This window comes from Asparagus officinalis, chromosome 2 (genome assembly GCF_001876935.1).
Source record: "Asparagus officinalis chromosome 2, Aspof.V1, whole genome shotgun sequence".
Taxonomy (NCBI): domain Eukaryota; kingdom Viridiplantae; phylum Streptophyta; class Magnoliopsida; order Asparagales; family Asparagaceae; genus Asparagus; species Asparagus officinalis.
In genome coordinates, this window is record NC_033795.1 from 58,002,151 (window position 1) to 58,074,239 (window position 72,089).

Genomic DNA, 72,089 nt, shown 5'->3' on the forward strand with positions numbered 1-72,089 from the left:
TAATCTCATGGAGATATATGGATATAACTTCACACTCAGAGAGGGTCTTTGTTTTGGTCGAGGTCCACGAGTTCCACATCGTATGTTCTATGTACCGAAAGGGAAACCCGATAACTATTATAGCCACAGATGAGGTTTAGGCTATGTCTCCTTATCCGATGACGAGTGTTGTTGGCAAGTCATTGATCAGATTGTTAATAAGGGTAAAGACGGATATTCTTCTGACTCTTCAGCCTGGGACTCCGACGCTAATCTTGGAAAAATGTTCAAAAGGCTAATGTCGAACATGGCTACGGTCGACCCTGCCACAATAGAGGAAGACGACCAAATGCCGACTTGGGAAGACCCTTGGGTTCATCACCTGAATATGTAGTACGATAATAGGTTTGAACAAAGGGAACCCCCTACCGAAGATCAAGTAATTCAGGTGAATATGGGTGATGAGTATAATCCAAAACCGATATTCATTAGCGACAGTCTCCCGCCAAATAAGAGAGAAGAGCTAATTACCCTCATTAGGGAATATATCGATATTTTTGCTTGGAATTATGAGGATATGTCAGGGCTCAATCCAAATGTGGCAATGCATCGCCTCAATATTAAGCCGGATGTCAAACCTGTCAAACAGCAACAAAGACGGTTTCGTCCAGAAATTATAGAGGCAATCGAGTCCGAAGTTAAAAATCTTATCGACTCAGGTTTCATCAGGAAGGAGAAATATCCTGAATGACTTGCCAATATTGTCCTGGTCCTTAAGAAGAACGGGAAAATTAGGATTTGTATTGACTTTAGAGACCTTAACACCGCCTGCCCAAAAGACGATTTTCCTCTTCTCATCACAGATGTTATCATCCATAATATGTGTGGATTCGAGAGAATGTCCTTCATAGACAAATTTTTCGGTTATAATCAGATAAAGATGCATCCAGATGATGAAAAGCATACCACGTTTAGAACACCCCTCGGCGTTTTCTGTTACACAGTTATGCCCTTCGGCTTAAAGAACGCAGGTGACACATATCAGAGAGCCATGTCAAAGATTTTCGAGGAGCATCTCCGGAAGACTATCGAATGCTATGTGGATGATCTAGTTGTGAAAAGTCGTGACAAGAATGATCACATCAAAGACTTGAAAATGATGTTTGACCTAATGCGGACTCATCAATTGAAGATGAATCATACCAAATCTTTCCTTGGAATATCCAGCGGCAAATTCCTTGGATTCGTCGTCACCACCAAGGGTATTCACATCAACCCTGATAAAGTGAAGGCAATTAACGAGCTGCAACCCCCGAGAAACCTTAAGGAACTCAGAGGATTACATGGACGGTTGGCTTATATCCGTCGGTTCATCTCAAACCTTTCGGGGAAATGTCAACCATTCTCCAGGCTCACAAAAAAGGGTGTGTCATTCGTATGGGATGACGCTTGTCAAAAAGCGTTCGAGAATATTAAAGAATATCTCTCGAGACCCCCTGTGCTCGTTGTACCGAAATCAGGTAAATTGTTCTTGATTTATGTCAAGGCGACAAGCCACTCGTTAAGTGCATTACTTGCACAAGACGACGATAATGGCCACGAACAAGTAGTATATTACTTGAGCCGGACCCTTATGGGCGCCGAATCTTGGTATCCAATGATTGAAAGGGAGTGTCTCGCCTTAGTATTCGCTATTCAAAAGATGCGGTACTACGTGGTCGGACAGACTATTTACATAATTTCCAATGTTAACCCAGTCCGAGTATTCATGACGCAGCACGCTTTCATGAATTGGCGGCTAGCGAAGTGGGCCCTGCTTCTATCCCAATACGACCTACACTTTAAGCAACAAAAGTCGGTCAAAGGCCAAGCTATTTGCGATCTCCTGTCAGCTAACCCAACTACGGATACTACGGAGGTGCACGATGATCTGCCAGATGAAACCCACAAAGCCAACGTAACTTCCCATCAATAGGTGTGGCGTTTGTACTTCGATGGTGCTTCTCGAGCAACTAATGTAGCAAGTGCTCCTGGATGTTCTAAGATTTCTTCCGGATTTGAAGTTGTCTTAGTTTCCTTGGGAAAACATGTGATGCCTCGAGCTTACTCGCTGACTGAGCCGTGCTCGAATAACATAGCCGAATATAACGCGCTACTTATTGGACTCGACTTTGCTAAAGAGCTGGGGGTCGAGTACCTTGAAGCTTTCGGTGACTCTCAACTGGTAGTTAAACAAGTTCAAGGGGAGTACGAGGTCAGAAAACAAGATTTGATATCATACCATAGGATGGCCGTTGAGATAACGGAATCGTTTGAAGGATTCTTCATTGAATACATTCCATGCTTACAGAACGCCTACGCGGATGCGTTAGCAGCATTAGCGGTATCTCTGGCGCAGCCTCCCGAAACAAAACAGTTCGTTACGGTATGAACTCATTAATTCTTCGTACCAATCTATGATTTAGACGATAGAGAAGAGGATATTAAAGAAGTGTATTCAACTCAAGTTGAGTTCGAACCCCGAGATTGGCATTTTCCTATCATTGATTACATCTTGTATGGAATTTTACCAGAAGACGTGAAGGAAAGAGACTCAATCCGATGAAGAGTACCAAGATTCTACTATAACATAGAGAGTCGAACGCTATATCGTCGGGGGTATGATGGTTTACTATTACGTTGCTTATCCACTAAAGAGGCGGAAGAAGTCCTTAGGGAGACACACGAAGGGGTTTGTGGTGCACACCAACCTGGCCCCAAACTTTACGACCGTATCAAAAGGATGGGATATTTCTAGCCCACCATGATAAAAGACGCAGTCGTATACGCCCGAAAGTGTCATGCGTGTCAGGTACACGCAAATTATATGCACCAACCCCCGGAGCGTCTACATCCTTCGGCTACCTCATGGCCTTTTGAGACTTGGGGAATGGATGTCGTTGGTCCTATAAATCCTCCGTTAGTCAAAGGTGATCGATTCAGTCTGGTAATTACCGATTACTTCTCCAAGTGGGCTGAAGTGATTCCTCTCAAAGAAGTGAAAACGAACAACGTTGTTGCATTCATTAAGAACCACATTATCTATCGATATAGCATTCCAAAGAGAATCATACACGACAACGGTCCTCAGTTCGTCAGTAATTCCATTATCAAATTTTGCGAGAAATTTAAAATCCAAGACGTCTCGTCGACAGCCTACAATCCCACAGCGAATAGATTGGCAGAGGCCTTTAACAAGACTATCATAAAGCTTTTATCAAAACTCGTGAAAACTAATAAACAATATTGGGATGATAAGCTTGGTGCAGCCATATGGGCCTATCATACCACGATCCGCACGCCGACAGGAGCGACCCCATATTCTCTGGTATACGGGTGTAAAGCCATTCTTTCGTTAGAAATCCAAATTCCATCGCTTCGGATCGCTCTCACAACAGAGTTGACAACCGAAGAACAGCACCAGAAACGTCTCAAAGAACTTGAGATACTTGACGAGAAGCGCTTGGAAGCTCAGTAGCATATTGAGTTCTACCAAGCCAGAATTTCCTGAGCTTTTGATAAAAAAGTTCGGCAACGGAGTTTTAAAGAAGGAGACTTGGTCTTAGCGGTCCGACGACCCATGATCCTTAATTCTAAGAAGAAAGGTAAATTTGAACCCAAATGGGAGGGGCCGTTCATAGTAGAGTAGTCTACTCGAATGGCACATATCGCCTTATTACCAAAGAAGGCGCTCGGCTCATGATGCCTATAAACGAGAAATTCCTAAAAAAGTACTACCCTTAGTACGTTTGGGATAACCCATGACACGGGAAGTTCCCGAAAGAATACTATGTGGGGTATTCTTAGGGATAACCCGGTAGTTACAAAAGGTATAAGCCAAAAATCCCCGTTTGGACTCTGAATGTCCTCAATGATGGAATCTATCTCATTTTCGGGATTAAATTCACCAACTTTCGTGAATAGTTTCATTGAGACGAGATTAGATCACTTCGATAAATCAATCTTCCCTCACAAAACTCCCACTGGTGTTTGACAATTCATAATATTTCACGATAAAGTCCCTTACTGATCAAGCTAATTGACGGTGAGTCCACCAAAATTCTTATCGATTAAATCCATTCAAACCATCACCGTGTTTGTGCATTTAACACTCGCGTTGTTAAAACACTAACACGGCACCATTCAAAATCTTGAGCTTGAAGATGGATGAACCCTAGCCTTGGGAGAAGAAGAACTTTGACCGAGGAGGAGAGGAAATCCGAATTTATTTTGAAGAGTTGAGTTTTTAAAGGTAAGAATTTTGATGGGTTGAGAGTTCTTGAAGAGAAGAAATAATGGAGTTTGAATAAGAGGAGGAAGAAGAAATTGAGGGGGAAAATGACTCTTCTTGAAATTTGGGAGTTTAAGAGGGAAATGAAAGTACAAACATAAAAAAAAAAGAGAAAAGGGGGGGGGGGGGTCTCGGCCAATGGGCGGAAACACCCAAGGGTGTCTTGGCCTTGGCCGAGACACCTAGAGGTGTCTCGGCCCATGGGTGTCTTAGCCCAGGTTGAGCCCCCAGGTGTTTTTCACGATCCTATTTCGCTTAATTTTGTCGGTGTTTGGTTATTATGATGAAAATCAACACAAAACAACGTCAGGCGATCCAAAACCCTAGGCTAATGCCGGTTAACGCCAGTCAACACGTTGCGATGAAAAAGTCAACGTCAGGCGATCCGAAACTCTAGGTTAACATCAGTCAATGCGTAACCCTAGGTCAACACCAGTCAATGCGTTGCGATAAAAAGTCAACACCGAGTGATCCAAAACCCTAGGTTAATGCCGGTCAATGCGTAACCCTAGGTCAATGCCAGGCAACATGTTGCGATGAAAAAGTCAACGCCGGGTGATCTGAAACCCTAGGTTAACGCCGGTCAACGCGTAACCCTAGGTCAACGCCAGTCAACACGTTGTGATGAAAAAGTCAACGCTGGGTGATCCGAAACCCTAGGTTAACGATGGTCAACGCGTAACCTTAGGTCAACACCAGTCAACGTGTTATGATGAAAAAGTCAACGCCGGGCGATCCAAAACCCTAGGTTAACGCCGATCAACGCGTAACCCTAGGTCAACACGTTGCGATAAAAAAGTCAATGCCGGGCGATCCGAAACCCTAGGTCAACACCGATCAATGCGTAACCCTAGGTCAACTCCAGTCAACGTGTTACAATGAAAAGTCAACACCAGGCGATCCGAAACCCTAGGTTAACGTCGATCAACGCGTAACCCTAGGTCAATGCCAGTCAACATGTTGCGATAAAAAAGTCAACGTCGGGCGATCAAAAACCCTAGGTTAATACCGGTCAACGCGTAACCCTAGGTCAACACCAATCAACGCGTTGCGATGAAAAAAGTTAACGCCGGGCAATCTGAAACCCTAGGTTAACGCCGATCAACGTGTAACCCTAGGTCAATACCAGTCAACGCATTGCGATGAAAAATTCAATGCCAGGCGACCTGTAGAACCCCGTAAATTTTTATATGAATATATGTGAATTTTTAATAAATAAATAATTCTTTTATGATAAATAACTTGAGGTCATTGATATACATGATAACAAGTTATTTGAGATGATATGAGAGTATGGGTGTAGAGTTTTGTGCGTTGATTTTGCAAATAAGTAAAACATGCACAAAAACTAAAAATTTCCAGATCAGTCGACACATCAGTCGACTGACTGTATCGGTCGACACATCAGTCGACTGATACGCTGATTTCCAGTTTTTCAGGTTTTGGGTCTGTTTTGTTTTGGTTCGGGTTTGGGTCGGGTTTAATAGTTCACATATATTATTTCTCACCCAAATTCACCCCTTAGAACTTCAGAACTGAGAAAACCCTAGCCCCCTCTCCCCTATCTCAAACCCTAACCTTGTTCTTGGTGATTTGGGGAAGAACTTGGAGAAATTTCGTCGAAATCTTCACGTTGCAGGGAAGGGGGACCTTTCTATCTCAGATCCAGGAGCTTCTCATCACCCCAGAGGCGAGTAACATCTCGCCCAACCTTGCCCTAATTTTCCAAACGTTTTCAAAGAGTTTTTATGGGTTTTGATGAGCAAAAAATGTAATTTTTGTACAAAGAATTAGTTTTTATAACATATAGTGGGAAGATATGTGATTTCAGAATATTTAAAAACCCACCAACGTTTTGTGAATAGAAGATCTAGATCTGAAATGTGTTTATAAGAGATTTAACATGGGTTTTGTTTTAACATGAGATTTAACATGAGTTTTGTTTTAAAAATGTTTTAAAACATAAATACACATGTTTAGGGTTTTATTTATGTATTCACATATGGGATTTCTGTTTCATTTTAGTTCATACATGTTAATATCAGTATTTTCTTGCTTGGGATGGATGGGGATGAGTTTGGATCGAATTTTGTGTATATAGCAACCTGTGCAGAGTTTTCTGCAGCCTATCGGTTGACTGATCAGTTGACCGACGGGCAGATTTTTAGCCATCAGTCGACTGATCAGTCGACTGACGGGCTGATTCTGTTTTTCTCAGCTTCTCAGTCGACTGGTCAGTCGACTGGTGAGCTGAGGCTGTGTTGCCTGAGCCTGATCAGTCGACTGATGAGTCGACTGATGGCATCGGTCGACACATCAGTCGACTGATGAGCTGTTTTACAGATTCTTGATCTGTTTGAGTTGCTTTTCGGGGTCACCTTGATAACCTGACCCTAGTTTACCATGTTAATGACTTATCTGTACATGTGGGTTGACTTTTGACACAAGTTTAGACATGTACACCAAGATGCGTGCGAGTTTAGATTATGTATATCTGTCTGCATATACTTTTCACAGTTACACAGTCCTCGTGTTGGACTATAATCCATAGAAGTCCTCGTGTTGGACAAGCATTACCTTTTTGTCCTCGTGTTGGACACCCTTCCCTCTTAGTCCTCGTGTTGGACATGCATTGCTATTTAACCCTCGTGCTGGATATGCATTACCATCCGGTCCATGCGTTGGACAACGGTCACGTCCGATCCATGCGTTGGACAACGGTTATATTCAGTCCATGAGATGGACGTTTACTTCATGTAGTCTATGGGTTGAACGTTTAATTTATATAGTCCATGTTTGGACACTTAATCGTTTTCTGACATGTCACTCATGTGAGTTTGACATGACACTATGTTTGGAAGTAGGGATGTGTTTTGTTTTCTTTTTAATTTATTCACTTATGTATTAGACTTTGGATTTAGCATTTAGGGATTTACAATTTGAGATATAAGGTATATACATGAGGGTTTCTTTGTTTGGATTATTTCGCTCGACGTACCTATGCTCGTGTTGTAAATTTCTAAATATTAAAATCCTCTTTAGTAAGATCAATGAATTTAGATCTATTATGTATTATCTATAGTTTCTTATACAACGAGCTCTGTTCCCTTGGGGTTGGTTGTGATGTTGCTCGCTAGTGTTTTCACGCTCGTTGTCCCTCCCCCTTTCAGGTAACGAGCCAGGAGTCCGGAGAGCCGCAGGTTGATGGCGAGGCATTTTAGCTCCAACTGTTTACTCAGATATATTTTCTTTTGGAGTTCCACAGTAGACTTTTGTTTAGGTATTTGAGAGTCTTATTCTAGAAGTTGTAAGGGCGATGTGCCTTATTTCCTCTTGTCAGACATTTGTACTTGAGACTTATTGAGTATTCCTGTTATCTATTCAGACATTGGCTATGTATTTTTGTATGTTGGATGATGAGATATTTATGTGATCACTATCAATTCAGACATTGGCTATGTATTTTTGTATGTTGGATGATGAGATATTTATGTGATCACTATCACTTCATCAGTTATTTCTTGCACTATCTTTTACTTGCTTTTGTACCTACACCTATTGTTGACTCTGCTAGATAGATGTTAATTGTGATGGTGAAACATGTTATTGCACGGTGAGGTGCAAGGCAGGTTTGACATTCTTGGTTTCACCTTAGACTGCAGCCTTGTGTGAACCCAGGGGCGTCACAGTTGGTATCAGAGCTCTAGTTCCAGTATCCTTAGGATCATTCTGTGTCGAGTCGTGGAGCTAGGATAGAGTTCCTTAGGATTCATGTATAGAGTCCGATAAGAATTTCCTAGTACGAGTGAGGATGATATATGCGTATATCTCAAAAAAAATTGAGAATTTTTTTTTGATAACTATTTTTTTGTGTAAAATGTTTGTATGAATACTGTGCGTTGTGAAAATCGTATGGTGACACGTTATGTATGTATATATATACTTATCTATTTTGACTCATGAACTCTTTTGTTATATGCTCAGATGTCAGACTATGGTATGCCACGTACTCGGAGACCTGGACAGGCTAAATCGCAGCAAACTCCACCCGAGTTACATCAGATGCTACCTGAGCCGCAGCAGGCTCCCCAGTACCTAGTAGATCTTATGGCTCCCTTAGTCTCTAGGATAGCAGCAATAGAAGAGCATTTGGTGAATCATATTGCACCACCACCATCAGTAGCTGAAACCGCCATTTCTCAAGAAAATAGGGCGGCTAAGCTTCAGAAGGACAAGGAAGGGCACCCCGGAGACAAGGGTAAGAACAAGAGACCTTTGTCTGAACCTCAGCAGCGGCAGCAGGGCCCTCATAAGAAGGGACCCCAGTAGGATCAGAGAGCGCATTAGCAGCGCAAGTTCCGGGGATCTTGTTTTAACTGTCGCAAGGTCGGACACAAGGCAATAGAGTGCCGCAATGCACCAACAAGATCTCAGAAGGGATATGGCCCGAATCAACAGCAGTACAAGACTGAGGGTCAGGTTCTAGCAGTTCAGGAGATTCCTCAAGGGCAGATTGTCCCATATTCTCCATCTCCAGTAGCAGAGCAGTCTTCAGTCATAGGCAGGGTTTATGCAGTAGTTCCCCGTGATCATGGAGCTAGCGGAGCAGTAGTGGAGGGTACGTTCTTTGTGAATTCCTTTCCCGCCCGTATTCTTTTCGATTCGAGAGCTTCGCATTCCTTCATATCGCATGCATTTATGGCTAGACTCCGGCTCGTAGCTCAGCCTCTAGACACACCTTTATCTGTTTCCACCCCTTTAGGTAAGGTATCGCTTCTGGAGAGCGTTTGTAGGAGGTGTACCGTCAGTTTAGACGAGTCTGAGTTCATAGTTGATTTGATAGTGTTGCATATGTCCGAGTTCGATGTCATCCTTGGTATGGATTGGTTGTCTTCCTATCATATTAGTATTGACTGCTTTGCGAAGACAGTCAAGCTGCGAGCGTCCGATGGGTCCGAGATGATTGTAGCCACCTCTCAAGGCAACCGATTTGCGGAGTCATTTCTGGCATACATCGAGGAGGTGATGCGACGGGATCAGGGTGCTGGGTTATTGGAGACTAGAGTTGTCTCAGAGTATCGGGATGTCTTTCAGGACATATCTGGATTACCTCTGGTGAGAGAGGTAGAGTTCTGTATTGAGTTGCAGCCAGGCATAGCCCTGATATCCCGCGCACCCTATCGCATGGCACCAGCTGAGAAGAGGGAGCTTCAGACCCAGTTGGACGAGTTGTTAGCTCAGGGTTTTATTCGCCGGAGTCATTCTCCGTGGGGCGCGCCGGTCCTCTTCGTGAAGAAGAAGGACGGTAGTATGAGATTATGCATAGATTATAGAGAGTTGAACAAGGTCACTATCCGAAACAGGTACCCACTACCTAGGATTGATGACTTGTTTGACCAGTTGCAGGGAGCGCAGTATTTCTCGAAGATTGATCTTCGTTCTGGCTATCATCAGTTGCGGGTTTGGGAGATGGATATTCCCAAGACCGCCTTTCTCACTAGATATGGATCTTTTGAGTTCTTGGTCATGCCATTTAGGTTGACCAATGCACCCGCGGTATTCATGGACTTGATGAACCGGGTTTTTCGTCCTTTCTTAGATTAGTTTGTGATTATTTTCATCGATGATATTCTCATTTACTCGAGATCGGAGGCAGATCACGAGGAGCATCTACGGATAGCGTTGAGGACTCTGCAGGAGCACCAGCTGTATGCCAAGTTCAGCAAGTGTGAATTTTGGCTTTCAGAAGTCAGATTTCTTGGCCACGTCATCAGTAGAGAGGGCATAGCAGTGGACCCGGCTAAGGTCACGGCAGTCCTTGATTGGGAGCCACCGAAGACGGTGACAGAGATTCGCAGCTTTTTGGGCTTAGCTGGATATTATAGAAAGTTCATTCAGTACTTCTTGAAGATTTCGGCGCCGATTACATACCTTACGAAGAAGGGTGTACAGTTCATATGGAGCATGGAGTGCTAGAAGGCCTTTGATGTTTTGAAGGCTAAGTTGACTACAGCGCCGGTTCTGATTATTCCGAGCAATGACAGGACATTTGTTGTGTATACAGATGCATCATTGGCAGGCTTAGGAGGTGTATTGATGCAGACTCAGAGAGTAGTAGCCTATATCTCACGGCAGTTGAGGGTGCATGAGCAGAACTATCTCACTCATGACTTGGAGTTAGCAGCAGTGGTATTTGCACTGAAGTCATTGAGGCACTACTTATACGGAGTGCAGTTTGAGTTATTCACGGACCATCAGAGTCTGAAGTACCTCTTTTCTCAGTAGGAGCTCAATCAGAGACAGAGGAGGTGGGTTGAGTTTATCAAGGACTACGAGTTCGCGATTCAGTATCATCCGGGGAAGGCGAACGTCGTAGCAGATGCCTTAAGCAGGAAGCGTCGACATCGGATTTCGGCTTTGAGGTGTTCACTACATCGGGATCTTATCACTCTTAGCCAGTTTGATTTTAGACCCGAGATTGGAGGAACCAATGCATTTTTGGGAGCTGTGACAGTGCAGCCATCTTGGAGTGACAGAGTTGTCAGAGCTCAGTTGGGAGACTCTTTGATTCAAATCCGACAGGAGGAGATTTCCAAAGAGCCTAAGACTGATTGGACCATTGGAGATGATGGAGGTCTACGGATGAAGGGTAGATTGGTTATGCCAGCTAGTGCAGAGCTGAAGAGAGAGTTATTTGATGAGGCACACCGTACTCGGTACACAATGCATCCAGGAACCACCAAGATGTACAAAGACTTGAAGAGACATTTCTGGTGGAGCGGTATGCGTAGAGAGATTACAGACTATGTGGCTAGATGTTTTACCTGTCAGCAGGTAAAGGCAGAGCATCAGAGACCGGTAGGGACACTTCAGCCTTTACCCATTCCAGAGTGGAAGTGGGCAGACATTTCCATGGATTTTATTGTGGGGTTGCCGAAGTCGAAGAAGGGGAATGATTCAGTTTGGGTGATCGTGGACCGGTTGACGAAGTCGGCCCATTTCATTCCAGTGAGGACTACCTATACTGCCAAGGCATATACGAGGATATTTATCCGTGAGATAGTTCGACTTCATGGAGTTCCAGACACGATTGTATCGGATCGAGGTTCGGTGTTCACATCACATTTTTGGAGGAGTTTCCATGACTCATTTGGTAGCAGGCCATCTTATAGCAGTGTATTCCACCCCCAGATGGATGGTCAGACGGAGAGGGTGAATCAGGTGTTGGAGGACATGTTGCGGGCATGTGTCATTGACTTTCAAGGCAGCTGGGAGGATCACATTCCATTGATAGAATTTGCTTATAACAACAGTTAGCAAGCGACGATCGGTATGACACCATATGAGGCATTGTACGGGAGGCCCTGTAGATCGCCGATATGTTGGGCAGAGCCAGAGGACAGCTTGATGCTTGGGCCAGATCTGGTGAGGCAGACTACCGAGAAGGTAGCATTGATCAGGGAGCGGATTCTAGCCGCTCAGAGCCGACAGAAGAGCTATGCAGATAAGAGGCGAAGACCCTTGGAGTTTCAGGTTAGGGATTCAGTTATGTTGAAGGTATCGCCTATGAAGGGCGTGCAGCGATTCGGACGACGGGGGATTCAGTTATGTTGAAGGTATCGCCTATGAAGGGCGTGCAGCGATTCGGACGACGGGGGAAGCTTGCGCCGAGATATATTGGACCATTCCAGATTTTGGAGCGCATTGGAGTTGTGTCATACAGACTAGATCTTCCAGTATCGATGTCTAGTATACACAGTGTGTTTCATGTTTCTATGCTCAAGAAACACTTGCATGATGAGGAGCAGCAGCGAGTATTGGATTCACTAGAGATTGAGCTTCAGGAGGATTTGACTACTGTCGAGGTCCCAGTTCGCATTCTTGCCAGAGAGGACAAGAGACTTAGAAACAAGGTAATTCCCTTGGTGAAAGTTCAGTGGAACCGAGGAGGCATTGAGGAGATCTCTTGGAAGCGCGAAGAGGATTTGCGTCGCGACTACCCACAACTGTTTGAACAGGTAAATTTAAATTTAAATTTTTATGATATGTATCTTATATGATAGTTATGCATTTGGTTATATTTACATTTAACACTAGAATGAGGATATTCTCGCTTAATTCTTAATCCTTTGGAACACATGGTATATATATGGGAGGTTCCTTGTTTGGAATTTTCACCCGATGTACTAGTTCCACTAGATTAGGATTTGAGCGGGAATATTACCATTTTAGATCGTTAAGTATAAATATCTCTATATGTTTATTTGGAAGTTCATGTTGTGAAATGAATATAGTTTTCGAATTTCGAGGACGAAATTCTTCTAAGGGGGGAAGAATGTAGAACCCCGTAAATTTTTATATGAATATATGTGAATTTTTAATAAATAAAAATTCTTTTATGATAAATAACTTGAGGTCATTGATATACATGATAACAAGTTATTTGAGATGATATGGGAGTATGGGTGTAGAGTTTTGTGCGTTGGTTTTGCAAATAAGTAAAACATGCACAAAAACTGAAAATTTCCAGATCAGTCGACACATCAGTCGACTGACTGTATCGGTCGACACATCAGTCGACTGATACGCTGATTTCCAGTTTTTTAGGTTTCATGTCTGTTTTGTTTTGGTTCGGGTTTGGGTCGGGTTTAGCAGTTCACATATATTATTTCTCACCCGAATTCACCCCTTAGAACTTCAGAACTGAGAAAACTCTAGCCCCCTCTCCCCTATCTCAAACCCTAACCTTGTTCTTGGTGATTTGGGGAAGAACTTGGAGAAATTTCATCGAAATCTTCACGTTGCAGCGAAGGGGGACCTTTCTATCTCAGATCCAGGAGCTTCTCATCACCCCAGAGGTGAGTAACATCTCGCCCAACCTTGCCCTAATTTTCCAAACGTTTTCAAAGAGTTTTTATGGGTTTTGATGAGCCAAAAATGTAATTTTTGTACAAATAATTGGTTTTTATAACATATAGTGGGAAGATATGTGATTTCAGAATATTTAAAAACCCACCAACGTTTTGTGAATAGAAGATCTAGATCTGAAATGTGTTTATAAGAGATTTAACATGGGTTTTGTTTTAACATGAGTTTTGTTTTAAAAATGTTTTAAAACATAAATACACATGTTTAGGGTTTTATTTATGTATTCACATATGGGATTTCTGTTTCATTTTAGTTCATACATGTTAATATCAATATTTTCATGCTTGGGATGGATGGGGATGAGTTTGGATCAAATTTTGTGTATATAGCAACCTGTGCAGAGTTTTCTGTAGCCTATCGGTTGACTGATCAGTCGACCGACGGGCAGTTTTTTAGCCATCAGTCGACTGATCAGTCGACTGACGGGCTGATTCTATTTTTCTTAGCTTCTCAGTCGACTGGTCAGTCGACTGGAGAGTTGAGGCTGTGTTGCCTGAACCATATCGATCGACTGATGAGTCGACTGATGGCATCAGTCGACACATCAGTCGACTGATGAGCTGTTTTACAGATTCTTGATCTGTTTGAGTTGCTTTTCGGGGTCACCTCAATAACCTGACCCTAGTTTACCATGTTAATGACTTATCTGTACATGTGAGTTAACTTTTGACACAAGTTTAGACATGTACACCGAGATGCGTGTGAGTTTAGATTATGTATATCTGTCCGCATATACTTTTCACAGTTACACAGTCCTCGTGTTGGACTATAATCCATAGAAATCCTCGTGTTGGACAAGCATTACCTTTTTGTCCTCGTGTTGGACACCCTTCCCTCTTAGTCCTCGTGTTTCCTCGTGTTGGACAAGCATTACCTTTTTGTCCTCGTGTTGGACACCCTTCCCTCTTAGTCCTCGTGTTGGACATGCATTGCTATTTAACCCTCGTGCTGGATATGCATTACCATCCGGTCCATGCGTTGGACAACTGTCATGTCCGGTCCATGCGTTAGACAATGGTTATATTCAGTCCATGAGATGGACATTTACTTCATGTAGTCTATGGGTTGGACGTTTAATTTATATAGTCCATGTTTGGACACTTAATCGTTTTCTGACATGTCACTCATGTGAGTTTGACATGACACTATGTTTGGAAGTAGGGATGTGTTTTGTTTTCTTTTTAATTTATTCACTTATGTATTAGACTTTGGCACTATGTTTGGAAGTAGGGATGTGTTTTGTTTTCTTTTTAATTTATTCACTTATGTATTAGACTTTGGGTTTAGCATTTAGGGATTTACAATTTGAGATATAAGGTATATACATAAGGGTTTCCTTGTTTGGATTATTTCGCTCGACGTACCTATGCTCGTGTTGTAAATTTCTAAATACTAAAATCCTCTTTAGTAAGATCAATGAATTTAGATCTATTATGTATTATCTATATTTTCTTATACAACGAGCTCTGTTCCCTTGGGGTTGGTTGTGATGTTGCTCGCTAGCATTTTGACGCTCGTTGTCCCTCCCCCTTTCAGGTAACGAGCCAGGAGTCCGGAGAGCCGCAGGTTGATGGCGAGGCATTTTAGCTCCAACTGTTTACTCAGATATATTTTCTTTTGGAGTTCCACAGTAGACTTTTGTTTAGGTATTTGAGAGTCTTATTCTAGAAGTTGTAAGGGCGGTGTGCCTTATTTCCTCTTGTCAGACATTTGTACTTGAGACTTATTGAGTATTCCAGTTATCTATTCAGACATTGGCTATGTATTTTTGTATGTTGGATGATGAGATATTTATGTGATCACTATCACTTCATCAGTTATTTCTTGCACTATCTTTTACTTGCTTTTGTACCTACACCTATTGTTGACTCTGCTAGATAGATGTTAATTGTGATGGTGAAACATGTTATTGTACGGTGAGGTGCAAGGCAGGTTTGATATTCTTGGTTTTACCTTGGACTGCAGCCTTGTGTGAACCCAGGGGCGTCACAGATCCCAAACCCTAGGTTAACATCGGTCAACATGTAACCCTAGGTCAACGCCAGTCAACGCGTTGCGATGAAAAAGTCAACGTCGGGCGATCCGAAACCCTAGGTTAACGTTGGTCAACGCGTAACTCTAGGTCAACACCAGTCAACGCGTTGCGATGAAATGTCAATGTCGGGTGATCCGAAACCCTAAGTTAACACCGGTCAACGCGTAACCCTAGGTTAACACCAGTGAATGCGTTGCGTTGAAAAAGTCAATACTGGGCGATCCGAAACCCTAGGTTAACGCCTGTCAACGCGTAATCCTAGGTCAACGCCAGTCAATGTGTTGTGATAAAAGTCAACACAAGTCAATATATTGTGATGGAGATGGTCAGTTCAAAGTCAACTCGACGACACGATCCAAAATCAACTCACCAGTTTTGATTCAAGACTTCGACGATGACCAGACGATAAACGTAGCACCGGAAGAACTTTAGCTATTCGTCAAAATATCGAATAGATTAAAAATCGAAGGAGTCAAGAATCAAAGCTAACTACAGGTCCTATTACACTGACTGAAGGTTGGACCGATCATATCCAAAGTATTTCAGGCTCATCTATGAAAGAAATGAGACTGAAATACTTTGGAAGGGGTATCTGTAGGCATCAAAAATTACCTATAGGTCCCCACATGTGGCTCGAGATAGAAAGAAGACGATGAATGTTACTATTCGAGTCACAGAAGCTCATTTGACGATGACAAACGCATGAAGTGACCTGACGGACCATGCGAAGTAACGAAATTTTGGAATAACGGAAACACGAATGAACCGAGAGCTGCACGTCGCTTACGAAAGATAAAATACCCCTTGTATTCCATTTACTCCACATATGATTCAATCATGAGAGGTTGTAGATCTCCTCGTTAGCTTTTCGATGCATTTTGGATCATGCGATTCCGAGTTCGGATGATAAAAATACGGTAAAAACGGACAGAACGCGCAGACCGAACCCTAAGCCAAAGTCAAGACACCTCTTTGATGTCTCAGCCAACCTGAGACACCCAAGCGGAGACACTCCAAGGTGTCTCGGCCAAGCCGAGACACCCCTTGGTGTCTCGACTTGGCCGAGACACTCACAAGTTTCTCGGCCACGTCGAGACACCCACGAGTGTCTGTAGACCTGAAAATCAGATTTGGCTGTTTTTCGACCGTTAATCGCTTGGATTTGCTCCAACTGATAAAATATCATCCATGAATGTGATTAAGTTGTTACAACTGAGGATAAGAGGGAATCAGACGTTCTTATTCAAAAATATGACTCCCGAAGCCTATAAATACAGCCCCAGGGCCTTTATTTTTTCAGATCTAAAATTCTCGAGCGTTGGCAAAGTCCTGACAAACTGAAGACTGAAGGAGCACGAATTTCAGAAGAGATGAGGAGATCGGAGCGAGTTCGTCAGCACAAAGAAGAAGAGTTCATCAGATATACAGTTTCCGTGTTCTTCCCTTGAGATTACCCCGTTGTGGTGATCTCGAGAAGAGTGATTATCTCGCTGTTGCCGAGATAATTGCTTCGGCTTCTTGATTCCTTCATGAATCAACGAAGCTCCGGATCTGATCCGGTCGATTGGTAGTCTACGGATATCAATGTCCCTGTCACCGGTCAAGAACCCTCGCAAGCAAGAGCCGATAAACGATTCTTGTGTTTATCTTTAAGAGAGTTGTAATTTTTATTTTCGTTATTCGAATTCGTTGTAAACGTTTAAAGTTGTAATAAAATCGATAATGAAGGCGACTTTCAATGAATACAATCCATTTTTAGTTCAACTCTTCTACACTAACATCACTCGTCTTGAAACAATTAGGGGTACCGAAAAGTTATCTACACTTGTGAAAGGGACTGAAATTGAGTTTACTCCTAAATCACTTGGGAAAATTCTTAATATCCTTTACAAGGGTGCATATCTTAGAAGTATCAAAATGACAGATCAAAGTTTACTTACTAATAAAAAATTTATCCCCAGTCAAGGATTGCCCTTAAATCATTCCAACAAACTTAGACCAATTCCTCGTTTTATTGCACGAATCCTAGCGTATAAGATGTTTCCAAAAACTGGGAGTTTTTATTTTCTTTCTCTAGATTTAGCTAAACCCCTATAAGCTATAATAGGAAATATCCAAGTCAATTAGGCTGAGGTTTATTATGACAATCTTTTGGTTGTATCAAGAGGATTTCTTCCTTATGATGCATTTTTAACAAAAAATTTTGAAAAATTCCATGTCGATCTTGAATTTGAGAATTCTGTGGTTCGTTCGGTCGAATTCTTTGACTCCAATGCACTTACAATGATGAAATTGACAAACTTTGAACTTCCTGAAAATAATCCCCAAGATGAACCAAAGCACTTTCTGGTTCTTCACAACTTGTAATTTTATAGCATCTTCATCCTAATGACGCTTTAGATTATTGAGGAGATCTATGTGACAAATAAGAAATATTATATTCAGTAGTCCAGATGAGAAGCAGTAAGATGAATCCAAACCAAAATTACCATATTGCATCTTATTAACAGCACAAGATTATATCAATCAATCAAAGTATTCTAATACTTGGAAAGGACATAATTTTACACCTTGAATATCATGATTTTTGCCAATCCGCGATAATAAGCAATGCTCACTATGCATTTCCCATTTGATTGTTCATGAATATATAGGTCGCTAGAATGACAAGGACAATGTAAGCTAATGACCTATCATGACAATTTACTTTAGAGTGAAGAAGTTCTTTTTAGGTACAAATCTCTCTAAATGCAATAGTAAATTTTGATGTGAAAGGACCTATGTAATGAACATATTCCAGCTAAGTTAGGTAGATATATAGGAAAAGAATTTGAAAGTAATTGATTAAAGAAAAAAATATTCATACATATTTTGAAGACCAGGGATGAGGGATAATTGAAAAACTTCCTATGGATACACATAATGGATCACCGCTTACAGATACAAATACTTCCTAGGAATCCTCGAAGGAAGGATCTCCTTTGTAAGCTTTGTCAAATGATATCTTATATGGGTAGAAACATGATACAAAATGCAAAGCTTGATAACGTAGATAAAGATACAATTCTCAAAAACCAAAATCTGTGAGATCATGTCTATAGATATGCCTATAAGCATGTAATTTTATGCAGATGGAGAAGCGATGGGAACATATAAGCAATTAGACAAATGCATGTCCTAATAACTTAAAAATAAATGTAGCATGTTTATCAAGAAGAACATAAATATTATCACAAGACATAAACACTAACAAGAAAAACACAAACAAAACATAAACACTAATCATTATACAAGAAGAATGGTTTTTTATAGCTAGTGATCATTGTATAATGTATTAATTTTAGTAGATTGCTTTTGTTTCCTAATTAAAAACAACAAATGTTATAAAACAAAGAAAAACTCTCAAGTAATATCAAATCAACCAGTTCACATATTGAATTTAGATTACAAAAGAAGTTAAATAAAATAAGACCAATCTATCTTAATCCTTCAATTGGTTAAATATGGTTACATATTTGAGAACACAGTCATACTGTAGGCTGTTTAAAAATCATTGCAGATAGCTGATCTCCACAGATTCAACAGATGATGAAAGATATAATCTGACGTCCTTCACATCAACAAGCGAAAGTTACAATCTGACGGCCTCCGCAAACGGTCAATGAAAGTTAAAATGTAAAGACTTTCATAGCAACGTGTTAGAATTGCAAATTGACGACTCTCGCATTCCACAAAGGCCAAGTGTAAAGATTACAAAATGACAATCTGTACAGAAGTCAAAGGAAAGAGATTACAATTGACAATCTCCACAAATCCAAACGTGGAGGTTGCCAGACGCGGAGGTCGCCAGATGCAGAGGTCGCCAGACGCAGAGGTCACCAGACGCGGAGTTCGTCCCAAGCCCAGACGCAGAGGTCGCCAGACGCAGAGGTCGTCAGACGCAGAGGTCGCCTGACTTAAGTTGAAGCCTGATTAAAGCGAAAAAGGGCCTCAAAGTTGATAAAGTTTTAAGAAGTCTACATACAATATGGCGGAATGCTATGTAAACAACCATATTGGGAGTGAATTTACTAAGGAGCATGTCATGAATCATATGAAGAGTCTTCGGACTCGTTTTTAAGACATGCAAACTTGTCGTAACGTTAAAGGGGTGGGATGGGATGAAAATAAGCAAAACATTATGGATCAAAATAGTTTTGATAGGTGGTAAGAGGTATGCACAAATGACTATATTTTAATAATACTTAAAAATATTTCATCTTGCGAATGACTAACTTTTGGCCAATTGTGCAGGATAAGAACAACTACAGGCTTAAATATTACATCAACAAGCCTTTAATGATGAACTTGCCATCATAATCGGTGATGATCAAGCTAGAGACGATCATGCCAAGGATGTGTCAGGCAAGATTAATGGTTTTGGGGCTATTAATATTAATGATGAGGATGATAATGGGCTAGAAGTTTAGGACCTAAATGGGTATGAAACTCAGTCTCAAAGCAAAGAGAAGTTAATTCTACAAACTTCCAATCATCTTCAGGAGTGGATAATGCTAATAATCCCATAAAAATTAACAAAGGCAAGGGTTAAAGAGCTAGCATGGATATTGAGCTTATGAAACAAATGATTGAGGAGGTGAAGGGGTTCTCAGCTTCTATAAAAATAATCAATATGCATTGGACAGAGAAACTATCTCATTCTGTCTTTGCATATAAAGATCAATATCCTATTGCTATCCTGGAGATGTTTTTTGATAAGCTCTTTCAGTGTAAAAGTGCTGCTAGACACTTTAATTGCAATAATAAGTATGGACAAAGGACTTTAATTGATGCTTTTATTAAAGAACATCAACAGAGCTCAGATTAGGACATATGAAGGATTTCACATTTAGTGAACTCTTTTTTGGGAGCACGTTCTATCATTCATTTTCTTCAAGATCTATTAATATGATACTACTTCGTCTTACTTTTGTATTATGATAACTGTATTACTTTTTCTTGGGTGTGACATATTACATTATGCTGCCAACTACATGATTACTTGTGTTGTGACGATATTCTTAATTGTAGGTACCTCTTAAGAGCATGCTTATGGAAATGAGGTACTTATTATAGTGATCATATTTCTAGATTTGCAACCTACAATGATAAAATTGTACATGTATGGCGATATATGATTTTTATTGACTATTTCCATTCAAAATTTTCAAAACTACATATTATATATTGCTATGATGATTGTCATAATCTGATACAGGAAGTCATGAGTTGTTGATTCATTGTATAGGCACGTCAATAATGCAGCCTACAATGTTATCAACAACTAATTTTGGTGAGGCATACCATGATGATATGGACCAATTGTAAGCACATACGTTGACTATTAAATACTTTTTGGAGAAATTTCTTACTAGCAATACTTATTATTTGCGACCTTAATATATTCTTTAATACTTTATTATGGTACAAATTACAATGTTTGATAACATAAGAAGCATACAAAATAAACATAAGAAGCATACAAAATAAACATATAAAAATGCATAGTTTTTTCAAAGATCAACTTCACGTTTTGCTTGCTTCAACTCTTGCTTCAATTGTTTGGGTTTTGAAACTTACTTATCTTTTACATTCACACCTTCAAACTTTGATGAATTATTTTCAAACTTTTGCATCGCTCTCTTTATTTTTAATTCATCTTGCGGTTTGGTATTGGATAATTTCATCTCTTCTACATTCATTGTCTTGAACTTTGACATGACTTTCTTCATTTCACTATCATCTTGAGCCCAAGCAAAAAAGTTAATTACCTATTTGAATATTTTGCACTACCCAAAAATATTTCCCTTATTCTTACCATTTTTGCACATTTTAAGTGGTGTTGGGATTTGACAATAGCACCGAACTTGATATTATTGAGACCCCTCAACTCTGTTCATCTTGCTATGTTTGCTAATACGAACAAAAAAATATTGCGGCAACTTTTTTGAGCACTATCCATAGATTGAGTGCTTGTATATATAGCTATTGTGGAAAATTTAGCCGTTGAGCATTTTTTTTGCCTGTTGGTATATATGCAGCTGTTGTTGTTGGGTTTTGGGCTGAATATAGCCGTTGTGATGCTTTCATCTTCATGTTCATGTTGGTTTTCAGTTTTTGGGCTAACATATAGGCGTTGTTATTCTTGTACATATAGCTATTGCGACAAATTTAGCGTTAGGGCAACTTGGTTTTTGGCTAACATACAGACGTTGTGAAGCTTTTGTCTTCATGTCGATGTTGGCTTTTGGGCTAAATTATAGCCATCTTGCGGCCGTTACAATCAGGTTGATGTTGGTTTTTAGCATCAAGCTGGTGTTATTCATATTGTTGTTGGTTTTTAGGCTAAATTCTAGCCATCAGTTGTTGTTGGTTTATTTGGCCTCGAGCTGGTCTTTGAAACATAGCCAATTGCTATTGGTTTATTTGGCCTCGAGCTAGTCATGAATCATATGGGTTGCTGTTGGTTTATTTAACCTCTAGCTGGTCTTATTCATGTTGGTAAAGAAGTGACATTCATTTTGTCGTTATCTTTTTTTAGGGGTGAACTTACCATGATGGTACAATCTACATTTCCATTATGTTTCATCTCCAACCAAACAAATATAATCTTAAAATTAGGTTTTTGTTGTTTTCTTTTCTAAGTTTTAACTCCCCAACCACTCATAGGAAATTGAAAAAATATTGGGAGTATATTTCTATACCCATACTTTCTATGTGAAATAAAATAAAAAATAACTATTTTGAAGAAATCTAAGGAAATATGAGGAAATATAAATTTCTATGATGTTTTCAATTTTAATTTTCTGTGGTTGGCGAGCGAATTTACTGCTCTATATAAACGGGAGAACCCAAGATTCACTATTCATGCTACAGTAAATGTTGCAGTAACATGCTGTAGTAAACAGGGAAGTGATACCGTAGTAAGGTTTTAGAAAATATCACTGTATCACACGTGAATACTGTAACATTTTTAAAAAAAACTATAGTAAAAACGAGAACCGTACCAATTCAAATTTTTTTAAAAATATTACTGTAACATTTAAAGATTGGAATTACTAGGGCCTGTTCGTTTGGCCAAAAAAACTGGGAAATCAAACTTTAGGAAACCTATTTCCTATTATAATTACTTTGAAGTTGTTTGGTTGGTTAAAAAAAAAGAAGGAAATTATAGAATAGGAGATGAGATGAGATGAGTTGTCACCTTATTATTGGATGATGTGAGTGATTTTTTTAAAAACTTGTTTTGAGGTTGTTTGGTTGGTTAAAAAAATAAGGAAATGAATTGGAGGTATATTATTGGATGATGTTTTGAGGTTGTTTGTGTTTGGTTCGTTTTTAAAAATAAGAAAATAGATGAGATGAGATGAGTTGGAGGTATATTATTGGATGATGTGACATGTACTTAAGGAAATTAATTTCTTGTTTTTTTTTGAGGAAATGGGTGGAAAGGAATGTTTAATGAGATGAGATGAGTTGTCACAATATTATTGGATGATGTGTGTGATTTTTAAAAATGAGATAAAATGAGATGTGATGAGTTGGATGATGTGACACATTTCTTGTGTTTGGTTTATTTTTAAAGGTAAGAATAGAGATGAAATGAGATGAGTTGGAGGATAAAAATAATATTTTATTGGATGTTGTGGGTGAGTTTTAGTGATGGAAATTGATAAAAATATTATTTTATTAATTTCCTTGTACCGATTTCCTTTTCTTGGTTTTTAGGAAACCAACCAAACAGCCCCTAACGGAAAAAAGAATGATACGCCGTGCAGCACTGTGTTCACGTGTTCACGACCAGTAGAGTAGATTTGGAAGTGTGACCGAAACGAAAAAAAAAACTTTTTGGAAGTAGTAGGGTTCTTGAAGCCCTCCCTTTGATGACCCCTCGACTAACCCACTGTTTCCCTCTCTTTGCCCTCGCTCGCGACCTCTCTTCTTTGCCTGTCTCTCTCCGAAATGAGTCAAAAAGCGAACCCCTCAACGCAACCGCCGCAGGTGCCGAGCGTCTCATCTCCGGCGACGGCTCCTCCTCCGTCCGGATCCACTCCTTTCTCCCCTTCTTCTTCCTTTTCCAAATGCGTACTCTCTCTCTCTCTCTCTCTCTCTCTCTGCGCTCTGCTTCTCAATTTTCCTTTCTTTTTACCTAAAATGGAAAATGTACAACTTAATTTCAATTCGACAAACCCTAGGTATTGCTTCTCGAGTGGTGGCTGCTCAAATCCGACACTGATTCCGGCGGGAAGAGGCTGGCAGTTGGCGGATTGAACGCTTATGGGTAAAAGCTCACTCCTTTTTCGGACCAGTTGCAGAAAATCCCTAAACCCTAATTTGTGAGGTTCTTTTTGGGGGGTTTTTTGAACAGGAAACAAGTCACGAGAGTCTTCACCTCTGCGCCGATTGTCACGCGGTTTGATGCTTATACCGTGGAGACTGCGGATGGCATCACTGTGAGGATTCAGGGCTTCATTAACAAAGCAAGGACTCATCTCAATGGCGTCCCACCTGAGGTTTTTATTTTTTTTCTCTCTCACCATAACTTATAATTGTTATGTAATTCAGTTAGTTCTTTAAGTCTAATGATTAAGAGCAAAGAACAATTTTATATCTTTGTTTGTTTTTGGTTTTGTCATTAGTAGGTCTCGCAATGTTTCTTGATTGGATTTCCATATAACTGGGATAAATACGCCAATGGGGATTTTTGGGAGAAACCTGATTCTCCAGCAGTTTCGATGAGATCTTCTGGTATCAGCCGGCAATTGGAGCAGGGTTCATCTGACATTTCTGCAGTAGAAAGGGACTCAAGTAATTTATTGCCAATAGAGAGGGAGGACCCACATCATAAACTTGAAAGAGGACTGGGAGGTTATGAATTAAGGAGTAGGGATCGTTCAAGAAAGACTGGCATGAAGAATACTGTTTCTTCTGAGAGTTCAATAGGGAGAAAAGATTGTGATGAAGGTGATGCTAATTCGTTGAAGATGAAAAGGAGTATGGCTTTTGAACCATCAGCTAAGGCTCCAAACGAGAGGGGGAACAGCCGTGATTCAAGATTGGTGATTCAAAATGAGTGCAGATCTGTTACAAGGAAACACACAATTCATTCAGGAATTGTTAAGCATTGTGGTATCAAGCATGCCAATAGTGTGGCTGCAGATGTCCTTCAGGAAGGTCATCCTCATTTTTCACCAGAAGAGCCAGGTTCCGAACATCAACAAGAGACTCCTGTGTCCCGTGATGTTATCAACAAAAAATGTGCTGGTCATTCTGAGCACGATGACAGTTTGCGTAAAAGAAGCAATAGCGTATCCGTTAAAACAGTTATCCAGTGTTCTGTTAAACGCACAAATCATTCAGGCAGTACAGCGCAACTTCATTTGGACAGAGCTTCAGACTTAACTAGAAAGAGTACTGGGGAGCTTCCAGGTATCTGTGATGTAAGTCACTTAACATAGTACGGTCTCTTTCCATACGAATTAAAATTATGCATAGTGGGGATGAAAGGCCTTTCTTGTCTGTTGTGTTGTTTCTTGGAGAATCAGTCTGGAGCATTGACAGATGAAGAGCTAACCAGAAGGAAAAAAGAGCATGCCAGTACGAGGAAGACAATCTGGAAACCTAGTTATTCACTGGTAAGTTATTGAATTAACCAAGTTGTATCGTGGCATTTTCAGTTTCTTAGGTGTGTCCTTTTTTAATATCATGTCCAACTAGGCAAAAACGATTTGCTGCATGGCCCAAAGGAAGGCTATGCCCACACCGGTCAGGTCGGCTACACGAATTAATTCTTTTACTGATTTAAATTTGGGGCATCTCTCTGGAAATTGTTGTTATTAATTATTATTATTATATTATTATATTATTATTATATTATTATTATTATCACATTTATAGATATATTTGAATGCAAGGTTGTATTCATTTACTACTAGTGGGATTTAAATCGTAATCATATGCTTAAAGCTAGAAGCTATTCCTGGAATGGTGAAGCTTTGATCCAAGCATCTGAACCCTTCCAATGACTGCATTTTGACATTATGACAGTTGGTATTGACCATACAATTCATTGCAGTCTATGACTTGATAGGTTTTTATGAACTGTCTATTAGACCTCGGTTCAGGTATCTGTCTGTAGGTGCTTCTAAGATATGGTTCCAATTGAGTAACCTAATCTTCAGGACTAGCATATAGCCTATGTTATGATGATCAGTGTCTTTAGGGCATGCACATGTTATTCTATCCCTTGTCCTAACTTAAGACTAGTCACATTTAATATTATGAGTCATTTTCACGTGTGCATATTTTAGTCAAGGATTTGATTACTTAGTTTCCTCGTTGGACCTGTTAGTAGTAAATCATTATCAGAGTTTAGAATTTTTAATATTTGCATCCTTGACAAAACTATTTATTAAGATTTTTAAACTAAAAAGTGATTATGATCAGTTTTGACAGTTATGACTTTTGAAATGGTTTTTCAATAATCATGCAGAGATCCTCAATCATGTCAAGGAAAATTATTTAAAAAAGCACAATTATAGTTACTTTCATCTTCATAAATCATGCTATGATTGATGAAAAACCTTGTACTTGATATTGGATAAAAGAATCTTCTAGCAGATGACTGGTTAACTTCACAATTACTTTTTTATATGCCAAAAAAATTGTCCACTGATTTTTTTTGTTTGGTGATTTTCATGCATTTTGGCAGTTATTCGATGAAACTAGAATAATCTCACTTGAAATGTGTGTTGTGCCATATGACCTGGATCTACATGCCCTCGTTTTTGGATTGCCAAAGACGGTCTGATCCCATACAAGCAATATCTCTTGCTGTTTTCCCACTTTCTGCCTTCGGTTTTAGGGCATAGCGGCATTATGAGAACGCTCTAAGATAAGGTAGTAATGCAGATGTCCTAGTAAGTTCTGGTCTCATTTGAGGGGGAGAAGCATCTGAGAACTAATACTGCTAAGGTTATTCGTGCAGTCTTGTTTAGCCTTTTGAGTTGAATTGATCCAATAATGAGCATAGTTCGTGTGGAAAGGATGCTTCTACAGGGACCCGAAAATGGGACAGATAGGGGGGACATGTGAGGTATCCCTCTCTGATTGCATAATGAGCTGGTCATCGCCAGCTCATTATGCAATTAGAGGTGGACACCTCATCTGTCCCCCTCTATCTGTCCTATTTTCTTGTCCGTGAGGCATTTTTCGTGTGGAAAATCTGCTCACTTCTTTTTTAGTCTAATTTGAATTTCAAGAGTTGGATCCACTCTCAGTTCTCAGTCTCCTTGCATCGAAGATATCTATGTGTAAGATTTAAATATCGGCCGACATGTCGGACATGTCGGACGATATATCGGATTGAGGGGTCGAGCGATACGAATCGGGGGATTTTAAGTCGCATGTCGTTTTTCAGGGAGATATTGGATATATTGGCGAAATATCGGCCATGTCGGCCGATTTTTCATGTTTGAAAATCGACCGATAAGCCCATTTATCGGTTCAAAGGTGTGAGTTTGGGTTCGAAACCCATTTGACCTTTTTATCGGATATAGGAGGCTCTTTTTGAACCCGATAGACACCCCGATCATAAGAAAGAAAAGAAAAACCCTAGGGCTCGCGATCTTCGTCGTTTTGCTTTCGTGGTTCTCGACTTCTCCTCTCGTCCTCACAGCGCCGCCTTCTCCTCTCTTTCTTCCCTGCGCCATCGGGTCCTCACATCGCTGGTAAGCCTCCCTGTCCTCGGCTTATCCTCTCATCCTCACAGCGCCGCCTTCTCTCTTTCTTCCCTGCGCCATCGGAGGCTCGAGGTCCTCACATCGCTGATAACTGGTAAGCCTCTCTCTCTCTCTCCCCCCTCCCCCTCTCCCTCTCGCTAATGACTTTTTCTGTTTACATTTTTTCACTTAAGCCTCCCTGACCTCTCTCACTCTCATGACCCTTTTTCTGTTTGCATTTTTTTCTAGACTTTCAGTTTGTGCTGTTGTTGAGTCGCTGACTGCTAAGTAAAAGGAATTGTTGATTTTTACTTTTTTATTTGTCTAGTCTATAAAATTTATAAAGTATGCTTATATTGAATTTATGAATGCTTAGATTACATTTAGGACATGATATTATACATATGCGCATCACCAGATATGGCAATCCGATATTTAGTCTATGTCCCCCGATATATCCTCGATTTTCGCTATCCGACATGGATTTCAGCCGTCCGACATGAACCCGACATCCAATATTTAAAACATTGACACCATTTGACTCGCACCTTAGACAGCTGAATTATTCCTCATCAATTCCAATGCATTGATTAGCTATAATGGATTTCCACTGGTTGCATCAGCATATTTGACCACTTTATCCCATCCTTGTGAAGCAAATTCAAAATTTTCTAACAGTTGGATGGTTTTATGTGCATACTTTGTAAGATGAAGGATCTATTATTTGGAGAATATTTCAGCTCATACTTTCAAGGATTATGTTCTCCTTTATCTGCTGGCTTTGTAGTTCTATGTTCCGATCTTTTTGTGTTTGCAATAAAATGATATTTATCATTCAGACTATTTCAGGCCTTGCATAAGATTTGACATTTATCATCATTTATATATTGTCTGAATCAACATCATCTCATCCTTGTCCTAAACATCACCAGTATTTTACTTTTACCATCAATATGTTGTTGGGTATTGATGTGTTGGAAGCACAATCAAAGAAGATAAATACTTGTCCTCGTACGAGCAAAATGACACAAACCCAAGGAACCCTATGACAATAAACTTAAGAATAATATCAAAGACAACATAAGGAGTCAACATAAATTCATCCCCCTTATATGGGTATAAAACAAGGTAAAAGTGCCTAATTAGCCTTTTTCTAAAAGAAATAGACTTTCAAGAAATAAAAGAATTTCCATAAAAACTAGAAACTAAAATAGACCAAAACTCTTTGACACGCAGTTTGAGCATGAAGACGATTTCTTTTAACCCTAAAACTTGGTCAGAACGATTGTGCCATTTTTGGCGTAGAGTATCTTTCGAGCTTTTCGAAAACATATAATAATAGCGATTCTATGAAGGGAATTAAAAGTTACGGTCCATTGAAGTTGCATATCAAAATTTGGCAGAAAATCACCCCCTTTTCATAAATAACCTGGGCATCGCACGATCCGATTTCTCCCAAAAAACATCTGTGATTGCCTCTGCATCAGCTTTGCAACATTGATGGGAAGTTGAGAATGCTATGCAAAACTTGGTAAATTTTTACGGCCTCCTGTCAACCTTATGTCCCTCTACATGAAATGGCACCAAATTTTGCACTAAATGTGAGTCTGATTGGGCACGGTTAACAACTTTTTAAGCACTTGTACTCATCTTCCCACTTCGCTGCGCTTACCCTACTTGGAACATTGACTAGAAACAATGAAGGCCACTTTGCGAGAAGGACCGAAGGTTGATCCATACTATCAAGAGGAACCCCAGAATTTCAGTAACTAGAAAAAAGCTCAGATAAAAATGATAAGTATGCTATGGAACCATATTTGACTAAGGCACCTATGTCAAAGATGCCTGGAATTTTCTCCTGCATAATTCTAGTTGTCCTGCATGAGGAGTTATTCAATAAGAGAAATGGTTACATTTATTTTCATGTATATTCATTATCTAGGCGAAGAATAGTGCCTAAAAGTTCTGCTGTTGAGACCATCAGAGGAAATGATTTTATAACTATCCAATAGCTTTCAATCTGGCATACAAGAAATCATATAAATCATCATGAATGTTTTAAGATCTAGATCATGTAATTATTCATTGAGTTAAGATGAAGCTAAAAAATTATCTTTTTCTTTCATTTTCCCCTTCTTTCCAGGAAAGTCCATTGACTCGAGATAAAGCTAAGAAATTATCTGTCACTTCCCCTGAGTTACTTGATCTGAAAAGATCTAGATCAGGTAAACTTTAATAAATAGAAATATTACTACACTAGTTGCTTCTCATTACCAATTTTGTTTTATTATCCGCATCCTAAATTTGGACTTATATCTGCGAACTATAATTTTGCAGGACGGTTACTTGTTCCTGCATTAGCGAGATGGTGTCAGAAGATAATCTATGACACGGTTAGTGACAACTTTACCTTTTCCCATGTCCTTGAATTTTACATTGATAAACAGGATCCAAATTTGGCGTTCAGTTAATTAACATGCATCATTCCTACAATAGCTAGATCCTTCTCTTCTCCATTGCTCTATCTTTGTTCAATACAATTATGTCATCTTTTAATTTCTATGAAATTTGAAAGCTTAAAAAAATCTTTATCATGGATTAAGGATTTTTCAATTTAAACTACTTGGGGGTGTTACTATTTTATGATCGTTAGCTAGGGGGCTAGAACAATTGTCCATCAAACATACCTTCTAAGTTGGGCTAGGAGTAACATTTTCAAATTGATTCTTGGATTTAAAGTTGGATTCTCATATTCAAATCGGATTCTTAGACAATCTGTAATAGTAAGTTTTTGATTTGAGAAAATTAAATAATTTATAGGACAATTGAATTATGATACTAAATATTAAATTAGTAATAAATATTAGAGTTTTTTTTTGGATATTGGTCCCCAAGATCTTTCATATTTTGAAATTAGTTCTCTAAAGTAGCATATTTTAATATCAGCCCCCTAATTTTTTAAGTGTTCTGAAATTAGTCCTTTTACTCGACAGCTAGTTGAAATTGAGGGAAGATTTCGTCAGTTTTAACATTTTTGGGTGCAATACTGATTATATTCTTATTCAACCTTTAGTCAATTTGAATGTTGATTTTGGGAAAAAAGTTTGATCTTATTCAGAAATTGAAGCGAGATATCAAAGAGAGCACGAGAGGGAAACTGAAATTGGCTGGGGATTAATTTCATGAGGGTAAATTTGGATGGTGAATTTAAGACTAATTTCAAAACAATTAAAAATTTTACGGGTCTAATTTCAAAATATGAAGATTTGGTAGACTAATATTGAAAAACCCTAATAATTATTATTTAAAAAGTAAACTATTTTTTCATAAATTATTAATTTACTATTAAAATTTTATTAATTATTAGTACTAATGGTTATGTTTAGAATTATATGTATGGCAATATCTTTCTGTTTTTCTTTAGCTATTACGATGATTAGTTACAAAATGGCTTAAACTTCAAGTAGTTTTAACTTTTTTTTGGGTAGAGGAAGCAATGGAGATCAAAAGTGTAACCAAAGGTATATAGAGACCATTTATAGTAAAAGCTATAATTTAATGGAAATTAGCATAAGCTCATTCATAGTAAAGTCAATAGTTTAATAATGAAGTTTGCATATGTCGATATCTCTCTATCATTGAATAGAACTATTGAAGTCTTGAATAATTTCCAGTCCATTAAAATTCATTAACGAAACCATCATCACCACCAATCTCAATTCCCAAAATAATCTCTTCATCTCCCCTTTCACGATTCATCTTCGTGACCACATAAACTCTAATTTTGCTCCTTGTCGTCGATCATGATAGAAAAGGTCATTTTGCAAGCATTTCTACGCCCTCCTCTACACTCAAGAAGCCCCTTTGCGACTCAGTCCCCATTCTTCTTGATACAATTAGCCTAACGGAGTGCAATTTCATCAAAATTAAAAATTCCAAATCTTATTAGCCAATATCAGAAGAATTGAGTAAATATTGATCCATTAAAAACATGTCGGAGCAACTAATAACGAGTCTTGTCTAACTGATGGTTTTCAACATGTTGGTCGGCCTCGTGAAGATTAATAGTTGAGTGGTCGTCCTAGGGGTGTGGGAGTCAGAGATCCACGCAACTTGCCTCTACTGCTTCTCAAGCAAGGGAGTTTGTCATATCTCTTCAAGGACAAGTGAGTTGAAAACCCCAACACCTTATCATGCATGGAACTAGTGGTCTGTGATGGTTTTAAGATGGGTCGATTTACCAAATCTGATGTTGAGAAGGTTGTTAATACATGGAAGCAAGCTTTTGAATACTTCATTGGATGGAGACCAGTGGCGGAGCTAGGATTTCAAGTAGGCTTATTAAGGGGCGCGCCTCGCGCACGGGGTGCTTCGGCCTACGGGAAATGCGCCCCGCACGCGAGGCGGGGCGCTGCACGCAGCGAGGTGCGCGCCTCGCACCTGCGTTATGTAACGTACTTTTTCGTTTATTTTTTTAAATAATTTACATAATTACATATTTATATCATGTAATATACTCTTTCTTACTAGTTGCTAATCTATTTTCATCTTTTCATGTTTAATCTATAAAAAAGAAACAATAATTAGTAATTTAGTATACTTGTTTGCTAATTGTAACTTCATTATCTAATTAACATGCTAACTAGCAAATTATGAACATGTAAATATGTAATTGTTACATTCATTCTTCATCTTTTCATGCTAAGTAGCAAATATCAATTAAGAATACTAACTAGAAAATTATGAACAATTATGTTTGTTAATTATATTTCTTAGTCTTTTTATGTGACAATTTATAATTATAAATATATGCTCATAATTGTTAATCACTTAATTTGATGATTTAAATACATGTTTCTTGTATCTTTTTTGTTACTTTAAAAATTCAGTTAGCATAATTTGATGATTTAAGTTGATATTCTCATAATTTTGGATGTAGGTAACTAATATGTTGCTTATATGTTTCTGTCTTATGATGTTGACAAATATTAGTTTGAGTTATGCGTTTCAATTAGTGAGGCGCGCATCTCGTTGTGCGCCTTGCGCATGGTACGTGTAAGGAACCTTTGCGCCCTGCATTGCGCCTTGCGTCTCGATAACATTGATTTCAAGTTTGGAGGGGCCAATATATATTTATATATAAACATAAGAATATCATCCTCCATCATTAGCAAATAATAATAATTTCTCATCCATAATCACAATAATATATGCATAACAACAATCATTAAAAAAAGCATTATTATTGAAAGATTAAAAAAATGAAATATAAGAATTTAAAAACATATGATTTGGCACTAAATTAGGGAATTTTTGTTCCTCATTATTGACAAAATTAAACATAAAGTCACTACTTTTAAAAAATATACAACTAAAAAGTATATTAAACAAAAAATGTAGTAATTTTTTATCTTAATAAAAGAGGGTTTCAGATATTAAAAAAATTCATTGAGACACCCAAGCCAAGAGAGTTGAATAAATATTAAAGTTGGATTTCTTGAATAGAAGTAAAAATGGAAAGGGAAAAGAAGAATTGAGAGAAAGTTTAGGTTGACATCTATAAGAGGGGAACTAGAGAAAGAGGATGCCACTGCTCTTTTCTCCAGTCTAAAGTCTTCTCTCTTTATTTTTTAATTATTAAATATGATTTGATTTGGGTGGGACTCGGGAGAGGATTGTTTTAAATGAAACGTTTGAGGGGCCAATCTAACAAAGTTAATAGAATGAGGGGCCAAATTTGACAAAGTCAATTGAATACCAACATAAGCTCATATTTTTTTAGTAAAAAATAAAAAAAATTTAGGTGGCCCGTGGCCACCCCTACTATTGAATGGCTCCGCCACTGATAAAGACATTTTCTTAAGGAATTGTAGGCTCATTTTAAACCAATGTGCAATTGAAAGATGTGGAGAATATGCCTAGGGGGCGGGGTTTTCTAGCGTTCTGTTTCCGTAATGATGGTGATATGATGAAGTTTCTTGAAGGAGACATTTGGTTCCTACATAGAGAACCACTCATCATTCAAAAGTGGACGCCAGATTCAAAGTTCGAGAAAGAGAGATAGACCTTCATCCTATTGTGGGTAAAGTTGTCATCTTTATATTTTAAATTTTGACAATGGAGGTGCTAAGCGCAACTGGTAGCTTATTGGGTAAAACTTCATACTTTGATGATGCTTCAAGGAAGATATCTATATCACAGTTTGCTCGTATGTGTTGAGTTCATAGTTCTGAGTGGAAGCCTAAATCATGTTCATCTTGTCGCTCATTTGTCCATGAGAAAGGTGCTTGTGTCCCAAAGAAAGCTCCAACCAGTGCACCTCCCACTATACCCATATTGATCCTGCAGTTAAGCCCCATATCAAATCGGCATCTTTTAAGCCTCGTGTACCTACAATTTTGGGTATTCACGTTGATGGCTTGTTAGCGTTAGGGATCATGCTATGCCATCACAGCCAAATGGACCCTGATCCGATTCATTCGCAGACAATGACTAGTGATGATGGTACTCTTCCAGTTTTAATTATGAAGATAGTTGAGCAACAATGCGAGAGGGAATTAGGGCTCGAAGACTCGTCTAGTAGCCTTGTTGTTGATGAGAGCGTCAGCTTTGGTACTAAGGAATTTATTGCGTCAATCTCTGATAGTGATTCATCTTACGTGAGGTGCCAATCTGACGTCGATTTGAACACCAATTTGGCAACTCGAACCTGATAAAGTTGATGCCTCTTAGCCTAAAGGCAAGAGGAAGCCTTCTACCTCTAATCGATATAGTGCACTTGGTGGTATAGACCCTGATGAACTAGCTAGTGCGGGCCCACCTCCAAATTCCCTCTGTTCTACTCAATGACAATCCTCATATAGAATATGAGGGGCTAACAATGCGACAACTATGTCATGTCTTACGAAATACTTGCTGTATTGAGAGTTAATATTGCTCGTCTATTGGAGCATAAGCTTGTTGATAATGTTTTTGTAATGGTTCACTGCTTTTGGGGACCAAGGTCGTATACTCACAACATCTGAGACGACCTACATGGAAGAATTTTGGTGTATTAGGATGACTTTATTATTACTTTGCAATTAATCTTTTCTTCTCTACAACTCATGCACTTTCCTTGCCTATTATTGAATATAATATTTTTTATGCAGTGCAAAACTTCTTTCGTCATGACAGTTTTGAGAACAGTGAACCATACGCAACTGGTGTTTGTTCCTAAAAAAAGGGTGTTCGTTGATGGTTTTTGACCAATATCTTTATGTAATCTTACACTCCAGATTATATCAAAGATTATGGTCAGCAGGGTTTAGCCACTTATGCCTCGTCTGGCAGATTTTTTTTCTCGAAGTGCATTTATTCCTGTGCGTTGTATTACAGACTCGATTTTCTTGGTCCATGAGCTTTGTCATAAGCTTCATCATTGGAATGGTTTACCTTAAACGTGCATTAAGTGGATCTTCGAAAAGCTTATGACTCAGTGGATGGAACTTTTCCTATTGATGTTATGCAAACAATAGGATTTGGCGAGAAGTGTGGAAGTTAGACTCATGGGTGCTTGCAAGCTATTTTTTCTGTGTCACTCAATGGTATGACTTCCGAGTCATTCACTTCTTTGAATAGGATTTAGCAAGGAGATCCAATGGCTCATTGTTCACTTTTGTCGTGCAAGTTCTCTCTTGCTTGCTCGATGAAGAGGTTGAGGAGGGAAGTGGAAGTTTATCTCCTTTTTCAGTTGGTGGTCTATCAGTATCTCATGTTGCCTTTACAGACGATTTGATGATATTTGCTCATGGTACTAAGAGAGATGCAAGAACGACTAAATTTGTTCTTGCTAAGTTCTCTGCACTATCGGGCATTCACATCAATTGTAAAAAGAGCACTTATCTTTTTTGGATGCAATTGTATCCACCGTGCATGGATTTGCTGCTATTTAAACCTGGTAGAGAATTCTCTTCCAATTAGGTATATAGGTTACCTTTATTCTTTCTGATCAAATATTAATTCGTGTATTCCACTTCTTGCTTTATTCGAAGATGATCCTAATCATAGCAACACAAACTCATGTCTATAGTGGGTAGGGTAGAATTAATTAAATTTGTACTATCTGCTATGCACTTCTACTAGACGTCCACATTTCTACTACCAAAGACGGTTGGCGCATTGACTCTCTACTCAGAGATTTCATATGGCCTTGTATGGGGTCAGAAAGTTCGACATTAGTCTCTTGGAAGAGGATGTGCCTATTAAAACTGAAGGCGGTTTAGGTATCTGTCTTTTGAGCGATTGCAACTTGGTCGGGTCTATTTGCGCCTTGTGGGATATAGTTATTGAGCGTGATGTCATTGGGTGAAATGGATGCGATTGACATACGTGAGGGGTAGTTTGATCTAGACTTGTAGTTTTCGTGCAAGTATATGCTTGGCGTAGTGTGCTCTACATTCAGCTTCATATGATGACACTAATGCGTGTGGTTACAGCTAATAGGTGCACAACAAGATTATTTGTTGATTCGTGGATGGATATTGCTTTGATTTATGTGTATGGCCAACAATTGATGGATGATATGAATCTACCGTTGGATGCTCGTGTATCTTAGATAATGTCATGCTAAGCCTGGTACCTCCATCGAGCGACCTCTTCATTAATAATTGAGTTGTGGCATAAAATTATTAGTGTTCGACCGAACATGAATGTTGATGTTGGTAGACCAGTGCTACACCTATTATAGATGACAACTTTACTTTTTGGTCGGCTTAGGATTCAATTCATAATTGTGAGACATGCGTGGCTTGGGCTAAGTAAGTTCAGTTCAAATGCCATATTCCTCAACTTGCTTCTTGTATTTAGAGAGCATTTTTGCAAATGCTACCGCTACGAGAATTCTTTATAAGGCGTGACAAATTTATTGTCTTATGATGTTTTTTTGTGTTTGGCTGGTATCAAGGATGTTAGTCCATCTATTTTTGAAGTGCCTTATGTCCAAGATGTTTGGAGGAAGGTATTTGCAAATTTGATGGTCAGCTGGGACCCATTTGATCTCTACAGTTGGAGTTTGAAGCACTTTATAATAAAGGATGACAAAGGAATTACTTGGAGAAGTTATGCTCTGCATATTGCTTTTGGATACCTTAGTTTGGTGTGGTATGAGAGGAATAGAAGACTCTTTTCTTCATATCCACCTTTGACTTCATCGAAAGTTGTCTGCTTGGTGCTTGACACATTTAAGCTTTGGAATTGCCGTATTGAGTAATTTGATTTTTTTTGTTTATTTCTATTATTTGCTTGTTAAGCTCCGGGCTTTGTTCATGTGAACTTAGCATCATGATTGTACATACTTTTTTCTTAATGATAGGAGACTCACCTTGCTCTTTGCTTTGCCAAAAAAAAAAGCCTCACAATTATACTTTGAGAACATATAAAAGTTTGATTTCTAAATCATTAGGGGTCGGCCCTCTTTCTTGATAAGGTTATCTTGACAGTCACTCATCTCATGGAGCGTCCAACTTGTTTGCCCTCCATCGATGAGACCTCGGTAGCCATGTTGAAAAACCTTGATTATTAAGGTTGTCAATCGAGTACTCATCGAATAAATGTTAGGTTGAGGATTGATTGCTGACTGTGATCATGGAATGTTGAGATGACTCACGACTTGATGCTTGGAACGATATTGGGTTGGTGGTTGGCGAGCTAGACTTGGGGTGAAGAGTGTAGAGAGAAAATCCTAGGGTTAAGGAATCCTTCAAACTTCATTAGAACTTTTATGGGATTTCATCCAATAGCTATATATATAGTAGGACTGCATTAGAAGTTTCTGGTACAAATCTGAACTCTTTAACTCTAGTCTTAAAGAACTGATAATACAAAAATTCAAATTTGAGTGATCGTCCCAAACCAGCAGTTCTAAACTTTCGAACCCGAATTTAAGTCCCAAACTAATAACACTTTGAATTAAAATCCTAGAAAATATCATAGTCCTAAATAAAATACTAAACCAGGAACACCCCATTAGGTTGAAATTGGGCTTCTTCGAATTAGACTTAAGAGACATAAGAGGTTGGATTTGAGTTGGGGAGGTCTGAAAGAAAGGAAGGGAGAGAGGAAGGGTCTACAACCATCTTTTTCTTAGAAGACATGAGTAAGAATAGAGGGATCTGAGGTTTCACAGTGAAGAGAACAAGATATGAGTACCAAGACACTTGAAAGGTTCGTGTGTTTGAGGGGTCACATTTGTGTCACGTCATAATGAAGGATAGGTAGAATATGTGTACTATATAAGCTTACCCTCCATCCCTGATTTAAATAAGTGGTGTACTATGCTCTTTATCTTGTCCCATGAGTCCTAAATGAACCATGTTTCCTGCAATTATGATCTAGATGCATATATTTATTAGTGTAGATTATTAAGAAAAGATGATTGGTTATTTCAAAAAATTTCTTACACCATATTTTCATTACCAGAAAAAAAAAACGTGTAATGCAGGGGAACAGAATAACTCGAACTTCATTTAAACAATAGGAAAACAAATTTCTCTAAAATTATTCCATCCAATCATAAACGTTGAACTATGTTACCCGGGTACTTCATTATTGAAGCCGTACCCGTACCGGACACGTACCCGACACTTTCCCGTACCCAAACTTTATGGACACTTCTTGAATATATGCATGCATTTATTACATGTACTCAATTATATGATATGTGTTAATTTAAAACACTTGTCAAAGACTTCCTGGACATAGAGCTTACACTTTACATCCGTCTTTTGAAACTAATGGGATACGGGTCGGGTTCGTTGTAGTCTATACCCAAGTTCAAAACTATATAGTTAATGAGTCATTTAGATGTCTAGTAAAAAAATTAGTAGTTTACAATTCACGATAATCAATATGATAAAATAAACTAAAAAATGTGATCGAAATTTTAATTCTAATGACACATGAAGCGAAATTTTTTTATCTCATGTACATTATTAATTCAATATATATGTAGTCGTGTCCCCGTACCCAACATTTTACAGTTTTACCGTGTCCCGTACCCGTACCCGTACCCGTGCCCGTTTCTATGCAGCTTAGACGTTGAAAGAAAAATTGACAATATGTAGAGAAACAACATTCAATAATCTTGATTATAGATCTAATACACATTGTTTGTAACAAAGTCTAATTACGAAATATACAGATCATAGTAACTTTTCACAACTTATGAAATTTAGGAAAAATAGTAGTTAAGTCTAGGTGTAATATACAATTTAAACATGTATGAAATGAAGAAACAAGAAGCAATTCAAATGCTAATTATAAAAATTCATGCGTAGATGACAAGAAGAAAGTTCCCAGCATTGTCTAAAAAGGTTTTCTAAAACTTGCTTCAAATTTTTTTGAAGGGTAAACGCTTTGAAATTTAAGAGAGAAGTTATTTATCTCTTGAAGTTAACGGCTCATCACTTAAAGCATAACTGAAGTGTGCACTTTGCACTTCTCTTTTGAAGTGCACGCTTTAGACAAGATAGGAGGCTATAAAAGGATTTTTTTACTAACATCAAAGTTCCCTTATGTATCTTGACCATGTGAGTGTAAATAAGAAATATATGTTATGCATGTAGCTTAATGTATTATGATTCACGTCTATACTTGACATATTTAATTCCTATACTTACTAACCAGGACACGAATGTCTCTATCTGTAAATTATTAAACTAATGTATTATATGTTCATAACATTAGAAATCTTGGAATTAAAATACATTAACAGTTAGCCTCGTGAGTCTTATGCCTCACGCTTTGAAGCTATCCTCGTGAATCTTATGCCTCACGCTTTGAAGCTTAGGCCTCGCTTCGTTAAAAGGTCTAACGCTTCGCCTTACACTTTCGCTTTTTTAAACATTGGTTCTGAGGATATTTAAAAATTTCAAAGTTTAATTGACAAATGGCAATGACCACTTGTAGCTCAAGTGACATAGACGTCTCAGTTTTCAATTTTAGAAGAGAGTTAGTGACATACATTGGTTTGTCATTTTTAGAGCCACAAGGTTAATGGTCACTTTTCTTCACAAGTTTGTAGGATTTAATAATGCTAGCTACCCAATGATAATTCTATGATGTGTAAAGATCTATTATTTATCTCCATCATGTGAGTAACGATCAAAAGATTACAATTTTGATTAGTAATGATGATGACTCGAGACTTCATTGTAATACATAGTGCCTTAACTGAAATTATGTCATTTCATTTCAGTCTGTTGCTCCTACCTGGAACTTAGCTACGTAGAAATGGTTCCAAGTGTTTACAACTTGCAAGCGAGTAATAACTAAATTGGTAGATTTTTATTTAAAGATTTTAATTATTCATAATTATTCAAGTATTGTAATTGATTTCTAAGTTGGGAAACCAATGCAAGTATATGTTGCAACCGATATTATCTGAGACAGAAGAAACTAAATATGCAAAAAAATGAAAATTTTTGAGGTTGCAACAAGAAAATCGTAGAAGAGGGAGAACAAAGTATAAAATTCAAAAGGAAACTATACTCGTCAACTACCTATGGAATGCTCTCAAACAAGAGAGAGATAGTAACAAACCATACAACCTCTTAACCCTTTTGAATCATTATACATTGATTAACATGGTCTAGCTTTTTGATTTAAGCTATATGGTAGTCAATGAAATGATTATTGAGGGAAAAGAGAAATAACTGTGATAAATAATAGTTGCTGAGGTTCCCATTGAAACAAATTAAATATTAAAAATAAATATGACATTAAGGTATAAAAATCCACATGGATGTTGAGAGAATAAGTCATATCTTAGACCTATAGATAGCTCAATCTGAGACCAACCAATTGCCCTAATGATAAATGCCTGATGACAAATAGATACATTGTAAAGTTTGTCTAGAAAAATTAATAAATCCTATTGTAATCGTTACCTAAACTTACGTTATGAGGGAAAACAAAGTGTAGAGGAATAGATGAAGAGGAAAGACTTCCCCAAGAATCGTTGGCCATCACATATATCAACTTGCATACATATGAGAAAACTAACTTAATGATGCTCGACTTAGTCTGATTGCCTTGAAAAATCAATTTCGAACGAGCAACATCTATATTCATACCCATAAGAAGGAATTGTAATATACTGATATAAAATTAAATTGGAACAGTCAACAAAGTCAACAAGCCTATAACTAATAATGTAAGCGGGAGAATAGGATTAAGCTAAATTAAATGAGAAACAATATTTGCAAACAATCAGAAATGAACACTTGTAGATATGAGAATCAAGTTGGAAGTAAAACAAATCTGAAAATTCATCCTCTTATGGCGATTGAGGGCGTAGATTACATCCTTGACCATGAAAGTCTAGGATCGTGAGGAGGACTTTCTCAAGAAATAGGTGGAGAAAGGTGACAGCGTCAGTGATGACATTGTCGAGGAAGATTTGTCCTTGCCACTAGACTCCTTTGCCTAGGCCTGACATTGCTTCAACTCTTCTTGATTATGAGCTTGATGGGATCTTTAGTGAAAATGAGAATGGCTAGATTTTTTTATGTGAGAGAGAAATGGCAGGGGAATAGGGATTTTAGAGGTGTTTGGATTTGGAATTGAGGATTGAAACTCGAAAAAGGAGAGGGAACGATCACAATCCTCACCCTCCCTCACCCTCTCCCATTTCCTCCCTCACCGTCCCTCACCTATTACCACTTCTCCCTCACTGACCATCATTTCTCCTTCAGTGTCCATCCCCTTAGAGAAGAAAAGGGCAACTAACAAGAAAGAGGAGTTATAAAAAGGAAACAGAGCATGAATAGTGCATGATGAAATTTGGGCACATTTTTTCTAGAAATACCCTCATACCAAAATTAGAATTATACCATAAAAATGTGTACAAGTGGGAGACAAAAAATTTACCTTTTAGCTTTTAGACAACATATTTTTATAGGTTAGTATAGAGTGCATAAATATATGTCTATATATGTATTTTTTTTTGAAAATCTTATAAATTTTCTTTTAATTCCTTATACAAATTAAAATATAATGCATATGTAATTATGTGGGCCCTAATTTCATGTTCATGTATATTATGGAATGTTCTTGAAGAAAAGAAAGAGAAAGAAAAAGGGGATTTGCCCTCTTAACTATTGTGGAAATGAGGAAATGTCCTTTCCTGCAAAATTATTATCCAATATCTTTTTCCCCCTTCCGTACTAACTACAAATGTGTTAGTGCAAGAGTTTGCTTATATAGTTGTGTGATACTTTCGATTTTTTTTATTGTTTTTTACCCTCACTGCATGGTGTTTAGGCTGACTCAAAAGCCTTCTTTGTAGACTTATTTCATTATTTTGACTTTGTTGTACTGCTCCCTCTTTATCAACTTTATAATAACATCATTAACCTTCTGTTTTCTAAAGTGGTAAATGAAGAAATAGGGTAAAGCAAAAACTATTTGTTGTACATGGAGGCATCAAAAGGGCATGAATATCAAGGGATCCATTTTGATCTTAGTTGAATTAAAGCTCATATAGTAGAATCATATTGAGACTAGAGCCTAGGGATGCAAAATGGTTAGGGTATATCCAAACTGAACCATATTCAAATCAGACAGATGTGGATATGGATATTGAAAGCCAAATTTGGTCGGATATGGATTCTGATATAAATTTGTTTAAAAAAAAGAAAGAAAAAAGAAAGGATCCAGATCAAATACCTAAGTAATCAATGATATTCAACCAGCACCCACAACTCCTACAAAACCACGTGACTCACTGTTTATTGATGACCAGTCATGTATACCCATGTAGTGTGGTGTTGCAAACTTAAAGAATTAAAAAATAAAAATTCATATGCCAAGTTCTCAAACCCAAAATAAATAAATAAATAAATAAAACAGAAGGCTTTCTTTCTTAGAACTAAAAGATTGCTCATTAATCTTCTCCATGCGATTGCGATGGTCGCCTACTCATTAGCCTTTTCCATGCGATTACAATGACCAATGTTACATTAAACGCTGGGCGCTTCTAGATGTCGGACTTGGCGTCCAGCGTTTAGTCGCCTAGGCGGATGCCTAAGCGGTTTCTGGACGTTTTTTTTTCTTCATTTAAGTGGTGGTCGATGAGGTTTTGCTGAAGGTCGGAGGAGGTAGTGGAGGTGTTCATATTTGAAGGTTAATGGAGTTTGGAGGACGTGTAGGCTACGACACAAAATCACAATCAAGGTCTACAGGGTGTAATCCACGTAAGCAGACAATGCTCCCCTAAACACTCGTAAAATCTTGGTGGACAGCCTAAATACCGTCTAGACGCTAGGTGCTAGTTAGGCGGCCTAGGTACCGCCTAGGCCTAGGCGTACGCCTAAGTGGACTAGGCAGAGGTTTTTTAAAACAGTGGCAATGACCCCTTCTTTTCCTCGTTTAGCGGTGGTAATGCCTACAATGGTTCTTATCTATCTTTCTCTGTATTGCAATGTTATAGAAGGCACTTAGCGGACTAGGCGTTTGAGCCAGCGCCAAGCACCTAAACGCCTAGGCGTATGCTTTGGAGGCCCCTAGGCGTTTAGCTATTTTTAAATTATTTAATTATAATATATAATAAAGATATGTATTAAATTCATATTAATGTTGAAAATAGCGATAATGCATAGCGTAACGCTTACCTTCGGTTAAGTTACAATAGCGATAACGCATAGCGTAACGTAGGTTAAATAATTTCTTCTTATTTAAATAATTTATAGATATATAACATTCAAAATAAAAAAATATGAATAATCATCACAATTCTCAATTTCACAAATCAATATATCATCAAAATAAATAAAAAACATTTCATTCTCACTCTCATTTTACTTATCAATGTTTCACAAATCAATAGCTATAGTATTTAATTTTCATATACTTACACCAAGTTACAACCTAAATATAGTTAATTTTTTACTGGTAATTAACTTAATTTAACTACAGTAAAATAGTTACAGTAATTAAGATAACAAATTAACAGTTTTTAACTATTCCGCTTCAATTATTTTTTTACTGCAAAAAGCTACAGTAAAAAAGGAAAAAAGGACCGGCAGTTCCCAGTTAATTTACCTACAAAGAAAAGAATAAAAAAAGCTGAAGCCTGGAACCTTCTCGTTGAGGAGAGAAAAAGAAAGAAGGCTGGAAACGAAAGAAAAAACAAAGAGAAAGGAAAAAAAGAAAAACAAAGAGAGAAATAAACTAACCTTGAGCTGCGATCTCCGTCGTCTTCGTGGCCGCCCGTCGTCGTCTACGTGGCCGATCGTTGTCGTCTTCGTGGACGCCCGTTGAGGATGCAGACAACTTTCGGAGGAAAGGTAAGTGATCGACAACCCTAGCTTGATTTACTTCTCTCTGTTTTTGTTTTTTTTTCTCTTTTTGATTTCGGGGTGAAGTGTTAGAAGCCGATTTGAACCCGAATCCTATTTCTTGCGGACCTGGGCATGAGGAGATCGCCTTGCTGTTGGTCATTAATCAAATTAATCGAATAACCTAGGTTACATTACGCTACAGAGAAACGCTACGTAACGTGCGCTATGTCCAAAATAGTGCGCGTTATTTGGTATTTACGCTATTTTGAAACGCCACGTTGCGTTAGGTCATCGCTACGTTACGTTAAACGCTATTTTACGCCACGAAACGCGTTATTTTCAACATTGATTCATATAAATTTATAAAAAAAAGATAGTAATCTTAGATCCATAATAAACCATGCATACCTATATACTAAATAGCCAAAATAATAATTAACAAGGTTATAGAAAATGCTAGGAGGCCTAGGTGTTGGACTCGTCGCCTAGAGCCTAAGAGTTTTATTTATTTATTTTTTAATTACAATAATTGATAGTAAATGTCAATGTTATAGAAAGTTTAGATACTAGATTGAAGTAAAGGCAAATTTCTTCATTTAAGTGGTGTTGAGGGGGCTTTGCTGAATGTCGAACGAGGTAGTGGAGGTGTATATATTTGGAGGTTAAAGGAGTTTGCAGAGGTTGGAAGACGTGAAGGCTGCAACACAGAAAATGATGATCAAGGCCTAAGACAATGCTCCCCTAAACACTCTCAAAACCTAGGTGAGCAACCTAGATACTACCCAGGTGCTAGGCGCTAGTTAGGCGGTCTAGGTACCGTCTAGGCCTAGGCGTAGGCAGAGGCTTTTTAAAACAGTGTTGTATTGTTAGGCAATTTTTATACTTATTGGTAAATTGCTTCATAGCTCACACTAGGCCTAATAATTATTAATCTATCATCCATCATACATTATATAAGTTCATGTACTAGATGATTGTTGATCTATAACTTGTTTCTACGAATATAAAAAACTGGATCAGTAAAATTGAAGGATAACAATAATTCATATTAATAGAAAATTGTTATAAATAATTTAAGTTATCTTTATACATGTTCTATACAAGAGCTAACCTTCATTTTGTGTATCATATCATTTTTGTGCTCGAACCGTATCCATACCTATTTATCTCCATTTATGATCTGTATCCATTTCCGATTTTGGCAGATTCGGAATAATGGTAAAATAGCTCTCCTACTGGAGCATATCTATATTCAAATCCATATCTGTAAATATCAAGTGGATACCTATATGGTTAATGTCATATCTGATTTGTATCGGAACCGTTCGTCCCCCTATCAGAACCTCGTATTAATTTTTTTGCTTCATGTCCACAGTAACTGACATATATCTTTCTTTGTTATTACTTGTTCTATTTATTTACTTAGGTTGAAATTATTATGCCATTCTGTTAATATAGTTTCACGCTTCAAACTTTATGCCTTGTGTTGCATTTTGAATCCCCACTGTCAATGCTCAGATTCAAATCTATTGTTTATATTGCGCTTAGCTACTTTGTCTTTGAAAATTTACCTTTGTCGAAGCTGACTTCTAATCATTTATTCTTTGTGTTTCTAGGATGGATCCATTACCGGACTTTCTGGCCTAGATGAATTGAACGCTCCATGCAAAGGTTTGCATTAAATTGTAATTTAGTTTCCGTGTGGGATGACCAAACGATCCCTATCCAAATAACACCATTTTACTGTATTATTCTTCTAGAGTTTCATTTTATCAAAATGGTTAGCTTATTATGTTTACTATTGTTTATTGTTCCGTGATTAAAATTTAGATAACATTTTGATTGATTCTGAGTTGTGATCTCCTTAATATTATTCCTTAATTAAATTCAGATAACGTTTTGATTGATTTTGAGTTGTGATCTCCTTAATGTTGTTCCTTTTTTGCTTAAACATATTTTGCTATTCAGTAAAAGGCTCAAGTTAATGAATTTTTCACAATAACCACCCTATAACATAGGGTGAAAAGACTAGAATCACCTTTCAGTTTCAATTTATACCCCACCTTTAAAGGGAGTTCTGTTTGCAATCAACCACCAGGACCTATTTTCTTGTTAAATCTTGATTGAAATTCCCAAAATGCCCTTGAAGAATACCCCAAAAAAATATGTCAACTTTGGTTAATCATACATGTCATGCGCCTAATGCAGTGTATTTTTTAAGGTTATTTTAAAGATTTCAATTGAAATTTCATAAAAAAATAGGTCAATGTGGTTGATTGTAACCGGAGACCTCTTTAATGGTTTCCGTATAAATTGAACTTGAAAGGTGGTTTTTGTATTTTCACCTTATTTTAAAAGTGGTTTTCATGAAAAAAACCTTAGTGAATTTGAACCAGCCCATGATTCTTTTCTTCCACTGCAATTAATAAAGAAATTGATCTGGACTAGAACTTTTCTCTTTTGTCTTTGATCTAGTTTCTTGTATTCTCTTTATCCAAATCACCAAAACTAGCGACTGAAATACTATTTGGAAGAAAAGCAGTGAAAAATAAATGTGACCATCGGGTTCCAGTTCAAGTTTACATCCTTCTCATCAGGGAGTTCAATTGTGATGAAGACCTTGTCAAATCTTTGAGCCCATTTTTGTAAGTGGATGCTGGTTGACAAAGGGAACAAAGGAAGCGGTAGCTTAGGAGGCAAACCGTTAGCAACAGTGAACCACTTCTGGAGATTCAGAGACGTCTGGCTTTTTTTTTGTGGGGTGGGGGAGGGAGGGGTAGTCTTCCCACTTCAAATGGCAGATATTAGAGCATACTTACAGAATCACTCTTCATTAGCTTGACTACACATTGGATCAGAGGAATCCACTATATTTAAATAGCATGGTCCTCAACGCTGTTGTTGGACCCATAGACAAGCAGAACGAAAAATCTGATGTCCATTCTTCACTTACTATTCACTATGCAATAATATTAAGAATAGTCTAGTCTGACCTTTTTATGACCTTTCAATTCATGGGAACTTCTATGGTAATTAAACTAGGAAATAGCTGCTTTAAACAAAAGATTTTATGAGTTAGATCAGTTAGTTGTACTTTGGATCTCATTGCTGGATGAGGAAATACATATATTTTAAAAGATGAGCCTTTTGTTTTGATGATTTAGTACAGAGGTCCTTCTGTACTTATTCCTTCAAGAAAATAAAGCTCATTGTTCTTTTCTTTTGCTTATCTATGGTTTCAACAGCAACTTTGAGGACCATGCTCCTGAAAAACAGTAGATTCTGCCCATCCATTGTGTACATAAGCTAATTAAGAGTGATCTGTTTTAACTTGAAAAAAAAATGCTCCAATATCGAGAATTAAAAGTACAAGGCTTGTCAACATTCTTTATCGAAGCACTCATTTCACTGGGATATTAGTCTTTTCGTTCTATTAAAAGATTCGTGATACATGACATCAGATGCAACTCTACAAATTTCTTTCAACAATTCGGTTATGGCAGGCAGCCTAGAGGCCTCACATCTTTGGACATGAATACATTTCGTGATTTGTGCTTATAGCTGATTTTTTGGACTGACGCTGCTAAATTTAGTTCATCTTGGATTCAACTCAGACAATGCTTTTGGGAAGTTTGAACCGAGAATACTAGATTTTGAGCGCATATGATATGATTGCATGTGACATTGATCCTTGATGGCACACACAGTTCTTCTATAATGGAAATCAATTGTGTAAAAGGGACCAGTGTATATTGGAGAGAAGAAACCATTGGATGGGAATTAAAAGTCTCCATGATCAGCGCAACATTGCCTGCCTTCATATGTGATACGACACACATAAAAGTGTATCATTATACTAGTAGAAGTCTTGGATAGTTGTGGCTTGGACTACAGCTTGAAAATGATTTGAGTATGGGTTAATATGGTATATTTTTAAAAGCTATATGACAGGGCTAAATTTGCATAATATTAACGAAGTTTAGGTTTTGTTGTGTCAAGTACCTTTTGTTTTCTTCATTTCAGGGATTTAGTCAAATTGTCATATGCGCAGGAAGCAGGTCGGAGCAACCAAAAAGGAGGAAGCCCCTGTGACATACATATATTATACAATAAATCTAAGTACTTTTGTGCGTCCAACAGTTCTCTTAAATCAAGAGTCGGAATGAGTTTTGTAAAGCCTGTAGGTAATTCGACCGTTTCCCTTTCAAGGAGAAATGAACTTTGTATAGTGCAAATCAAAGCAAATATGGGAGCAATGTGTATATTATGCTTACCTTTTTTTTTCCTAATTATCATTGGGGTTTTCTTCACTTCTTATTCTTCATCAATCAGGACAATAGAACACTGACATGTCATGTCGATCAGTGATTCATTTAACGGCAAAAAAATTCAGGCCTACTTGAACTGTTTGATAGAGTATAAGAATGGAAATCAACTAATATAGTAGCTTGTATATTTAAGTATATGCTGTTGTAGTGCTGAAGGCTTCAGCGTTATCTAAAAGAGAAATATGCATACGTTTATGCCGACCAATGATCAGTAGTATTACATCTTAAGTGTGGGATTGGTCAAACATCGACATGATTGTTACGTTAGAAACATTGTTACATGGATTTTGGTCAAACAGCAACAAGATCAATTAAAGGCTTAAATGCTTTAATCATGCCTAGCAAGACTCGGTGCGTTTATTTTCAGAAAAGTAGTTGGTCTTGTTGTGCATATTCGTACATCTGGTAAATATTTGGAGCGGTAAATTTCACATAACCCCGGCTGTACTATGGGGTGTGTTGCACATAACCCCCTAAACTTTGTGTATGTCGCATAATCCCTTGAACTTTCGGTTTATCACAAAACCCTCCCTCAACTATGAACTATTCTAGTTGACACCCTATATATAATTTGAAAATAACTAAAATTTTCTTCAAAGAAAAAATTCTAAGCTTTGTCGGTTGTCATTTATCGGCAATAAACTCCCTCTTAAATTGTCTTTTTTATTGTCAATGAAATATAGTTTTTTCCAAGTTACATGTACGGGATACGGTGAGAAAAGTGCAAAGTTCAAGGGGGTTTTGTGGGACATCCAAAATTCAGGGGGGTTATGTGAGATAAACAAAGTTTAGGGGGGTTATGTGAGATAAACAAAGTTTATGGTGTTATGTGGAACACCTTCCCTAGTTCAGGAGATTATGTGAAATTTAACCGTATACCCTAGGAAGCAAAGAATCTAAATTTTATTGATGTTTTTTTTTCTAAACATATGCTAAAATTGTCTAGCAGCTTGTTTCCCGCGCAAAAGAAATCCTGGATGTGAGGAAATCCCAAAACCATTTCTTTCTCACACCCCTTCCTTACTTCGCCTCCTATCAAAAGCATACTCCATCAGACACCTTAAAATATCACCCCTCGCCATCATCTCCTCTATATCTCATCCCTTCATCCCGAAACTAAAATTTCAAAAATGGCACCAAAACTGACAACAGTTGAACACTTAAAGTACTCAAAAAGAGTGGTGCTGAAATCAATAGTGGGCAGAGATGATGGAGGAGTTGGGTTGGCAGGGGAGAGGGTTGTGGTTGGTGGGTGGGTGAAGTCATGCACGGATAAGGCGGAGCCCGTGGTGGCCGTGGCTGATGTTACTTATCCCGAAGTGCTCATGTCAAGGATTCCGATCCTCGGTTCCATTGCCAGGATTCTTGGTGGGAGGAAGTCAGTTCCGGTTGTGAAAGCGGAGGGAGGACAGTCTAGGACTGTGTCTTTTGTTGCTTGGTTGAGGATTAACGATGGGTCTTGTGTTGCTAGTCTTCAGGTTTGTAATTTATTTCATTTCCGCAGAATAGTAGTTATATTGAGGGTAAATTACAAGAAAAATGCTTCATCTATCCTATTGTTTCAACAAACATCGTATCTTATAAGTTCAACAACTCCTTACCTATATATGATTATTAATGAAATCATTAAACCTTTTAGTTTGTTTTCGTGACGTCTGAGAATATCTTTGCACTTTCACAGTCCACATATTTTGAAAGTTGAAAGGAAGAAAAGAAAAGAAAAGAAAAAAGATTTATTTAACAAAATGAGATGTCCAGTATTCCCTTATTGTTTTGGTTTTAACTTGTTTTCAATTTTTTTAGGTTGTAGCCGAGTCTTCTTTATATCCTCTTGAACAAATTACACATGTTGGTACTTCTGTATTAGTAGAAGGTGTTATTGTGAAGATACCTGCACCGAAAAAGCATTCAATAGAGCTTAAAGCAGAGAAAATCCTACATGTTGGGAGTATGAATATCGAGACATATCCCTTAAGAAAATCACGTTTATCTTTGGATACTGTGAGATCTTACCCACACCTCCGTCCTCGAGCTTCTATGGTAAATTGAGATTCTTTATCTTTCATGTATAGTTTTAATTAATTTGTTTTGTGTGAATATTTCTATACATTAAAATGGTTCTTGATTGTTAAATAAGGGACACATTTTTCCATTATGTATGTATCTTATTTAAGAATTTCATCTTCACTTAACACAGGGAGCATCTGTTGCCCGCATTCGCAATAGCTTATTCAATGCAACACATTTGTTCTTCCAAAGCAACGGTTTCCTTCATGTGCATATGCCCATTATCACCACTATGAGCTCAAGAGCCGATGCCAAAATGTTTCAAGTATCAACTCTTCTCAACAAATTAGTTGACATAGAAAAGACAGACGAAAAGAATGATAAAGAAGACATCAATATTGAAGTAGTCAAGGATGCTATCAAGGAAAAGAGTGCTAGGATCGAAGAGCTCAAAAGGACTGACAGCAACAAAGAAGCTCTTATTGGCGCTTTACAAGATCTTCAGAAGGCTCATGAACTAGCTTTACAATTGGAGGAGAAGCAACAAAGCAAGGCATTATCAGTTATGGATAAAATTTTAGATTTTTCGAAGGATTTCTTTTTACGCCGTGCGTATTTATCAACTTCACCTGAGCTTCACCTTGAAAGCTATGCTTGTGCTCTTAGTAGTGTTTATACATTTGGCCCAACGTTTGAAGCTGATAAGGACGTTAAAGCTGCAAAGAATTTGGCAGAAAGATGGACAATTGATGTCGCATTGGCCTTTGCAGAACTAGAGGTAATCTTCTCTTTTTCCCACTATGTTATATATGAAACTTCCCTCGCACGTGTGTAAAACACGTGCACACACTAAAGATAACAGTAATTGCACTGATAGTGAACATGCACGAAAATAAGTTAGAAGAGAAAATATAGAATAAGAAAAGGTTTGCTCAAAACGTTTTCTTACTTATACTCTCTTCTTACCAGTGTTTAAAAAAACTTGTTATATAACCCGTTATAACCCGTTTTGTAACTTAAGGACGCCCTCATGTTAGGTAACACACCCATTTAACCCTAAAACTATTTAAAAAAAATATGTGTTATATTGCACTAAATGTGCGTTACGTTATAAAACCAGTTAACATGAGTTTTTTAAGTTAAATTGCATCTCTGATGCATCTCCACCGTCCAAATTATTTAAACCTCATCCCTTCTAGTTTTGCAAATATGTGATATCTTCGCCTCCTCCAATCCAAACCCTAGCTCTTTTGCCTCCTTTGAAACTCCTCCAGCTATCGGTGGCTTCTGCGGCTCCGGTGAGATAAATTTTTTATTTTTCAGTTATGCATAAGACATCTCAGTTTATATCTTTTAAATAAATAGTGATTCTGAAATTACCTTCTAAATTTTAATCTTTTTTATTGCTTATTTACCATAAATCATATCAGACTTTTTGCTTCATTACCCTTCAACATAATCTTTTGAGATCTGTCACAGAATTACAATATCGAGATTAATTAGTGGGTTGATTGTATTGGTTAGATAATTACTTTCAGTTATTACTTGATTTTGATTAGGTCTCAGTTTTCAGTTTTCAGTTAATACTGGAGTTTGTGAAATTAAGTTTGTACGCAATCTCTGCATATGCAAAATTTTTTGCTGCTACATAAATATGTTTAGCTTGGTTGATGTAGTGAACTCGGTTAGGAATTAGAATATTTTTGTGAAGCTATAAGACCTCGAGAGTTGGGAGTGTTTAGACTTGTTTTTATTGCCTTAAACTTAATGATGTTAACATATTTGATAATTTGATAATGCTTTCTGGAATGGTTGTTCGTCGTATATGACTAATTTTTGTTAAGAAATTGTGATACTATATTTTTACATTTGATAATTGTGATGTTATGTTTGAAAAGTTTGATGATTCTAAGTATTAAAGTTATTATGAATTGTTAGTATTTATAAAATATCTAAATAGTTAATTAATAATATAACCTACCTGATGTGTTACGTCTTTTTGTGTTTTATTCCTTAACCCTTAACACGAGGCCAAGCGTTACATTAACTTATTCTCGTCATTTTCAACATTGCTTCTTATTACCTAATATTCTTTTGAATTAAATTTGGACTATTTGTTTTATAGGATGCAATGAATTGTGCAGAGGATTGTTTGAAGTTTCTCTGTCACAAATTTCTAGAGAGCTGTCCTGATGATTTAATTCTTATGTCAAAACGCGTAGACAATAATTGTACTGATCGCCTTAAATCTGTTTGCTCAAGACCTTTTCCAAGAATTACTTACACAGAAGCATTGGATTTTCTAAAAAAGGTAATTTATTGAATGTTCTCTTAAAAATATCAGTCTAATCCAACAAAAATAAATCAACTTCAACTAACTTGCAGGCTGACGATGGCAAATTTGACGCACAAGCTGAATGGGGAATTAGTCTATCAAGAGAACATGAAAGGTAAGGTGGCTTCTGCGGCTCCGGTGAGATAAATTTTTTATTTTTCAGTTATGCATAAGACATCTCAGTTTATATCTTTTAAATAAATAGTGATTCTGAAATTACCTTCTAAATTTTAATCTTTTTTATTGCTTATTTACCATAAATCATATCAGACTTTTTGCTTCATTACCCTTCAACATAATCTTTTGAGATCTGTCACAGAATTACAATATCGAGATTAATTAGTGGGTTGATTGTATTGGTTAGATAATTACTTTCAGTTATTACTTGATTTTGATTAGGTCTCAGTTTTCAGTTTTCAGTTAATACTGGAGTTTGTGAAATTAAGTTTGTACGCAATCTCTGCATATGCAAAATTTTTTGCTGCTACATAAATATGTTTAGCTTGGTTGATGTAGTGAACTCGGTTAGGAATTAGAATATTTTTGTGAAGCTATAAGACCTCGAGAGTTGGGAGTGTTTAGACTTGTTTTTATTGCCTTAAACTTAATGATGTTAACATATTTGATAATTTGATAATGCTTTCTGGAATGGTTGTTCGTCGTATATGACTAATTTTTGTTAAGAAATTGTGATACTATATTTTTACATTTGATAATTGTGATGTTATGTTTGAAAAGTTTGATGATTCTAAGTATTAAAGTTATTATGAATTGTTAGTATTTATAAAATATCTAAATAGTTAATTAATAATATAACCTACCTGATGTGTTACGTCTTTTTGTGTTTTATTCCTTAACCCTTAACACGAGGCCAAGCGTTACATTAACTTATTCTCGTCATTTTCAACATTGCTTCTTATTACCTAATATTCTTTTGAATTAAATTTGGACTATTTGTTTTATAGGATGCAATGAATTGTGCAGAGGATTGTTTGAAGTTTCTCTGTCACAAATTTCTAGAGAGCTGTCCTGATGATTTAATTCTTATGTCAAAACGCGTAGACAATAATTGTACTGATCGCCTTAAATCTGTTTGCTCAAGACCTTTTCCAAGAATTACTTACACAGAAGCATTGGATTTTCTAAAAAAGGTAATTTATTGAATGTTCTCTTAAAAATATCAGTCTAATCCAACAAAAATAAATCAACTTCAACTAACTTGCAGGCTGACGATGGCAAATTTGACGCACAAGCTGAATGGGGAATTAGTCTATCAAGAGAACATGAAAGGTAACTATATATATTGTACTCGTAATAAATTATATTCCACTACTTCTCATATATTATTTTAATTAATAATTTGTTTTTACTGAAAAATTATGGCAGTTATTTGGCTGATGTGTTTTTCAAACAACCAGTGATCATATACGAATATCCAAAAGAAATTAAGCCATTTTATGTTCGTGAAGCAGATAATGAGAAAACAGTCTCCGCGTTTGATATTATTGCACCAAAGGTTGGTCTCTAGTATGGATGTTTGCAGTTCTTTTTTTTATTATAAATTTTGCTTGTCTTCTTAAAAAATTATCTATTTTTCAGGTTGGAGTATTAGTTCAGGGAAGCCAAAAGGAGGAGCGTCTGAAAAAGATTACTACAAGGTAAAAATAAGGGTAGACTTCCCAAAAGCCATCTAAACTTTTCGAACAAAACACCCTAAACTTCATAAATAAGAGAAGACCTTCTGAACTTATTTCACTAAAGTTGAGGTCATAAGATGCTTTTGTGTGTGACATGTTTCGCTCAATTTTGCCTCTCTATTTACCTAAAATATATCTGTCATATCACACTATTTCTAAGTCAGGGTAGACATAAGGTAATACAGTTAGTTTAGACCTTTTATGATCACATTAACGTTGTTGACGACAACTTCCAGCAGTTCGGATGCTTTGTTATAACTTCGAAAGCTTAGCAAGATCTTCTCTAATTCATGATGTTCGGGGATTTTGCAAAACACCCTAAATGTGGGAGGATTTTGTGAAAATACCATGAAAATAAACTGAAGTTTAGCGTTGCCATTAATAATATGACCTAGATAAGGTAACAGAACATGGAGGATCTAACTAATTGTTTTTTTTTTTTTTTTGCCAATATTCAAAATGATTTAGACTTGAAGAAACTGGATTGTCTATGGAACAATATGAGTGGTACTTAGATATCCGAAGGCACGGTACTGTCAAGCACTCTGGTTTCAGCCTTGCGTTTGAGAACCTGGTTATGTTTGTAACTGGAATCGACAACGTCAAAGATGTCATTCCATTTCCAAGAACTAGAGGTAGTGCTGGTGTTTAGGAATTGTGAGGAAAATGTGGTGGAACTATGTATATTGGAACTGTATAAAATTATGTAATTATATATTTTTTAAAGTATTATGACACATGTTTTCATTGTATTCTTCTACGATGATAACAGTCTTCTATTGTGGATGGAATTTAAAAAAACATTTGTGGAGAACAGGTGATTGAAGAAAGAAAAAGGATAATACGAGAAGGAAACTGACAATTAACAGAAGAAGAGATATTGGACAGATCCCGTCTCAGTGTCTTTATTATGATCACTTTTAAGTTTGACATTGGCAGATACAATACTCAGAGCTGAACGCATTGAGATCATGACAATAGACCTCTTATACTACCACATCCTCCCCCTCACTTCCTCACCATTTGCTTCATGATATCCTCTACAAACCTTGTCGGAAACAACACGATCTATCGAAGAAGAGGCATGGGGGTGGAGATTAACAGTGTTCGATCACTTGAGTTCCAATGGGTTTATCTGTTGAAACATTGGATAGAACGGGGTAATAAGCGATACGTGGTGATAGTATAAGAGATCTATGTACAACTAATCCTCAAAAATTTAGCCATTTGCCACGGTAAACGCCCAAGAACTCTTAATAATTAATACTAGCTAGATTTTTGGCAAAACTTCAGTAGAGGTTCTTGAAGTATAGGCCAAACAACATTTAGGTTCTTGATGTTTGTAAGTCATCACATAAAGTCCTTAACGTTTCCTTTGTCTTTAGCATGGTCCTTTTTGAAATGTTCTATTAAAAATCACTGATGTGGCAGACTAAAATTGTAATTTTTGAAAAATTGTTTGATGATTGGACATATTTCCTTCTCTCTTCTTATATACTAGATCCAAAAGTAAAGGGCCTTCTCGAAATCAGTCCCTCATATTTTTAGTATTTTGAAATTATTTTGAAATTAGTGCCCAAAAATTTCCATGCTTTATAATTGGTCCCCCAAATTTATTAAGTGTTTTAAAATTTATCCCCCAAAATAGTTCAACCTAGTGGGTGTTTGGTAAGACTTATTTTTTGAAGCTTATAAACTATGTTGGTTTTCAGTTGCTTTTAGCTTTTTATGATAAAAATGCTATAAAAATTATTTGGGTAAAAGTGTAATTTATTTGGTCAAACCTAACTTATATAAGTGAGCTTATAAGCTAGTTTTTTAAGAGCTGGGTCACACCAGCTTTTGAAAATGTCACTTATAAGCTAACTTATATATATTACTTTATCAAACGGTAGAAAGAAAAAAATTAGCTTAAAAACTAGTTTGACAAAAAAATAAGTCCTCCCCCAAACACCCTCTAAGTCCTAACTAGAGGGGTTAATTTTTAGAAACTTAAAAGATTTGGGGGACTAATTTGAAAATATGAAGATATGGGAGACCATTATGAAAAATTGGCAGATCAATTCAAAACACTTGGGTACTAATTTTGAAATGTTAAGATTTAGGAGACTAATTTGAAAATATGAAAGATCTGGGGATTCACCCTTAGAGGCGGCCTCAGAGAACGCTGCGTTATTAGAATGAGTTCAACTTTTGATATTAATCCCCTAAATCTTTCATATATTTTTCGAAATTAGTGCCCCAAATCTTTATATTTTGGAAGTAATCCTTGAAAACTTTTAAGTGCTTTGAAATCAGCCCTCCAAATCTTCGTATTATGAAATTAGTTCTCCAAATTGTTTTAAGTTTTTTGAAATTAATCCCTCTAGTTAGCACGAGGTAAAATAGTTGGATGACTAATTTCAAACATATTTGGAGGACCAATTTCAAAATATAAAGATTTGGGTGACTAATTTTGAATTACAAATAGATTTCGGGGGCTAATTTCAAAATAAAAACATGTGGGGTACTTATCCAAAATATGAAAGATTTGAGGGGCTATTATCGAAAAAGCCCATCGCTTTTTGGTTTGGTAACCAAGGAGAGAGAAAGAGTGATGTCTAGTTAGCGACCAGTTTTCAAAACTCAGAACTTTAATCTGTCACATGAGCGATTTTTAACGCAACTTTTAAAAAAGAACCCAGGCTGAAGACAGAGCAATTGTTAAGAACTTTATTTGATAAATTACAAGCATCAAGGACCTACATTGATGTTTTGCCTAGATTTTTCACCCATGCACTTGAAACTGAACTAAGACTTTCAAACACATTTGATTCAAAGAATTGATAGGCTAAAGAAAGAACAACATGCGTCCATGATAGTACATCCTCCATAAATCTACTCTTGAAAGGCCTTTCTTAAATCCCAATTCTTTTGCAGGGCCGGCCCTGCCCTTAGGCAGTCAAGGCCTCTGCCTTGGGCCTCATCTTGAGCAGGGCCCAATCGGGAGAGCTCAGCTTGGTGGTTGATCAAGCTCTCATTGGACAGATGATGGAGCATGCAGACGTTGGATTCGCGGTGGCAGAGTTAGTAGAGGGTTGGCGGTGGGATTGAGCTTGATAGGTTAAGATGGACGCTGCGGCGGCGGGTTGTTGCGAGCTTGGAACGGGAACGAGGCAGCATGTGACTCTTCACATGAGCTTGAGAGAGATGTGCGGATTTCATGTGGGCCCCGCCTCCGCCCTAATTTCGCGTGAGTGAAGGTGAGGCCGAGGCCCGTGAGAAAATGGATGTGTGGTTAGGATTTAGTGAAGTTGTTGATCAATGATTCTAACATCATGACAAATTATAAACATAGAGAGGTTAAAGAGATCTTGTCCATACACGGTATTGAGAAGTTTATGTACAAAAGCAATGAGAAAATGTTCTAGTATTATAACTGGGACAAAAATAAAAGAAAACAAATAGCCTAACTATATTGTTTAATAGTTTGACAAAGTAAGAGACCAATATACTGTTTATGAATTTATAAATTCTTGCATATCATTTGGCGTCTCACCACCAAGTAAACTTTTTATGGTCATGTTGACAATAATGATGAATTATAATCTATTATGTTGCCAAACACTCTATATTGACTATACCCGTAACAGTTGCTTCCGCTGAAAGAAGTTTTTCAAAATTAAAATGACTAAAATCTTATTTAAGATCAACCATGTTACAAGATATATTGAATGGTTTAGCAATATTATCTATCGAAAATAATATGTTTGAAAATATTGAACATAAAACTTTAATTAGTAATTTTGCAGCTCAAAAGGTAAGAAGAATGAGATAAAATCTAATATGAGTTGTATCACTTAGGTCTTATCTAAATTTTCGTCTTGGGCCCCGAAATTCCTAGGTACGGCCCAAGAGCCCCATCAGAACATGAGAAGGCGTCCGTTTGTTTGTTTGTTGTAAAGGAGGCGTCCGTTACATGATCAAATCGCAAAAAGATAATGATTAAAAAGTGTAGCTTGATTACTTTCTAAGGCAATAAAATATCATATGTAATTGGTATCTCATTAAGTTAAGTGCACGCTATTGCAAATGATTATTCAAGGCTAATAATTTGGCAAGCCAAATCCCAAGGAGGAATGTCACCTCTGATTGTGCTTTGCTTACTTGTTCTTTCTGAATAATTATTAAAAACCGACATGCTACTGAAGGTTGGCTGATCCACAAAGTGATAAAGTATGGGTTGAAAATTGAAGATTTCAGATTGGAAAAAGGTAATAACAACAAATAAAGATGAAATTAGAAGCAAAAATAATTTAGCTACATATTTATAGAACGCAACTTGATCCATTTATATAGAGAAAGAAAATCTATTCTTAATTCATGACACAAATAGCGTTGATTAGTTTATATATATACTTCTGTTTAGCTATGCAGCATGGAGGTATTGAGCAAATAAACAAGGAAACAAGAAAACCAATCATTCTTTGTTTTTCCCCCCTTCCCTTCTTCCTTCCTTCCTTCCTTCCTTCCTTCTTCCTTCTAGATTAAGAATATTCTGTAGAAATGTTGGTGGATGTTCCTTCTAAATGCAATTTCTCTCGTTTCTCCAGATAAAAGGGAGCATTTGATGTTGTTTGAAGAATATAGATCGTATCAGAACAATCACTTATTAATCTTCTAAATCACAGTCTACTGCTCCTTTATGAATTCTGTTTGACGTTCTGAATAACTAGTTTTTCCTCTCTTAGAACATAAACTTGCTAAGGAGCATGCGCATGTGATTCTTAAAAATCTGAGGATGTGATTTTTATTTTCTCTAATATCTTAATTTGTATGATTTAATTCCCACAACTAGCAAAATTAAAATAATACAGATATTATTATAGCTAATGGGTAAGGGTCCTAAGGGAGCATAACCATCAAATATCCCTAGTATCTGTTGCTTGGATGAGGGTGCACCTTGCTCACGTCTTGTCGGCATATCTCTTGAATCCCGGTGTTCATTCCCACCTTCATGTCCCAGACTACTCCATGACCTAGACTCGATCATCATGACAATTATGTTATTAATTAATTAATTAATTAGGAACTATAATAATTCACTTATTTCATGGCATAGTTGTATCTCACTAGTAGAAAACTGATCAACCTAGACGGAAATTTCCGTCTAGGTTGATCCAAATTCCGTCTAGATTAGTTCATATAGACGGAATTCCGTCTAGTTTGGGTGGTTTATTTTGCTTCCGTCTAGATTGAATCAAACTAGACGGAATTCCGTCTAGGCTGATCAACCTAGACGGAAGTCAACTTAGACGGAATAAAGAATTCCGTCTAGTTTGACATACCAGACAGAATTCCGTCTGGTATGTCAAACTAGACGGAATTCATACCAGACGGAATTCCGTCTGGTCTGACATACCAGACGGAATTCCGTCTGGTATAGTAGGCCAGACGAAATTCCGTCTGGTCTGCTATACCAGATGGAAATTCCGTCTAGGTTGGTTTTTCACAACCTAGACGGAATTCCGTCTACATTGACTTAATATAGACGGAATTCCGTCTAGGTTGTCTTTTTTCCAACAAAAAAAAATTAATTACAATTTATACTTTCCTGTACAATTACATTAATATTTGAATACATCCAAAAAATACTGTACACGTGAATACATTCAACCATCCAATTATAATCAAAATTCATAACAATTCCATCCAAAAACCAAATATAACCAAATCCAACACATTGTACAAATCCAACCATCCACCTCAAAATATACATTAATCAGTTTCGTCTAATACACATCCAACAACATATATACTAACAAGGCACATGACTAAGATAGGGTACACGACATGAATAAATGTAGTGTTATAACAAATAAAACTGTTTATTACATTAAAAATAAAAAAACCTCATCCATCATCGTCGGCGGGGGTATCTCTATCCCGATTACGAGAACGGGTGATGCTCCCTCCATTATCTCCACTCTGAATATTTAATTGAATAATCATTATGTGGTGTTTGATAACATATTAGATAAAAATAAATTTATAAATATAAGAAAAAATAAGGTACCTGAGCACTACTCTGTCTAGCGCCGGAATTATCGCCAATCGAGCTAATGATCCGTATGATACCACCATACGCGCTATAAGGAATAGCACCGCCTAAATATTGTATAACATACCCCATGAGATCGTCCATCGAGTTCGTTGTCAGCGCAACTCTAGTCATCTCATTAGTCACCTGAATATGCAGCTCCGGGTTAATTTTGTCAATCAGATACGCAGAGATACGTGCGACAAATGGCATAGCCTGGAAACTGCTTGTGGCTGCTCTCGTCGATGTAGATGGTGTGGAGGATGCTGTGGACGATCTAATGCTTATACCTGGTGAAGCTCCGACACCATGCAGAGGATATCTTCCTCTCCTATTATTAGGGAGAGATAAATATTAAACTTTGCTCTCAAATTTAATAATGGTAAACAAATATAAATACTATGTAGTATTCAAATTGATTCGATTTTTCACCATCCTTACCTATTATGACCCATCAGGTTCTGTGTGAGATTGATGTTCTCCTCTGCAGAAAGCATGTGAGGGTCCGGCTCGGTTTGTTCCTCCTCCTGCGAAATGTAGACAGATGCAGCCTCCTTAGATACAGTCTCAAATCCCTCCTAAAGCACAAATTTATAGCTAATTTAAGATAATGACCATATTATTTGTGTTCTCGTTTCCTCATAATGTTAACAAAATAGAATTAGTAATACTACTCAAGATATGTATAAGTCTCACCACTAACTCGAGATTTGCCGTGATATCCCGATTCTTCTCATCACCCCTATATTGTTCACGAAAAGTACCATATGCCGCTTTTGCCCTCAAGTGTATCGGCATTAATGATTTCCCCTGTCATATTATAAATTTTGAGATTTCATAATCATACTAAACATTAAGATCTTTTAAATCTTTAAATGACATATACCGTATCCTGACAATAAACATCCTCCAGATTGGCGTAGGAGTGTGAGCCCAAGTGATGGTCATGCAGCTTCTTTCTTCTATTTTCTGACCCCTTCGTGGTTTTATTCTTTAAAAAAATCTATAAATATAAAATGAAATAATATCTTAAAATTATAAACTAAATTTCATGAAACTAACCTTGGCGGCATCGCTGTCCCAATACATGAGGAGAGCCGTGAAATGAATCTCGTCAATTCGGTCATCGAGGTTTAAAAACATCTGTCAGTCCTCCTCATACCTGTCATAGGTTTCATGTCTGATCTCATGCCTCCATTGTTTGAGGACTGCTTCAACCTTGACATTAAACACATAATTCCAAGCCCCCTCAAAGTCCTCAAGGCAGAAGCAGTCCTGTAGATTTACATACACATTTAGGAAAGATAATTTAATATCAAATACTAATTATTAATAAATAAAAAGTAATAGCAATATGTAGTTACCATAAGCTCTGTCCATATCGCCTCGTATGCGCTCCATGGTAGTTCTCGAAATTGAAAATAAGGGTTGATAATGGTCGCTCTACGCACGAGAACCCCAATATATGCATTCAATCGGGTCGACCAAGGACCAACGGGCAAATTAGAACTATTCCACCTAATAATGACCCCAATTCCTCTTGGCGGTTGTTTAGAATCAGGCTTACCTCCGCCACGTCGTCCCTCTATGCGATCTGACTTAGCACCTACAATAATAACAACATGATAATATATCATATAATATACAAATGTAAAAATTAAAAGTATTTATACAATTTACCATTCGCTATCTCTCTATCTTTTACTGCGAGTGCATCAGCTTTCCTAGTCTCCAACACAGGAAGCATTTCCTGTAACTTTCTCGCAGCACGTGGGTGGTACTTCCTTGAGTCAGCCTTGGACTTATAAGAGTCCGGAGGTAAGGGTAAACTGAGATAGTCCTGTGTCTTTGGCCACAAGTCAGTATGGAATGTATATGATGGATATGTCGGGGTCCAAGTAGCACCTACATAAGAAAGAAGAATCATTAATATTAAATTTTAATTGACCATTAGCAATTATTAAATATTTAATACCTGTGTCGGGGGATGGTTCTGGTGCTGCATCAGAACCGCCGGGTGATGAATATCCCGTATCTTCAACAAATGAACACTATGAGGTAGATAACTAAAAATTTATTAAAGTATTAATTAATTTTTATACCTGCATCCGGAGATGGTAGTGTATCATCAGCACCACTACCTGGGGTGATACTCCATGATCGATCAGCCGACTGGTCAAAGAGCCTCTTAATCCTCCTCCTCATCTGCAAATTTAATAAAGACAATTGTTAAGAAAAAATTGTATACATGCTCATGAGATATGTTGTTATGAAATGTATTATTGTTTTTATTATGATAAGATAAAAATCGATAATGTGGTGTAACATATATAGTTCATACCTACATCCAGCGCCATATTCTGTGCGTAAGAGAATTCTTGCCAAACATCATCTGATGAACCAATTGGTTCACAATAATTATCTTCACTTTCTTCACTATTTTTTCATTGTTATTAGGAAGAACAACAGATCTTGGCTCCTTGTACAAAACCACCCAATCAGACATGATATTCGGATCTTTCACAAAGAAGCATTGATCAGCTTGTTCTGCGAAAATGAATTTCTCATCCGTATATACTTCTCGGTGAAGATTGACTAGTGTAAATCCATAATGATCCTTTTGCTTTTTTGCAGGACACCACCGAACCTTGAACATCGTGTAAGTACATTGTTTTGGTTTACCAAACCCGTAAATTACCTCAACAATATCTTCTAATTGGCCATAATATAATATGTCAGCTAAAATTGGATTTTGATCTCTTATACTTGAAAAACATTCTTAAGCAAACAAGCCCATGACCCCACTGTTCTGAGTTACCCTCCTATCATCGGTCTCTAACGTTCGAAATTTATATCCATTCACCAAATGCTCATTATAACGTCTCACTTCGTGATAAGGACGTTGTGCATGGATAATAATTTCATCTGGTAATGTAGTATCATCAAGAAGTGATTTTTCAACCTAAGACAAACAATTTGAGAATATTTAGGTGATGTTATATTATGAATGTTCAATAATTAATTGTAAAACACTTACATCAATTCTTAACCAATCAGAAAATTCTTTCTTATGTCTTTTCTGAATATTGTGCGCTGCATTCCTACCGGTTGTTTCATTCTTAAGCTTCTCTAGATGTCGCCTATATAAACAATATATAAGTTTGTATTGATAAACAACTATATGTAAAATGAATATTTCTTATCTATATTACAGATTTTATTTGTTACCTTCGATAGTCTTCGAACATATCAAGGTTTTCCAACACATATGCATGAATTTGATCTAAGAGAGATCTCGGGTATTTTTCACGCTTCCTCTCCTTTTGAGGTGCTTGAGATGTGGTTTTCTTCTTACGCATGTAACGTGATGCAAACACAAAGCATTCGTTAGCCACGTATCCTTCAGCTATCGAGCCCTCGGGACGAGCTCGATTGCGAACATTGTTTTTCATGCAGCCCAAGTATCTTATAATCATAAAAGTTAATTATTAGCACGGTAATTTTAAAAATGCGTATACAATTAATAAATATAAGAAAAATCGTAAATTACCTTTCAATCGGATACATCCAACGATAAGTAACAGGACCGGCGATTCTAGCCTCTCTTGCAAGATGCTGGGTAAGATGGACCATAATTGTAAAAAATGAAGGAGGGAATATTACTTCCATATTGCATAGAGTAACTCGGACATCGGCTTCAAGTTTCTTAAAGTCATCTACATCTATGACTTTAGAGCATAATTTTCTGAAAAATCCATAATACTCAATAATAATCTTCGACGCTTCTTTATCCATATTGTTACGAATTGCAACAGGGAGCAATTGATGGAGAAGAACGTGATAATCATGTGTCTTCAGACCTAAGAGTTTTCTCTCTTGCACCTGGACATTATTTGAAATGTTAGCAGAGTAACCATCCGACGACTTTACTAATTTGAGAATTTCACAAACTCGTTGCATCTGCTCATTTGACATTGTAACACAAGACGGAGGCAACTTTAATTTTTTAAGGCCAACGTCTTGAGCTTGCAAATCATTTCGGATATTCAAAGCAGTTAGATCTTGGCGTGCCCGTAGATCATCCTTCGACTTGTTTGCATCTTGTAGGAGAGTTGATACTATGTTATCACATATATTTTTCTCAATATGCATAACATCTAAGTTGTGTCGGATTTTAAGATTCTGCCAGTAAGGTAGCTGAAAGAAGATACTAAATTTAGTCCATCCTCTAGGTAATTTTTGGGCTTCGTCCTCAACTTGCATTTTACGAACCTTTCGCTTACGCTTCAATGGATTTTTTAACTTTAAGTAATCTCTTACTCCGAGCGGGTTAAATTTAGAATAGCGTTTTTTTCCAAACACAACTTTTGGAAACCCCTCACGTAATTGAACGATCTCATTACCTGTTAGTTGACGCGGCTTCATTCTTTTCTCAACTGTGCCATCAAACTTAACTGATAATTTTCTGTACTTATGACTCAAGGGCAACCACCTTCGATTAAACCAATAACAACTCTTTCGGCTATGTGGTAATTGAAGAGCTTTAAATTCTGGACCACATACAAGACAAGCACACTTGCCCTTCGTAGAGTACCCGGACAGATTAGCATAAGCTGGAAAATCATTAATCGTCCATAATAGAATAGCACGTAATCTAAACGACTCTTTTAAATGGGCATCATATGCTAAAATACCCTCAGACCATAATTATTTTAGCTCATCAATTAGAGGCTCTAAGTAGACATCAATATCATTTCCCGGAGCATGCTTACCGGGTATCAGTAATGAAAGTATCATAAACGGCTGTTTCATACAAAGCAATGGAGGTAAATTATATGGCATTAATACAACTGGCCACGTAGACCAGCCAGAGCTCATTACCCCAAATGGATTGAATCCGTCGCTTGATAGACCCAGTCTTACATTTCTGCAATCTTCGGCAAATCGAGGATAAATTTTATCAACATGCTTCCAAGCTACCGCATCAGCAGGATGTCTCAATTTACCATCATCTACTCGATCATCCTTATGCCACCTCATATTCTTTGTCGTTTCCTTGTTCATGTATAATCTTCGCAATCTAGGAGCCAATGGAAAATGTCGAAGCACTTTGACTGGAATTTTCTTCTGTGTTATCCCTGTCTCCGTTGTAATCCTTGTTGAAGAATTTGTACGATGTTTCCACCTAGAAACTCCACATGTCGGACATTCTTGAAGGTCTTTATTGGCCTTGTGGTACAAAATACAATCATTCGGACATGCATCAATCTTATTATAATCAAGACCCAGAGCAGAGACAATCTTCTCAGCTTGATAAGTTGTTTGGGGTATGCTATTCACTCCTCCAGGTATTACAGTTCGAAGCAAATCAAGAAGCATTTCAAAATAATTATCTGACATACCGCTAAGTGTCTTAATGTGTAGGAGTTTTAGCATAAATGAAAATCTGGAGTACTCGGTACATCCCTCATATAAGTCCTTTTCACTATCTTCTAGTAGCTCCATTATTCGCTTTATTTCTGCGGAGGAATGCATATCATCAATATTTTCGACACTCGCGACACCTCCTACCTCTTCGGCTTCAACTTCGTTATCATCTTCACTTTTGTCTCCAATATCATCCTCGACATTATCATCAACATCATATTCTGTAGGTCGAGGAAAAATATCATTCAACAATGTTTCTGTGTCATCTATTCGTTGGCCACCGGACGTACCAACATGCATATTTGGATCCTCATCTTCAGTGATACCCTCCCCATGCCAGTTCCAGTATTTATATTTCTCATCAAAACCTGATTTTATTAGGTGAATCCGTATATCATTTCTATTCAGCAGCTTCAAATTCCTACACCTACAACAAGGACAATACATAGCACCGCTTCTTAAATTTCTCGGATTCATTTCCGCATAACGCATGAAGGCTTCACATCCCTCCTTGTATCGTGTGTCACGAAATCTACGATGCCTAGGGATATCTATCCATGACTTGTCAGGAATTATCCTCATCTGTAAATTATATATAAATATTAAATACGATTAGTCTCACAACTACTAATACATCCATTACTCTTATACATTCAACACACATCAAACATACGTTCATATATCATTTAACAATATGAATATTTATCTACATAAAATATATATAAAACATACGTAAAAACTAATTACACTAATCTTGCGGCTGTCATAGGAAGGCTTCTATCCATTAAGAATATAGTAGTGCTTACATCCAACTTCATATACTTTGTATATTTTTATTTCTTGAAAATTTCGGCAGCACCTACCCGCTGTTCTCCCTGTACACTGTGCGGATGTTATTATGCGTATCAGTAATAACCCGAAACGTAGAATAACATAAGCTTATTGTACACGGAAAACAACGAATAGGTGCTGCCAAAACTTTCAAGAATGAAAATATACAAAGTATACAAAGTTGGATGTATGCACAACTATATTCCTAACCCGTCCGAGAAGGACAGATCCAATAATTACGAATTTCAGTACCAATTTTTTATTCCTATAATATAAAATAAACGCTTATTTTTGGGAGAAAACTTCGTCTCCTACCCAAATCTGAGTCGTATATCATATATTATAAGTCCAAATAATTGGATGTAATTATTGGACGGAAGTCTAGAGATAACGTTATTTTTTTATTCACCTAAATTGGATTATAACACATTATAAAATTTTATAATGTGTTATATATCACTCTATTTTTAAAAAAAAATTATTTCACATATTTTCACATCACAAACTTAAATAATCACACATACTTATAGCACGAATGAAACTTAAATGAGTTAGGGTTTATAAGTGTTTAAAACTCAATAATGATAACTAGTGTTGTTCAAATGAATTAACATGTATTTAATTAAGTTAGGATTTTCAGAATTGAACTCGTTTATTTTTCAACATAATTAGGGTTTTTAACCAAATTCAACAATAATTAATAATAAAATTGAAATTTCTAAAGCTCAGTAGAAAAATCATACCTTTTAAACTGATTTCCGCAACGGACACTGTGCCGGAGGGTAGAGGGCGCTGCGAGAGGGGTCAGGCGGACGGGGAGGGACGGTGCCTCGGGGCGTGTGGGGTTGGTCGGGAGAGGGTCGGGAGGGGAAGGGGCCTGCGAGGGGGACGTGGGGCCGAAGCGGATGAGAGGGCTGCGAGGGGGAGGCGGAGGCGGGGGGCAGGAGGAGGAGCGGAAGGGCGGCTCGGGCAGGGGGGGGAGGAAGCGGAGGGGCTACCGAGGGGGAGGGGGAGAGGAGAAGGAGCCGAAGGGGTGTGTCGAAGAGCGGAGGGGGGTGCGTCGGAAGGGTCTGGGAGTAGGTCAGGGGGCAGCGCGGGGTGTGTCGGAATTGGGGAGGGGAGGGTCGTTCGTATGTGGCGGGGGGGGGCGGTCGGGAGGCGGCGCGAGGCAGGGGGCGGGGGGGGGGGCGTCGGCAGGGGCCGGAGGAAGGCGGGGGTCGCGAGGGGGCGGGCTGCCGTAGGGGCGGCGGAGGGCCGTCGGGAGGGCCGGAGGAGGGGGCGTCGGGAGGGGTGTCGGCGATGGGCTGACGCCGAGAGCTAGAGAGAATGAGAGACTTAGGGTGCGGCGGCTGACTAGCAAGAACCCAGGCAACCTAGACGGAACTTCCATCTAGGTTGCCTCAACCTAGACGGAAATTCCGTCTAGGTTGTATGGTCAACCTAGACGGAAATTCCGTCTAGTTTATCCGATCAATCTAGACGGAAATTCTGTCTAGGTTGTATGGTCAACCTAGACAGAATTTTCGTCTAGGTTGACCTTTCCGTCTCGTTTGGCAAACTAGACAGAAATTTTCCGTCTAGTTTGATCCAAACTAGACGGATCAACCTAGACGGAAAATTTCCGTCTAGTTTGATTCAACCTAGACGGAAATTTTTTCCGTCTAAATTGTTCCGTCTAGATTGGTCGTTTTTCTACTGGTGTCTCTAATAAGTTGAAGCGCATTGAGCCAATAAAATAGGGTTAAATGCGGACACACCCACTATACTATTGTCAATTATATGCAGATAGACCCACCGTAAATCTATTAACCTGGATAGGTTATATATACTATTTGTCCAAGTACGGATAAATTTACTATGTAAACTTTTTTGACTCTTTTACAATGGTCAATCTATCCGCACAAATAAAATCACTGGAGATAGTGTCCACAATTAGGATGTAAACGGAGGGTCAATCCGTAATTAACGCATGATAATCTGCGGATTATTACGTTCGGAGTAAAAAACTGACTTCTTGTCTGTTAATTCAAGTTATCTAAGAAACTATCACAATCCTATCAGAGTTTTGAGTAAAGATCAATTGTGCTCCAGTCCTCACCTCCGCATATCACAACTATTCCTCAGGAGTAGCATGGCATATTAATTGCTTGTCGTTAAATACTTGCGACTTCGTATAAAATAGGCCAAAAAATTGTTAAAATCAAATGTTTAGGGCAGTTGAGATTAATTCAAAAGTAATATACTTATCATATACTCATATTTTTATTTTGAGAAATCACGATCATCCACTTATAATCAAATTTTAATTAAAAAGAAATAGCTTCACGTGCTCCCCTTCCCACCCGGGAAAAAAAACTCTTTAGAATGATTTTGCAAAAAATTCTCCCCGACACTGTTATTAGAGAATGTTTGGGAGGTTTTTTTTTTTTTTACAAATGCTTGTAAGCTATGCTAGCTTTTGACTTTTATTTACAAATTTTAGAAACTTATGTTAGTAGAAAAATCATTTGCTTGGTTAGAACTATCTTAGAGAGTGTTTATAGAGTTTTTTTTAAGTTGCTTCTAAGCTAGATTTTTCATATCTACATGTTTTGTGATATATCAAATAAAATCGTTTCTAAGCTAAATTTAGAAAAATTGGGTTTGTCAACTTTTGAAAAACTAGCTTATAAGCTCATCTAAATAAGTTGATTTGAGCAAGTAAATTAGCAAATTATCTTTCCACCCATACATCTTTAATTAAAAAATTATATCATAATGGCTAAGCCACAAAAAGTTGGCATAGCTTATAAACTGTAAATAGTAAGCTCTCCCAAACACCATCTTATTTTTAGATGAACTTCTAAGACCAATTTTTTTTCCAGTGAAACTTAAAAAGCTAATAATATGACCAAGAATGTATAACTTGAAAAGCTAATTGAAAAAAAACTAATTTGGCACAAAAAGAAGAGTTTCTCTCAACACCATCTACATCAGATTAAATCTCTTCCAAACTTGCAAAAGTGTGTCTAAAGCTCCTGAACTACTAAAAATCTCATAAGCATTGCCGAAAAGGATAAAATTAAATAATAACAAAAAAAAACGTACGAGGGTGTAATTTGATTGACCCGTTTCGTTCTTTAAAATGCTCTTGTTCAATATTTTCATCACAAACTTATTTATTACCCGGACGGTTAACTTCATCAGATTTCAAAACAAACACTCGTGTCTCTCACTCTTGAGTTGAGATCCTGTCCAATTGCAAATCGCACTGGAGATACTATTATTTATACTTTCAATTGTTGATCATTTATTTAACGGTTTTTCTATAGAGTGCCCTTGGGCACTCTATAAGAGAGGAGAGAGGTAAAGAGAAATGAATGAGGAGGGAGGCCCCTGATTTGCATTGGGATCTTCTCTTCATTCATTTCTCTTTATCTCTCTTCTCTCTTATAGAGTGCCCAAGGGCACTCTATAGAAAAACCGTTTAGTAAATGATCGTGAGTCCTTCCAAATTTGACACTAGTATTCTATAAATTGCACTCAAAAGAAGAATCATAAACATATATACTTGGGACAAAATAGCAGCCTCTCCGTTAAACCTAGTTTTGATAGTGAGGAGGATGTGAACCCCTCAGGGCCTCACCCTTCCCCTCAAAAACCAATATAAAACCTCTCGACCCATTCAAAAAAAAACCCAAACAAAAGGCCCCCTCAACTCAAATAGGGTAAAAAAAAACCAGAAACAGCAGCAGCAGACCGTCATCAATGGCAAAAGAAGAAGAACCGGAACCGGAGCCAGAAGAGTACTTATTCAAAATAGTAATCGTAGGCGACTCCGCCGTCGGCAAATCCAACCTCCTCTCTAGGTACGCCCAAGACGAGTTCAAGCCCAACTCCAAGGCCACGATAGGAGTCGAGTTTCAGACCCAGAGCATGGTTATCGACGGGAAGGACGTCAAGGCCCAGATCTGGGACACCGCAGGCCAAGAGAGGTTTCGGGCCGTGACCTCGGCCTATTACAGGGGCGCTGTTGGTGCTCTGCTTGTTTATGATATCACAAGAAGTTCTAGTTTTGACAGTGTGGGGAGGTGGCTACATGAGCTCAGTGGTGAGATTTTATTACGGTGCCTTTTTTTTTTTTTTTTTGTTCTGATTTAATTACTTATTCCCATGGTTTGCTTTTGTTTTGCGTTTTGTGGGTGGATTGTAGATTTTTTTTTTTTTTTTTTTTGTTCGGAATACATATTGGAACGCTGGTTTTATAATTCTTCTCGGAACTAGTCTTCTTTTTTTTTTGTGCGACCAATCCTATTATCTTTTTCAGTGCTGTTAAATCTGAGAAATCTCTACCGTTTTCTGTCAGCTCATTCCGACACGAGCATCACAAAAATGCTTGTGGGCAACAAATGCGACTTGGAGGACGACAGGGCTGTATCTGTAGAACAAGGCAGGAGGCTCGCGGAGGCTGAAGGGTTGTTCTTCACGGAGACATCGGCTTTGGGTTCGACGAACGTCAAGACCGCATTCGAGACGGTGATCAAGGAAATATACAGCGGCATCAGGAAGAACAAGGTGTTAAAATCCGATTCCCATGATAAGGCTCAACTGTCCCTCAACAGGATAAGCCTCACGAGCAACGGAAATAACGAATCAAAAGAGACGTTGAACAGGCCATCCTGCTGCTAAATTCAGACTTCATCACTTACCCATGTTCATGCGAAGAAGATGAAAATGTAAGGTGGATTGGTGATTTCTCTCTCTATCTGAATAGGGAAGTTTTGTTGGGTTGGTTTTGTTGAGAGTTGGCCGCAAAGTAAGTATAGTGTGCTATGTGGAATGGAATCTTTTTCTTTTTTTTTTTTTAATTTTCTTTTTTCCACCGTACACCAAAAAAGCTCGTAATGTTGGTGGTCTCTGACTGATTTGATCCCAGCCTTTCCAATTGAGAAAAAAAATACTACTGGAGAAATATATTGTGTTCATTCCCTTGCGCAGGCAAGCACTGTAATCGCACATCTACAACAGACACATGATGCTTTCAAAAACATTGTTTTTTACGATCAGAAAATAGACTGTGAGATTAGATGCTTCTATCCAGCAACGCAATCTAAAACTAAAATTACAAGATGATATCAGTGCTTATTACCTGTTGGAACCAAGTGCCCATTGATATGCGGAGCGTAGTAGTCGTGATGTGTATTGTTTAGAAATAAGCTCTTAATGTGTATTGTTTAGAAATAAGCTCTTAAGCACAACATTCAAAAACTTTTTGTCAGAAACATCTACAAATTCTTACGAATTCTTACTGATAATGTACATTTACATTGCGCAAGTGAGATCATAATACATGTTTTCACATTCAAATTAGTAAATGAACTTCCCAATAAACTATACGGATTCTCCGTAGAAATCCAACGAGATAGGCAAGGCCGAATCTATAGTGTACTGATGAGGTGCCTTGATATGGATTCGGACTAATATGAATTGTTGCCAATAAACATTTGGGACCTGAGATCATCTTCCAAGCTTCATTGTAACCACTAGTTCCACTACTTTACTATTCACACTGCTGGTGAAGGTAAATTTGACCAAGTGCAACCAGATTGAATAGTGACAAGTGAAACCATGAGAGACAAAGCTTCCATGTAGTCTAAAATTAGATCTTCCTCTTTCCCCGGTTTCTTGAATCACTATCCCGTAGTCTAGAGGATAAAGAAGATGCAGGAGCTGCTGCGGGCAAACCAATTGATTCTGGGATGTCGAGGTCAACCTTCATTGATGGCCCAGCCATTGCTCGTTTCATATCAAGCCCATGTAGAGGCTGAACACTTACCCTTGTCTTTTCTATCTGTGTCAGATTTCACCAGAATCAAATTCATAAGAACATTTCTCAGAAATATTCTATAGAGAGGGCCTCAACAGAATACCGCATAGGGAGGAACGAAAGGTGACACCTAGCGTATGAATGCACTATCAAAATGTATTCACCCATTGCTATGATATACAGTAATTTTTTTCAAATAAACACTAATGATTGCACTGATGAACACAAT

At 37.6% G+C, this 72,089-nt stretch overlaps 4 protein-coding genes across 6 annotated transcripts in view; 3 read left to right on the forward strand and 1 right to left on the reverse strand.

Moving 5' to 3' along the window:
* LOC109831511 lies at window positions 23,138–47,660 on the forward strand. Of its 3 annotated transcripts, none has more exons than XM_020398845.1 (9): window positions 23,138–23,396; window positions 23,507–23,592; window positions 23,680–23,824; window positions 23,954–24,740; window positions 24,819–24,946; window positions 29,175–29,256; window positions 29,369–29,424; window positions 44,967–45,021; window positions 47,374–47,660. In XM_020398845.1, exons 1-9 carry the CDS (start codon window positions 23,274–23,276, stop codon window positions 47,379–47,381), a joined length of 1,470 nt encoding a protein of 489 aa, XP_020254434.1. In that variant the 5' UTR covers window positions 23,138–23,273; the 3' UTR covers window positions 47,382–47,660. The 3 variants fall into 3 exon arrangements, 2 of the variants coding, with proteins under 2 accessions (XP_020254434.1, XP_020254433.1); XM_020398844.1 differs by having other exon boundaries at window positions 23,139–23,396; window positions 47,402–47,660; XR_002244437.1 differs by lacking the exons at window positions 44,967–45,021; window positions 47,374–47,660 and adding an exon at window positions 25,029–25,081 and having other exon boundaries at window positions 29,369–29,425.
* Window positions 48,692–54,557, forward strand: LOC109831510 (asparagine--tRNA ligase, cytoplasmic 2-like). The gene is made up of 8 exons (XM_020398843.1): window positions 48,692–49,156; window positions 49,482–49,718; window positions 49,876–50,463; window positions 51,811–51,996; window positions 52,071–52,135; window positions 53,407–53,536; window positions 53,620–53,678; window positions 54,186–54,557. The coding sequence occupies exons 1-8, from the start codon at window positions 48,809–48,811 to the stop codon at window positions 54,367–54,369; spliced, it is 1,797 nt and encodes a 598-aa protein (XP_020254432.1). The 5' UTR covers window positions 48,692–48,808; the 3' UTR covers window positions 54,370–54,557.
* LOC109831512 (ras-related protein RABA5c-like) lies at window positions 69,617–71,022 on the forward strand. Its single transcript, XM_020398847.1, has 2 exons — window positions 69,617–70,144; window positions 70,400–71,022. Exons 1-2 carry the CDS (start codon window positions 69,802–69,804, stop codon window positions 70,720–70,722), a joined length of 666 nt encoding a protein of 221 aa, XP_020254436.1. The 5' UTR covers window positions 69,617–69,801; the 3' UTR covers window positions 70,723–71,022.
* The window catches only part of LOC109831513, a 17,220-nt gene continuing 16,397 nt past the window's right edge, over window positions 71,267–72,089 (reverse strand). Inside the window, exon 10 of the mRNA XM_020398848.1 lies at window positions 71,267–71,884. Within this exon, the coding sequence (XP_020254437.1) occupies window positions 71,693–71,884 (192 nt within the window). The 3' untranslated portion in view covers window positions 71,267–71,692. The remainder of the gene's footprint in view (window positions 71,885–72,089) is intronic.

What these genes read in the sequence shown, in the direction of transcription:
- LOC109831510 (XM_020398843.1), top strand. Translation starts at nt 48,809, where the DNA reads ATGGCACCAAAACTGACAACAGTTGAACACTTAAAGTACTCAAAAAGA. An exon ending in TGGCCTTTGCAGAACTAGAG is followed by an intron (nt 50,464 to 51,810) that starts GTAATCTTCTCT and finishes TTTGTTTTATAG; the next exon opens with GATGCAATGAATTGTGCAGA. An exon ending in CATTGGATTTTCTAAAAAAG is followed by an intron (nt 51,997 to 52,070) that starts GTAATTTATTGA and finishes ACTAACTTGCAG; the next exon opens with GCTGACGATGGCAAATTTGA.
- LOC109831512 (XM_020398847.1), top strand. Translation starts at nt 69,802, where the DNA reads ATGGCAAAAGAAGAAGAACCGGAACCGGAGCCAGAAGAGTACTTATTC. An exon ending in GTGGCTACATGAGCTCAGTG is followed by an intron (nt 70,145 to 70,399) that starts GTGAGATTTTAT and finishes GTTTTCTGTCAG; the next exon opens with CTCATTCCGACACGAGCATC.
- LOC109831511 (XM_020398844.1), top strand. Translation starts at nt 23,274, where the DNA reads ATGAGTCAAAAAGCGAACCCCTCAACGCAACCGCCGCAGGTGCCGAGC. An exon ending in GAGTACTGGGGAGCTTCCAG is followed by an intron (nt 24,741 to 24,818) that starts GTATCTGTGATG and finishes TGGGGATGAAAG; the next exon opens with GCCTTTCTTGTCTGTTGTGT. An exon ending in ATTGAACGCTCCATGCAAAG is followed by an intron (nt 45,022 to 47,401) that starts GTTTGCATTAAA and finishes TCATATGCGCAG; the next exon opens with GAAGCAGGTCGGAGCAACCA.